Source organism: Vicia villosa, unplaced genomic scaffold (genome assembly GCF_029867415.1).
Source record: "Vicia villosa cultivar HV-30 ecotype Madison, WI unplaced genomic scaffold, Vvil1.0 ctg.000121F_1_1, whole genome shotgun sequence".
Classification (NCBI taxonomy): Eukaryota; Viridiplantae; Streptophyta; class Magnoliopsida; order Fabales; family Fabaceae; genus Vicia; species Vicia villosa.
The window spans coordinates 233,129-305,217 of NW_026705023.1; the positions used below are offsets into that span (position 1 = coordinate 233,129).

Sequence of the window (72,089 nt, forward strand, 5' to 3'; positions counted from 1 at the left end):
GACAATGGAACTCTATTCCTATGGAGCCTTACCTCAAATGGGTGCGTGCTCATGCTCAGAAGTTCAACATGCCATATCCCGCTATTCTACCTGTGACTATTGAGCCAGAAGTCGAAGGGGACGAACCTCGAGTTATTCTACATCCGGACATGCCAACTGGCGTGGAAGAGCTGCAGAAATCTTGGGTTTAACTAAGAGAAGAAATAGACACCTTCAAAGCACACTGTCAAGATTATGAGAGGAAAGTGTTGGAGTTCACCAGACAACTCCAAGAAGAACAGCAGATCAACACATTCCTGGGTGCAAAGAGAAAGCGTCCATGGGAGTGTCGCACGCTCGCGAAAAATGAACAGAGTCGCCACCAATATATTTATCCCATAAGGGAAAGGAATATCAGATAACCTAACAAAGGAAGGAACAGGGTCTTGCGACCAGAGAATCAAGGTACGGGAGTCGGTTGCGCGAGGGGAAGGTACTAGCACCCCTCACGCCCATCGTACTCGATGGTATCCACCTATGTTTGTTTCTATCTAAAGGGTGTGTACTATGTCTATGTCTATATGTGAATGAATGCAAAATGTAGGGAAAAGAAGAATTGTACTCGCACGGGCCCAACCCCGCTGCCTACGTATCCTTTTCAGGAATCAGAGTTACCGTAGCTCGGCTCACGTTTTTCTATTTGTTTTTGTGTTTTTTAGTTGGGCGGCGTTAACGCTCGCGCTCTTGCATAAGGGATCGCCTAGGATGCAATAGAGCGGAGATAACATGCCCTTAGAAAGGAAAAAAAGAGATTGGTTTGTATCTTTTAGGGTAATTCCATGATGACGAGAACCCACTACAAGGTCTCGCATCACTTCCTTACTTTTGCTTTAAATCTGACCATTTATTAGTGCTTTGAGTGTTTTTGGTTGGTGTTTTTTTATGGGGATTTTAATTTGTGACTTAGATCATACCAAAAAGAGTTTTGTTTTGCATATTTAGAGAAAGCACATCGAGGCCTACGCCACAATCGTTTCTCTAAATAGCGGTGAAGGAATACGTCGAGGCTTCACACCTCAATCACTTCTTCTCCGCTAAGTAAAAGAAATACAAAAAAAGAAGTTCTTTTGTGAATATTTAGAGAATGCACATCGAGGCCTACGCCACAATCGTTTCTCTAAATAACGGTTAAGAAATACATCGAGGCTTCACACCTCAATCATTTCTTCTCCGCTAAGTAGGAAAGAACATACACCGAGGCCTACACCTCAATCATTTCTTTCCTACCATGAACTAAAGCAACGGTATGATCTTCATCGATTTTTTTATTAAGTATTTTAAAAGTTGAAAAGAAAAAGAATGAAATAGGGAACTAATCCTAAATTCTAATCTATGTTGTTATACAAGTCTAAATCCTAATGTTAACATGGTAATGGAATAAAATCTAAAAGGAGCATACCAAAAGATATTAACAAAATAGGCCAAAAATATGGCCAAAAACAAGTAACAAAATCACACACCAATTATACAAAATATAGCATGGAAATGGTAAAAAAAATGAAGAAAACGGTTCAAGTATTAGTGCAAAATTAAACTAGAAAATACTACTATTCTTTTATAGAATTTTTATGAGGGAGAATTCAATCAATTAAATGTCAAAGCTAACCTAAAAAACCTACTATTTTTTATGTTGATTTTTACGAAAGAGAAATGAACTCTAAATCAAGCAAAAAGGAGACTAAAACAATAAGCCTAAAACTAATGTTTTTTTATGAACATTTTTTATGTCATTGAGATATTACCTAAAAATCGAACCAAAATTATGATTCTAAATGTTAGTATTATCTACAATATTAGAACAAAACTATGATTTTTTACATGCTTTTTATATCCAAAAATCTAGGAAAGAGAATCTAAAAGGAAATCAAAATCTAATGTGTTTTATGTAGTCAAGGGGGTGCAATACTGAAGTTGGAGTTGCAGCCTGGTACGTTAGGTACAGGCCCAACAGGGAGAGGCCCACCAGAAGTTTTTGTTGTTGTTCAGTTTTACTCTATACAAAAAATAGCGGTATGATGGGCCATGGTGGGGGCGTACATGGCAATTCGTGTGGCCCAATGACATTTGTTTTTTACTACCCAATTTTATATCAGATTTTAATGCTTCTCAGTTCAATTAATCTGATTAATCATCATTAACCACAGTTAATCACACTTAGTACTCAATTAAGACTAACGTTAATCAAAAATAGTAAAAGGGGAAATTAGGGTTCCATTACCTTGTGACTATTGGAATTCTCCACGTTCCTTTCTTTCTCACGAGCAGACGGCGGCGTCTTCTCCCCACTCTTGCCGATCCACTCTCCGACCACCGCGAATAGAGAAACAAAACTGCATCATCTCATCAAGAACTCAACGCCGCTCATACCCTAACAATTTCTGTTCTCGTACATCTCCCTCCCTCGAATCGTAAACAATCGGAACGAATTCACATAGCCTCTTGTCTCTTGCCTCCGATAAGCCTCTCTCGACTCTCTTCGCTCACGTTTCTGACTCAATCTCTTCGCTCACGTCTCTGACTCAAACAATTCGTCTCCGGTTCAATCCTTCATCTTGTCGCCGGAGTGCTGCCCGGTGCGTCTTCGGAGCTCAGGTACGATACTCTTTAACTTCTGAAACCTTCTTTTTCCTCCTCTATTCTCTGTGAGAAATAAGCTCGGTGAGAACGAGAGAGATACCGAGTATGCTTGATTGTTGTGTGTTGAGAGGAATTGAGAGATTATGGAGAGTTTGTGAAGGTTTCTTGGTGAGTTTCAGAATTGAAGTATGAAGGGAGTTGAAGGTTGCAGAGTTGATTATAGGGTGAATTGAGTTGATGCGTTGAAGCCGAGGCCACTGTGACGAGGGTGCAATGAATTTCTTGTAGCTGCGATGATTTCCTTTTGGAACTCTTACTGTATATGAATTTGATTCTATCTTGTGAACTTTTCTGCAGAACTTGGTCGAATTAAGGTATGGAGAAGGTTGAAGAGAGAGACGAAGTGGAGGAGGTTGAAGATGATTGATGTATGATTGAGAGGTGAAAGAGAGAGAAGGTGATGAAGATGAATGAAGGTGATGAGGTGAAGATGGTGATGAATGAAGCAGAAAAATCCAAAGAGAAGATGAAGATGATGATGAATTCAGTTATATAGGTGAGTTATTTTCTCCATCTTCTCTTTTCTTTTTTTGGTAGTTAAGAAAAGTTTGTTATGAGTCTGTTACTGGTTGGTTAGGAAACGGTTAGAGGGTGGTTTGGATGTTGGTTAGTTCTGTTATTGACAGTTAGTAGGGTTGGTTACTGTTAGTTTGTTTAGGAAAGTTAGTTTAGGTGGTTAGAGATTATACTAGGTTGTTAGAACAGTTGGTTTTCTGTTATAAGCATTTAGTTACAAGGTAGTTAGAAAATGGTTGAGAGGTGGTTAGAGAATGGTAGTTCCGTTAGTATGAGATTAGTTATATGTTGTTACAGGACTGTTACAAAGTAGTTAGTAGCAGGAGGTTGTTATGGGATTTAGTAGTTAGCTAAGGTATGGTTACATGACTGTTTTTCTGTTAATATGTTAGGGAATGTATATGCAGGGTTGATTCAAATGCTGTGAGTGTATGGGGTTTGGATAAAATGCAGCAGGGGTGTTTTGGATTAATGTGTGAATTCTCGAATTATGGCAGCATTGCTTGGTGTATGGCAGGTTGTTGCATTTACATGGGCTGAGTTTGAATGGTGCAGGGACTGTCTCCGCGAAGCTGTTAGCTTGATGATTTTATGCAATAGGATTGCGGTTTATCGCTTTGGCAGAGGACCAGTTTCTTATGGTTCAGTTGCAAGGTTAAATGCTAGAATCAGTTCCCAAAATTGCTAGAAACCAGGGTATTAGCTTGACATTCTGTGGGTGAGTTCTTCGTTTTTTCTTTTTTTGTTGTATGAAGGTTATGTGTTAGAAAGGGTATGGTTTAGTGTATGTATGAGCTGAATGGTTTCTGAATGTTGGTACCCTGAACTAATGTGGTGTTATGTGCAGGTTTCTTTTGTGTTGAATTGAAAACCAATGAAGGTCAAAGTCTTTAACGGGAGACTCTAATGAGGCAAGTTGGATGCATATGTGGATGTCAAAACAACATGAAGTTTGGAAGAATACAGGTTTAAGGATGGACCCCATGAAGTCAAGGTCAATGGTCAAAGTCTAGGTGTTGACTTTAGTCAGCTATAGGTTAAAAAGATGTGAATGATGTATTCTATTTGGATTTTGTAATGGGAATTGGACCTTGGAAACTTTGTAATTTGAATATGAATTTTGTAATGAATTTTGTGATGATATTGTATGATTTTTGTAATGAAATTTGAGCGGGCTTTTAGTAACGGATGAGAACCTTTGGACAATTTTTGTAATCTTGTAAATTTCCCTTTATGAATAACTTTGAATCCAATGAGTCCTTGAATTTATCTCTTGACTTTGTGGGCATCTCAACGGTGTTTCTTTCGATTTTACCTATAGATCTCAATGACATGAAGAATGAATGAAACTTGGATAATACTTGAATGAGCTTGAATCGAATGTTGAACTTTTCTTCAAGTAATAAAGCTTTTGCAAATATTCCAAATTCCTTCCACTTTATCTTCCAATGTTGTATGCCTGGGAACTTTGATTCATTTTACAAAGGTAACCACAAATTCAACTTCAAAGTGTTAATGAATCCAAATTCGACTTCACCCCTCAAGGAAACCTTGACTTCAATTCGATCTTCTAATCCATATCAAACTTGCATGACATGCGCCAAGTAACTGAAAGAGTAGAACTTAAAATTCCATCTTCAATTAATGGGCCTCAATGATCACATACCCAAATCTTCTCATTCCTTTATATTGAGAGGCAACTTCATGACTTGATTTGTTCGACAAAGAACCCAAGCAAACTTATTTGAACCCTTGATGGACCACTTAAATATTTGATCTCTTGAGAAGCCCTGAGTTTAATGAAGTTCATGATGACCAAATGCTTTGTGCCGAGACCCAAGTGAAACTCAACTTGCTTTATAACCTTTGGTCACATGCTTTTTAAATGTTAATGATGCATGAGTTATGTTAATGCCCTAATGGATGTATGCAGATGAAATGGGAAGTATAAGCCAGTTAAAATAAGGGGTAGGACAAATTTGGGGTATGACAGCTGCCCCTATTTAATCGTCTTAAACCTGAAGGTGAGATTGGCGCTAGCCTTTCGAACGTTCAAGGTAGAAGAAGATTAAATATCAAGACCTGAAATTTGTCCTGAAGAGATGATGGTGTAAGTGTTATCCTCTTTTTTTTCGTTTTTGATATCTGCTGGGGAAAGAGGTTTTTTTTTTGGTGGCAATATTTACAGTGAACAATGGATTTGGATGGAGATAGCTTATAACGTGGTAGCGGTGCCGACACGGGGTTTTCAAAGAGAATGGTTGTATGAAACAATGACCGAAAGGAAAAAAGATCTCGTACGATCTATGACTCAACATCGACTCGACATCAGGAGAGGATCTCGTACGATCTTCAGGACTGAAAGAATATACGATCTATGACTCAACATCGACTCAACATTGGGAGAAGACCTAAGCATGATCTTCAGGACTGAAAGAATAAGATCTTTTACGATCTATGACTCAACATCGACTCAACATCAGGAGAAGACCTAAGCATGATCTTCAGGACTGAAAGAATAAGATCTTTTACGATCTATGACTCAACATCGACTCAACATCAGGAGAAGACCTAAGCATGATCTTCAGGACTGAAAGAATAAGATCTCTTACGATCTATGACTCGACATCGACTCAACATCGGGAGAAGACCTAAGCATGATCTTCAGGACTGAAAGAATAAGATCTTTTACGATCTATGACAACATCGACTCAACATCAGGAGAAGACCTAAGCATGATCTTCAGGACTGAAAGAATAAGATCTTTTACGATCTATGACTCAACATCGACTCGACATCAGGAAAGGATCTCGTACGATCTTCAGGACTGAAAGAATAAGATCTCTTACGATCTATGACTCAACATCGACTCAACATCGGGAGAAGACCTAAGCATGATCTTCAGGACTGAAAGAATAAGATCTTTTACGATCTATGACTCAACATCGACTCAACATCAGGAGAAGACCTAAGCATGATCTTCAGGACTGAAATAATAAGATCTCTTACGATCTATGACTCAACATCGACTCAACATCAGGACAAAAGAAGACATTGTGTCAGACACTCATCAGAGATTGAAGATACCTCGCCTCGGCACCGTGGTTGGAAGAGATTTGAAATGTAGTAGCAGATATCAACCAGAATTTGTAAGGACAACTTTTTGTGTGGGGATGTATTATTGTCTTGACTGGGTGTGAATTTGTATTATCTGGCTTATGCTTTGTATGCATGTTTGAATTTTTCTTTAGCATAATGCTCCATTTTCATGGAAATTCTACGCCTTTTTATAGATGCAACATGAATGCAATGAATACTATAGGCAAGGTGCCAAATAAAGGCTTTGGTGAGGTAAACACCAGGGAGAATCCCCTTAGCGCTAAGGACCATGTGGAGGCGCCAATGGATATTGGACTTTGATTTGTAAGATGCACTTTTCTTTGACTTGAAGAATAATTTCTGACTCCTCACCATATGCCACTGCTTGGAGGATTTTCAGCTTAAGGAGATTCCCTTGATTCACCATGTTAGGGATGAGAAATCCAGATAAGGAGCCTTGATTAGGGAAGTAGGACAACTCCTAGGAGAAATAAACTCCTATGCTTGAAGAATGGAACAAACTCTCGGGAGAAATAAACTCCATGCTTGGGGAGAGACCAAGGTTCTAGGAGAAATAAACTCCTATGATTAGGGAGAGGACACTAAAATTCAGAAGATCGTGCCCCAAGTTTCATGACCCATGAAGGAAACTGCCCCAGTGGGTCCTTGGAGAGATTTGTCGAATCTCGACGTAACTGCCCCAGAACGGTTGAACTCATGAGAGATTCCTCGACTTGATTGCCCCAGATTGACCAAAGCTTGAAGAGATTTATCGACATGATTGCCCCAGATATACTGAATTTGAGAGGTCCAACCTCGATTCAATTGCCCCTGATCAGGTACATCTTACTAGAATCCTCGAGCTTTCTTTGTTTTGAAGTCAAACAAACGTGGAAACAACTTTACCACGCTCAACGGAGTCTTCAAACTCTTCCCCTCAGAGTAATCAAAGAACACATCAACTGTTCATGCCCAACGAAGTTCTTTGGATAACTTGCCCCTTGATGGTCAACATTTGAAAAGATTGGCTTTTACTCCTCGGAGTTCTCAAGTCTCTTGTATTTTGACATGATCAAGTTGCTCACTGATTCTCATCCTGAAATTTCTTTGATGTTTAAGCAGATGTTTGTATGCAAAAGAATGTTAATTCTAGGAATGATAATTCTAATACAAAGCCTATGTTAGTCTTGAAATTGTAAAACTTTTTATGAAATGAAGTTGCGACCTCTTGTGACTGAATCACTAGTTGACACAACTTTGATTTTTGCATATGGAAGATAAAGCAAGCATACGATACCAACATGGATATGTGTCTCGCTTCATTGGGAGTCAGTAAACGCTATCTCATCGGAGTGCGCTTTCAAAATAAACCCTACTTCAATTAGGACTTTTGAGGGTTATAATTTGGCCGGGTTCACGGTTTTTAGAAAACAAAGGATTTTTAGGCTCAAAATTATTTGTACCCACCCCCTTCGTGATGTTCTCCAGTCCTATGTTCAATTTAGCTTGATACGAGTGTTCATCCCTCACAAGGAATTTTGAAATGGTTGAGGAATCAATGAGGTTCTTTGGACATGGCGGTCGCTCCCCTTTTATTCTTCTGATTCATTACCACACGACTTTGTTCTTGCTTGGCAATTTCATCGTCCTTTTTTTTCTTTTGTCATTTTTCTTTTCATCTTTTATTATTTTCGTCATTTTTGCTTTTTTTTTTTTGAACAAGTCGTGTGACCTCGCATTATCTTTGATTCGTTGGAGGTGATTGCGACTGCCTCACTCCTTTGATTTGATGAAGGATTACCATCGTGGTATCGTCATCTCTTGATCTCATGATGAAATAAGGATAATCATTGCGGTTTTGACATTCCTCAACCTTTTGAAGGATAACCATTGTTGTATCCTTAGATGCATACCCTTTTGGTGAGTTTTGAACACTTGATCAAGTTAAATGAACACTACCCTTCCCCCAGGTTAAGATAAGGGTTTTTTATGATTAGAAAAGAAACTCCTACTTCAAGGCTCAAAAGGGGTTGACGAGGGTCTACCTCCCTTATATCTCCGGTGTTTGGGGATTTGAAACAATGCCTGTACATCCTCAGTAGGGTTTTATTCAAAAGCATACAATTGGAGATTTTGCATTTTTATTTTTCATCGTTCTCCCTCAGCTTTTTGCATAAGCAAGCAATTAGTAAAGTTGGTATCGTAATGCCGAAACATTTTATGAGTGATAACGAATGGATTACTTCAAGACAAACATAGGCAATGTATTATTATTTTCATTCAGAAATTAACAAGTTTTTACATGCTATTGATACTTAAACACACAAAGGAAGAATTACAATGAGAATGCAATAAGAAACTAAATGAATGCCATTGTTGAGGAGACTTGACTCCGTCTGGACTTATTGATCTTGGATACTTCTTGCAGTTTTGAGACCTCATAGGGACTTCAACTTATGCATGAACCTCTTGGAATGAACAACACACAATCCTCAGTTGAATGACTTTTGCGCTCCAGCAGGGTAGTCAATTAGTATTATCATGTGTTCCTTCCGAACACTTCAGATTACTTCAGAAGAGAACTCCAACAAAGTCACCCACGAGTTGTAAACTTTTGCCTTGCTTTAGGGATTCGAGCAATGCGAGTGATGCAATGCTCAAGATAAGAGTATGTCTTGCTTATCCCTCGTGCGGGAGCCCTAAGCATAGTTGCTAGAGTAGTAATCGCCATCATAAACGGGAAGAATCTTGTATGATCATCAACTCAAGAGAGCTACTTGTGGTGAAGAAGACCCAATACTAGAATCCTAACCAATTGTGATTCCAACAAACAAGGAAACGAATGAGCACAAGGCAATAGAACCACATCAATTTGTTTCTCATGTTCTTCTTGTCTCTGTTAACTAGCAAGGCCACTGAGAAGGAGATCATGAGAAAAGGCAACTGATATATGAAGTAGAACCTTGAGAATGAGAAGCATTGTGAAGAACACTATTGATTATCACACGGAAGAAGATTCTGACGAAGTCATCCAGGAATTTGTAATGCTTTTAGGGATTCGAGCAATACAAAAAATAGCGGTATGATGGGCCATGGTGGGGGCGTACATGGCAATTCGTGTGGCCCAATGACATTTGTTTTTTACTACCCAATTTTATATCAGATTTTAATGCTTCTCAGTTCAATTAATCTGATTAATCATCATTAACCACAGTTAATCACACTTAGTACTCAATTAAGACTAACGTTAATCAAAAATAGTAAAAGGGGAAATTAGGGTTCCATTACCTTGTGACTATTGGAATTCTCCACGTTCCTTTCTTTCTCACGAGCAGACGGCGGCGTCTTCTCCCCACTCTTGCCGATCCACTCTCCGACCACCGCGAATAGAGAAACAAAACTGCATCATCTCATCAAGAACTCAACGCCGCTCATACCCTAACAATTTCTGTTCTCGTACATCTCCCTCCCTCGAATCGTAAACAATCGGAACGAATTCACATAGCCTCTTGTCTCTTGCCTCCGATAAGCCTCTCTCGACTCTCTTCGCTCACGTTTCCGACTCAATCTCTTCGCTCACGTCTCTGACTCAAACAATTCGTCTCCGGTTCAATCCTTCATCTTGTCGCCGGAGTGCTGCCCGGTGCGTCTTCGGAGCTCAGGTACGATACTCTTTAACTTCTGAAACCTTCTTTTTCCTCCTCTATTCTCTGTGAGAAATAAGCTCGGTGAGAACGAGAGAGATACCGAGTATGCTTGATTGTTGTGTGTTGAGAGGAATTGAGAGATTATGGAGAGTTTGTGAAGGTTTCTTGGTGAGTTTCAGAATTGAAGTATGAAGGGAGTTGAAGGTTGCAGAGTTGATTATAGGGTGAATTGAGTTGATGCGTTGAAGCCGAGGCCACTGTGACGAGGGTGCAATGAATTTCTTGTAGCTGCGATGATTTCCTTTTGGAACTCTTACTGTATATGAATTTGATTCTATCTTGTGAACTTTTCTGCAGAACTTGGTCGAATTAAGGTATGGAGAAGGTTGAAGAGAGAGACGAAGTGGAGGAGGTTGAAGATGATTGATGTATGATTGAGAGGTGAAAGAGAGAGAAGGTGATGAAGATGAATGAAGGTGATGAGGTGAAGATGGTGATGAATGAAGCAGAAAAATCCAAAGAGAAGATGAAGATGATGATGAATTCAGTTATATAGGTGAGTTATTTTCTCCATCTTCTCTTTTCTTTTTTTGGTAGTTAAGAAAAGTTTGTTATGAGTCTGTTACTGGTTGGTTAGGAAACGGTTAGAGGGTGGTTTGGATGTTGGTTAGTTCTGTTATTGACAGTTAGTAGGGTTGGTTACTGTTAGTTTGTTTAGGAAAGTTAGTTTAGGTGGTTAGAGATTATACTAGGTTGTTAGAACAGTTGGTTTTCTGTTATAAGCATTTAGTTACAAGGTAGTTAGAAAATGGTTGAGAGGTGGTTAGAGAATGGTAGTTCCGTTAGTATGAGATTAGTTATATGTTGTTACAGGACTGTTACAAAGTAGTTAGTAGCAGGAGGTTGTTATGGGATTTAGTAGTTAGCTAAGGTATGGTTACATGACTGTTTTTCTGTTAATATGTTAGGGAATGTATATGCAGGGTTGATTCAAATGCTGTGAGTGTATGGGGTTTGGATAAAATGCAGCAGGGGTGTTTTGGATTAATGTGTGAATTCTCGAATTATGGCAGCATTGCTTGGTGTATGGCAGGTTGTTGCATTTACATGGGCTGAGTTTGAATGGTGCAGGGACTGTCTCCGCGAAGCTGTTAGCTTGATGATTTTATGCAATAGGATTGCGGTTTATCGCTTTGGCAGAGGACCAGTTTCTTATGGTTCAGTTGCAAGGTTAAATGCTAGAATCAGTTCCCAAAATTGCTAGAAACCAGGGTATTATCTTGACATTCTGTGGGTGAGTTCTTCGTTTTTTCTTTTTTTGTTGTATGAAGGTTATGTGTTAGAAAGGGTATGGTTTAGTGTATGTATGAGCTGAATGGTTTCTGAATGTTGGTACCCTGAACTAATGTGGTGTTATGTGCAGGTTTCTTTTGTGTTGAATTGAAAACCAATGAAGGTCAAAGTCTTTAACGGGAGACTCTAATGAGGCAAGTTGGATGCATATGTGGATGTCAAAACAACATGAAGTTTGGAAGAATACAGGTTTAAGGATGGACCCCATGAAGTCAAGGTCAATGGTCAAAGTCTAGGTGTTGACTTTAGTCAGCTATAGGTTAAAAAGATGTGAATGATGTATTCTATTTGGATTTTGTAATGGGAATTGGACCTTGGAAACTTTGTAATTTGAATATGAATTTTGTAATGAATTTTGTGATGATATTGTATGATTTTTGTAATGAAATTTGAGCGGGCTTTTAGTAACGGATGAGAACCTTTGGACAATTTTTGTAATCTTGTAAATTTCCCTTTATGAATAACTTTGAATCCAATGAGTCCTTGAATTTATCTCTTGACTTTGTGGGCATCTCAACGGTGTTTCTTTCGATTTTACCTATAGATCTCAATGACATGAAGAATGAATGAAACTTGGATAATACTTGAATGAGCTTGAATCGAATGTTGAACTTTTCTTCAAGTAATAAAGCTTTTGCAAATATTCCAAATTCCTTCCACTTTATCTTCCAATGTTGTATGCCTGGGAACTTTGATTCATTTTACAAAGGTAACCACAAATTCAACTTCAAAGTGTTAATGAATCCAAATTCGACTTCACCCCTCAAGGAAACCTTGACTTCAATTCGATCTTCTAATCCATATCAAACTTGCATGACATGCGCCAAGTAACTGAAAGAGTAGAACTTAAAATTCCATCTTCAATTAATGGGCCTCAATGATCACATACCCAAATCTTCGCATTCCTTTATATTGAGAGGCAACTTCATGACTTGATTTGTTCGACAAAGAACCCAAGCAAACTTATTTGAACCCTTGATGGACCACTTAAATATTTGATCTCTTGAGAAGCCCTGAGTTTAATGAAGTTCATGATGACCAAATGCTTTGTGCCGAGACCCAAGTGAAACTCAACTTGCTTTATAACCTTTGGTCACATGCTTTTTAAATGTTAATGATGCATGAGTTATGTTAATGCCCTAATGGATGTATGCAGATGAAATGGGAAGTATAAGCCAGTTAAAATAAGGGGTAGGACAAATTTGGGGTATGACAGGGAGGCTTGAGGAATCCTTTATTTTCTTTATTTTATTTTGTAAGCCCGAAAGAAATAAAAGAAAGAAAAAAAAAGAAAAAAGAAAAAGAAAAAGAAATAAATTGTTTGACTAATAAATGTTTGTTTCTCTTTTGTTTTAACAAATCTAAATTCTAAGATCCTTGAAAATATTGCATATGCATTTCATTCATAAACATTGCATAACAGGTTCACATAACAGGTTTCTCATCTCCTCGCTGTTTATTTCAGTTAGAAGAGATGGATTCCGAAACAAGCGTCAAGAATCTCGAAGCACAGAACGCCCAAGTTCAGATAGCAATTCTGGAGTTAGCAAAGGGGCAACAAGAACGGAAAGCCCTGATAATCAAGAAGAAAAAGAAGCCCAAAGGATCTGTAGGTTTAAGTCACCTTGCAAGGAAGGTCAAAATCCCAGTCAAGAGGTCCAAAAAGGCACCGATCCCTGAAATAGTCGGTGAAGGTGATCGAGAAGACAACCACAGCAACCATGGTTCTGCCAAACCCTCTCTTTCTTCTAACGAAGAATATTATCATTCCGAAGACAAACAGGGTGATAACAAATACCAGCTGTTGGAAGAACGCATGAAAGCTATGGAGATACAAAAAATACCTGGTTTAGACTTCAATGATCTTGGGCTAGTCTCAGATATTGTTATCCCTCCAAAATTCAAAGTTCATGTCTTTGCAAAGTATGATGGAGTCTCTTGCCCAAAACTGCATCTAAGGTCCTATGTGAGGAAGATACTACCTCATACGGCAGATAACAAATTGTGGATTCATTTCTTCCAGGAAAGTCTGTCGGGTACACAACTCGAGTGGTACTACCAACTGGAAAGTGCAAAAGTTCACACCTAGGAAGATTTGGCTGCTGCTTTCTACAAACAGTATCAATACAACGCTGACCTTGCACCAACCCGTACTCAACTACGGGGCATGTCTATGGCACCAAAAGAAAGTTTCAAAGGGTATGCACAAAAGTGGAGAGATCTAGCTGGAATGGTTCAACCACCCTTATCTGATCGCGAGCTGGTCGACATGTTCATGGGCACTTTAACTGGCCCTTTCTACAGTCATTTGCTCGGAAGCTCATCATCAGGTTTCACTGACCTGATATTAACTAGAGAGCGTGTCGAAAGCGGTATTCAAAGTGGAAAAATTCAAATAGGCTCCTCCTCTGGTACTACAAAGAGGCCCATTAGTGGGAGAAATGAAGTCAATACAATGCACAGTCAGAAAGGTCGCAAAAGTGAGCATCACCAATCTGTAGGGGCTGTTCTGATCTTTGCATCTGCACCTCAAAAAGATCAGCCGCCGAAGTATACGCGTCGACCAGATGCACCAAGAAGAAATTTCACCAGAATCAATATGCCAGTCTCTCAAGCATTGCAACACTTGTTAAAAGCAGATCTGATCACATTGAAAGATCCTCCAAAGAATGTCAACACTTCCTCTCCGAGTTATTGCCCCGATGCCACATGTGCATACCATTCCAACTGTCCAAGACATGACGCAGATCACTGTTGGGCCCTGAAAAATAAAATACAAGACATGATAGATGCTGGGGAAATTGAATTCGATCCTCCAGAGACTCCAAATGTCATCACTACACCTATGCCAAAGCACGACAAGACCGTTAATGCTATCATAGACACTGTTTATATCTATGATGTGAGAGAATTGTCAACTCCGCTCCTAGAAGTCAAAAGAAAGCTAATACGAGCTGGTTTCTTTCCAGGTTGTGACCCTGATTGCTTTTATTGTGCACACCTACCCAATGGTTTTGAGAATCTGAAAATAGGAATTCAAAAGTGGATGGATCGCCGTATCATTATGTTTGAAAGGCTCCCTTCTATGGACGATTTATGCGAAGTTTTTTCAAATGGGATGAGAATAGAGGACATCTCAGTGGTTTCTAACATAACATTGAAAATCCCTACCAAAACTCCTTTCAAAATTTCTGCTGCACCCAAAGTGGCATCTGTAATCATCACCAGCCCGGCTCCATTTCCATACTCCTCAGACAAAGCTGTCCCGTGGAGTTATGACACTAATGTTTATGTCCATGGAGTTAAACAAGACACCTTGACTGAAGAGGCCATGAATTTTACTACTCCAACTGTTGATAATATTGTGGGTACTAGTAAGATTACGAGAAGTGGAAGGATCTTTTCACCAGAAATTTCTCCAAATGTTGCTACTAATCCAGTCCAAGTACTAGTTCATAATCAAGATATCAATGCTCGAGGCAAGGAGCCACTAGTTGAACCAGTTCACGTACCGGTGGAAGTCGCTGCTGAAGATCCGTCGAGGCAAGAAATGGAGGAAATATTGAAAATCATCTGCAAAAGTGATTACAATATTGTCGAACAACTGGGGCACACTACTTCAAAAATCTCAATGCTGTCTCTGCTAAAGTATTCAGAGGCTCATGCCAAGGCCCTGATGAAGTTCCTGAAAGCTACACATGTTCCACAGGAGATTTCAGTCGATCAATTCGAAAATTATGTTGCCAGTCTAACAATGAATAACGGTCTCGGTTTCTCTGATGCTGATTTAACCCCTGCTTGGAAAAATCACAATAAAGCTCTGCACATCTCTATTGAATGTAACGGCACCACTCTGTCTCATGTGCTGGTAGACAACGGTTCCTCTTTGAACGTGTTACCAAAAGCAGTACTGGAAAAACTTGACTTCGAAGGGGTTGTGTTACAACCAAGCGATGTTGTGGTAAGAGCCTTCGACGGGTCAACAAGAACAGTGTACGGAAAAGTGAAGCTCCCAATCAGAGTGGGCTCTCAGATCTTTGACTCTACCTTTTACGTAATGGAAATCCATCCAGCATATTCCTGCTTACTAGGGCGCCCTTGGATACATGGGGAAAACGCTGTAACTTCTACCCTGCATCAGAAGTTAAAGTATCCGGTAAAAGGCAAGGTCGTCACAATTTATGGCAAAGAAGAATATGTGGTTAGCCACCTGAGTAACTCCAAGTATGTTGAGATGGATGGAGAATTCATCGAAACTCCCTGCCAATCTTTTGAGGTGGTCCCTCCAGATGTCTCTACTGCCAAACACATTTCTGCTACTCCTGCTACAAAAGTAACTCCCACTATGGCTTCTCTCAAAGATGCCAAAGCTGTGATTGAAGAAGGTGGTTGCACAGTATGGGGACAGCTCCTCGATGTACCTTACAAGTTCGATAAGCTAGGTCTGGGCTATGCTGATGGAACTCAAAAGAACGATCAAAGTCCTTGTTCTGGAGGATTAATCTCACATTTCATCAGCCAAGGAGTGAATGCTATTAAAGACGATGAAATGATCTTGAACCATATTATTCAGCAATATCCAAATGAAGTTCCACCTGTTTCCATGGAAGTTTGGGATACTTTGGGAGAACCAAGCGGCAGGTATGATTTTCTAGTAAGGTACACTGCACCTCAAAGTTCTTTTATTGCCATTGAAGACATTGCCCCAACTGGATGGGGTGATCAATTTGAAGATTGCAAAAGTTTCACAAGTTCCATCACTGAGCAATACCAAAGTCCACCTAGTCCAAAAGAAGTCTGGGATACACTAGGAGAACCAAGTGGTAAGTATGACTTTATGGTGAAGTATTCCGCTCCCCTGAGCTCGCAGATCGCTATTGAAGACATCACCCCAACTGGATGGGACAACCATTTCGCAGACAATATGACACTCACAAGCCCTGACGCTCCTGAAGAAGTATGGGAAACACCAAATAACGAGAATGATTTCCTGACACAGTACGCTGCTCCCCAGAATGCACAAGTCTCCCTCAAAGACATCATTCCAACTGGATGGGACGATCTTATCGGGTATCTCGCTCAGCCAACAGAGGTATCTCAGCCTGGGCTCTCATATCCAGCAGAGTATCTTGCTCATCCTGAAGGATCAACATGTCATTTCCCCACCAAAGAAGTCAATGTTGTGGAAGACGAAGAAGACAGCTGCAACTGGAGCAGCTGGGTATTCCCTACTCATAACAAAGAATTGAACAACTGGGAAGCTGAAGATGTGATCTCCTTTGATCAGGAGTAATTGCAATTTCCTATTTTCATTGTTTATATGTGCAAAGATAAAAATGGTTCCTGTACTATCGAACCATGAACTTAAAAGCCAGGTGCCTTGCCCGAAGCACACTGGTCCTTTTTATAAGGGTTTGTCATACCATGATCATGTTCATTCAATAAAATCATGGGACGTTTGCATATTCAAAATTTTGTGATCCTTTTTCTTTCTTTACTTTATTCATTTTCAAATAGCCATGTGTTCTTACACACACCCACATAATAAATGCAGATTCACATTCACTCTGGATCCTGTTGATAACGATTCTGCTATTGTCAGCCATGACTTTGAAAATCCGATCTACCAAACTGAGGACGAAAGTGAGGAAGATTGTGAAGTACCAAGGGAACTTGCAAGGCTATTAGAACAAGAGGAAAAGACTATACAGCCGCATGAAGAACCAATTAAAGTTATCAACTTAGGCAGTGACGAAGAAAAGAAAGAAGTCAAGATAGGGGCTGATCTAGAATACAGTGTCAAGCAAAGATTGATTCAAATGTTACAAGACTACATTGAGATATTTGCCTGGTCCTATGAAGATATGCCTGGCCTTGACACGGATATTGTGGTTCATCGTTTGCCAATCAAAGAAGGTAGCACTCCAGTTAAGCAGAAGCTGCGAAGAAGTAGGCCCGATATGTCCAAGAAGATCAAAGACGAGGTTGAAAAGCAATTCAATGATGGCTTTCTGAAAGTTGTGAGTTATCCTCCATGGATAGCTAACATAGTGCCTGTGCCTAAAAAAGACGGGAAAGTCAGAATGTGTGTAGACTACAGAGATCTGAATCGGGCAAGCCCCAAAGATGATTTCCCTTTACCTCACATCGATGTACTGGTTGACAATACTGCACAATGCAAGGTATTCTCCTTTATGGATGGATTCTCAGGGTACAATCAAATCAAGATGGTGCCCGAAGACATGGAAAAAACAACCGTCACAACACCCTGGGGAACCTTTTGTTACAAAGTGATGCCCTTTGGTTTAAAGAATGCAGGAGCAACATATCAGCGTTCAATGGTAGCTCTGTTCCATGATATGATTCATCAAGAAATAGAGGTTTATGTCGATGATATGATTGCAAAGTCCAACACCGAAGAAGAACATCTGGGTCATCTGCACAAGTTGTTTGACAGACTCAAGAAGTACAGGTTGCGACTGAATCCGAACAAGTGTACCTTTGGAGTAAGATCCGGTAAACTCTTAGGTTTCATCGTCAGCAGCAAAGGTATTGAAGTTGATCCTGCTAAGGTCAAAGCCATTCAAGAAATGCCCATACCCCGTACCGAGAAACAAGTCAGAGGATTCTTGGGACGTCTGAACTAAATAGTCAGATTTATTGCTCATATGACTACTACTTGTGTGCCGATCTTCAAACTGTTGAAGAAAGATCAAGTGGAAAGATGGAATGACAAATGCCAATTAGCTTTTGATAAGATCAAAGAATACCTCCAAAAACCGCCAATCTTGTTACCACCAGTGGAAGGGAGACCTCTGATAATGTACCTAACAATGTTAGAAGACTCAATGGGGTGTGTACTAGGGCAACATGACGAGTCTGGCCGAAAAGAGCATGAAATCTACTATCTTAGTAAAAAGTTTACCGATTGTGAAACAAGATACTCACTGCTCGAGAAAACTTGTTGTGCCTTAGCATGGGCGGCTCGCCGACTAAGGCAGTATATGCTAAACCATACCACTTTCTTGATCTCCAAAATGGATCCTATCAAGTATGTGTTCGAAAAACCTGCTCTCTCTGGAAGAATAGCAAGATGGCAAATGATCTTAACAGAGTATGACATCCAGTACACTTCACAAAAGGCGATCAAAGGAAGTGTCGTAGCTGATCATCTGGCTCATCAAGGAGTGGATGATTATCAAGCGTTGAATTTTGACTTCCTAGATGAAGACATTATGCTAGTTACTGACTACGAACAACCAGGACCGGAGGAAGGACCTGAGCCAGGATCCCGATGGACTATGGTTTTTGATGGAGCTTCTAATGCACTTGGCAATGGCATCGGAGCTGTGATCATTTCTCCTACAGGAGGACATACACCATTCACTGCCAGATTATGCTTCAACTGCACTAACAATATAGCCGAGTATGAAGCATGTATTCTGGGTCTCAAAGCTGCAATTGATCTAAGAATCAAGTTCCTGAAGGTCTACGGAGACTCGGCGCTTGTAATTTATCAAGTCAAAAAGGAATGGGACACGAAGCACCCGAATCTAATTCCATACAAAGAATATGTACTGAGTTTGATTCCTTATTTTGAAAAATCACTTTTGAACATATCCCGCGCGAAGAAAATCAATTGGCTGATGCCTTAGCTACCATGTCATCCATGTTCAAAGCTAGGTGGGACAATGAGGCGCCAATGATCACCATTTACAAACAGGATGAACCAGCCTATTGCAATGAGATTGATACCGAAGGAGTGGAAGAAAAACCATGGTTCCATGAAGTAAAAAGATATCTCGAAGTCCAAGAATACCCTGAAGGGGCATCCATTAACGATAGAAAGTTTCTAAGAAGATTTGCTGCCAAATTCTTTCTAAGTAATGGAATCCTGTACAAACGCAACCATGACTCGACTTTGCTTCGTTGTGTGAACAAGACGGAAGCGGAACAGATTATGGAAGATATACAAGATGGTGTCTTTGGTACTCATTCAAGTGGACATACAATGGCTAAAAAGATCTTAAGAGCAGGTTATTACTGGTCTACCATGGAGACAGACTGCCATCGTCACTTCAGAACCTGTCACAAATGCCAGATATATGCCGACAAAGTACATGTACCTCCAGTCCCGTTAAACGTCTTGACGGCTCCTTGGCCGTTTGCAATGTGGGGTATTGATATGATTGGAGAAATCAAGCCTACTGCCTCCAACGGACATCGCTTTATCCTAGTCGCTATTGACTACTTCACAAAGTGGGTAGAAGCAGCCTCATTTGCTTCAGTCACCAAGAATGTTGTGGCCGATTTATCAAGCACAATCTCATTTGTCGGTATGGCATCCCTGAAAGGATCATCACAGACAATGGCACAAATTTAAACAACAGAATGATTACTGAACTCTGCTCACAATTCCAGATCAAACATCATAATTCATCCCCATATCGACCAAAGATGAATGGCGCCGTGGAAGCTGCCAACAAGAACATTAAGAAGATCATCCAGAAAATGATAGTAACCTACAAAGACTGGCATGAGATGTTACCTTTTGCTCTTCATGGTTATCGCACATCAGTGCGTACTTCAACAGGGGCAACTCCATTTTCCTTAGTCTATGGTATGGAGGCAGTTCTTCCAATTGAAATTCAGATTCCTTCCCTAAGGATTATGAAAGAAGCTGATCTAGATGAAGACGATTGGATTCCGACTCGGTTGGACCAGATAAACTTGATTGATTAGAAGAGGCTCGCAGCTATTTGTCATGGTCAGTTGTACGAGAAGCGTATGATCAAAGCCTTCAACAAGAAAGTCAAAAGTCAGGCGTATCAAACCGGTGATTTGGTTGTCAAACGCATCATTTTACCACAAGGTGACCCCAGGGGCAAGTGGACTTCCACTTACGAGGGACCATTTGTAATCAAGAAGGTATTCTCCGGCGGAGCCATGTTGCTTACCACTATGGATGGCGAGGATTTCCCACACCCTGTAAATGCAGACATAGTCAAAAAGTATTTCGCTTAAAGAAAAGCTCGCTAAGTTGAAAACCTGCATGGGCGACTTAGGCAAAAATGAGCGTCTCGGTGGATTGAAAACCTGAAAGGGCAATCCAGGCAAAAGTTAGAGATTAAAAAATAAATATTATCCCGGTAGGCTGAAAACCTGAAAAGGCAGCCTAGGCAAAAGTTAGGGAATAAAGCGTACGACTATGTCCCGTTTGGCTACCTACTCACCTTCAAGGTTCAACACATCAAAGGCACCAATCAGTCCGATCACTTTCTTCCAGCAAGTGAGGGATGAGATACTCAAAGACAGATTGGCAATAGCAGAATTGAAACTTGACAGGATTGTTTTCACATAGCTATTTCTCTTTATAAGTACTTTTCAAAGTTTTATGACAATTTCCTACTACTAGGATTTTTGTCTCCTTGTACTAATCCACCTATTATGGCTGTCTTTCAAAATCAATACAGTTCATGCTCAAAATCAATGTTTCCATTTTTTCTGTTTTGAATACATAAACGTCCCAATGTTAATTTTGAATGAACATATGCATTTGAATATGATTGATGTTTATAAGAAAAACAGGAATAGCATCCAGGTAATGTCCCAATCATCTGGACATCATCCCGAAACTAGCTTCAGAAGAAAATTCCCCAATAGAGACGTATTTCTCGATACCTTGGACGGTTCCTTCATGATCTACCCACAGATCTAAGTCGATACCTTGGACGGTTCCTTCATGATCTACCTACAGATCTAAGCGGATACCTCAGACGGTTCCTTAAGACGATCAATCTTCAAGATCCAAAACGGATACCTCAGACGGTTCCACAACGATCAATCTTCAAGATCCAAAGCGGATACCTCAGACGGTTCCACAACGATCAACCTTCAAAGATCTAAAGCTGATACCTCAGATGGTTCCACAACGATCAACCTTTAAAGATCTAAAGCTGATACCTCAGACGGTTCCACATAGATCAACTTTCAAAATCTAAAGCGGAAAAACTTTGGACAATTCCGTAACGATCAGCCTCCTAGACTTAAAGCGGTAACCTCAGACGGTTCCGAAACAGTCAACGCAGAGGTTTTCAAATCCTTCATCAAGATATAATCAATGGGTTCATTCTGATGAACAAACCATCAACACATTTGCCAGATGGCATCTGAAAGCCCATCTCAGGTAGTGTTTCGATCTGCCAACAACATTTCTCAGACAACATTCAAATGCAAACTCCAGCATCACTTCCGGTGGAGGTAAGTGCAAATTTTCAGGGCATCTAAAATATTCAATCATCTTCTACCTTCAAATTCCAAACAGTCTCTTCAGGTTTAAGAAGATTGAATAGGGGCAACTGTTATACCCCAAAATTTGCCCGCATCTTTTTCAAAAAGAAGACAACAGACTTCTGTCTAAAAATTGGGAGTTTCATATAATCTTGGATTTTATTTCATAAATATCCTGATTTTATGAATACTCGGTTTTTAGAATTTTTCTTATACAATATTTTGGTTCGCTGTTGAATTTATTCTTACACGAACGCCAAGTACTGTTTATCACTTCACACACGCTGTTTATTTGAGATTTATTTGCAGATAAATAGTACTGACGCAATTGGTACAGAACTATTTTTTTTTTGCAGGCGCAGAGTTCGGGGATTCAGACTGTACTGGTAACGAGTAAATTATTATTAGTTTTTTGTTTCCCACTAATTTTTGTACTATATTTTATTATTTTCAAAATCTTTTCCTTTCTTTTCAAATCTCTTTCTTTCAAAATCAAATCTTAACTTTATTCTACACATCTCTATTTTTCAAATCCTACCATACACTTTCTTTCAAATCCTACTACCACTCAAATTTTCCTTTTTGTACGTAATCACTTCATTCCCCAACGTCTCTACCCTTCTTTTCACTCTATAAATACCTCTCATTTTTTCCATAAATTCTCACATCAAATTTCAACCCATCTCTCAAATCACTTCCCCGGCAAAAATGGCAAAATGGATGGATACGTGTTTTCTTATGGTCATCACTGTCTTGGTGGTGATCATGTCCTTTTTCTGTCTGCACAGTCCTGAAAAATGCGAACTCGGGTTGTTTACACTCCCAATCATCTATATATTATTATTTATAGCATGGGTTTTTAATCGTCATTTTTAAAGTTTGTCGTATCTTTTATTTTCAAATAATGTACCGTTTATTTGTCGTACTGTTCATTATATTATGTAATATTTGTACTGTCAGTATTGAATGTCGTACTGTAGTTTAATTATCCAGATAATATTTTGTGTGTTTTCTGCCAGTTAAATATTTATTTCACTGTGCATTAAATATTTTTCAAGGTTATTATCGGTAATTTTGTTCGCGTACGGTATATTTTATTTATTTATTATGTTTGTGTTTTTTTCTTACAACTCATGTAAATAAATTTTCACCATTAACACAACAAAAAAAAAACAAAAAGAAAAATTAACTTTAACTGTTGAATTTTCACTTTAACTGCTACGTTAATGCCCGGACAACTAGTTGACAGTCAAACCCGCTGACAGCACGATTCTCCGTGTTTTGTACCATCAATCAAATCAATCTTTTTGCATTTCAAAATTCCAATTTTTGTTTTAGAAGTCTTCTGATAATCACATGATCAGCAGAGACTCAACACTGCACAAAAATCAGGTATGCTTAATTGTCTCCTACACAAACAGTCCCTAACTAGGGTTTTTGTTTTTTTTCAGGAGAACAAGTTTTTTGAGACCTCAAATGGATTTCATGGACCTCCATATATCTCAAAGTACCACCATACAAATTTTCAAACTTCAATTCGCTCAGACGCACAGTCAGCAGCTCAAACAGTCAACAGACGACCAGTTTGACCGAAAAGTCAACACACAGTCAAAAATGAAATTTTCTGTCAACATCCATATTTTGTCAAAAGATTAATCATTTGATCATTGGTTGATCATAGTTCATCAAGGAAATATCAAAAATCAACAAAACCCTAAGTTTCAAAAGTAGGGTTTTCTCCTAAAAAGTCAACTGAACTTTGACTGACCATAACTCTCTCCTCATTCATTCAAAAAATTCCAACCAAAGCTTGTTTTGAAGGAAATTCAATTATCTCTCAAATGCAATTGATCCCACGGTCATTGGATTCACCATTTGAAAAATATGAGCTCAGACATTACAGGTCATTTTCAAAGTCAACAAAAAGTGGTTTTTTGTCAAAGGCCATAACATCAAGATAACTTCTCCAAATGAAAAAAAGTATCCAAAGTAGCTTGTAGAGGACATCTTGAGGTTTCTAAAAAGTACAAGAACTCCTTCAAATGATAAAAATTGAGGGATTTATGCCTTGTTGAAGTTGGCTATATTTTGGGAAAATGCATGAAACCAACATTGATCAAAAATGTTTTTTTTTCCAAAAGGGGCCAAGTTTCCATGATCCAAACATGATTCTAACAATGCTAAGGGCCTCCCACGACCAACCTAAGGCCCATAGCATTTTTATTTCTTTTTTGGTTTAATTTTATTACATTTAAAGTTAAATTGAAAAAGAAATGGTGAAGGATAATGATACATAGCTTTGATCTTAAGCTAAAGTCATCAAGAATTGATTCCACTCTGCAGCATGAAGGTACATAGCAGGCCTGGAGCAAGAGGTTGAAGGAAATTCAAAGCCATGGCCAAAGAATTCAAACTTTTTTATATTAAAGAATTCAAAAGTTCAAAGATCATCAATGCTTGGTAGCTTAGTTTTGAAGCACTTCAATGCTTATAAATGAAGTAGGACACTTCAGTAACATAGAGACACAAGTTCAGAACCAATACTATTTATATACCACTCTTGTAACAACTTGTAATTTTGAAGAAAATTTAGAATTCGAATTTTAAATTTCAGCTAGTTTCAATCCAAACCAAGTATTCAAACATCATCTCTGAACTTCATTGAACCTATCCAAATAAATTCTAAGCATCAAAACCTCACAAATCGAGCTACACAAGCCACGGTTTGTTCAAACAAAAATCAACTCGTATCTGATCATTCATGCATGTTTAATAAGATGTAGACATATATTTGTGTTTAGATTGGTGCTCTGGTCGTTTCTGGAGCTCTAATTGAGTTTTAATGGCCGTTTGTAGAATATACCATTTTAGGGTTCTTAAGCTAAAATTTGGGATTTTTCTCTAGAGGCAAAATTAGACAAAACTAATGGCATATTTGAACTCAGTGGATCAAAGCTAGTTGACTTCATAGGTCGCGAAATTTTTTTGCATGAGTTTACCCCTATTCGCTATTTTGCGGGTTTGAGAATCACTTATTACAACGTTGTTCTCACAAAAGCGCTGTTAAAAGTGGTGGCGAGAGATTGAAGACGATGAGGTGTCCTCACCTGAGTGGCCAGTGTACGCGCGCGTTTTAATTTAATTTTTCTCTGATTCAGTGCTTTGCAGGTGATACACGTGCCATGCTCCTTCGCTTCCAGGCCATCTGATCTCATTAATTCCCTCATCCAACGTGCCTGAACGCTCATCCTTACCATAGACCTTCCTATTAACCACACCAGATCATCAATTAATATATTTTTCTATTTTATTTTATTTACTTCTAAAATTAATTTAAAATAGTTTAAAAAATCAAAAAAATATAATAAAAATATTTTTAGGTTTATAAAATAATCTATTAATTTTTGACACAAAAATATTTTATTTTTCTTAATAATTGAAATATTTTGTTTAATTAATTAGTATATATATATATATATATATTTGCTTTTTAATTATTTCAACCAATCTCAAAATCAGAAAAAAATTGTTCTTTTTATTAAATTAGGTTTATATATTACAGACTAATTTTGTACATATTTAGAATATTTTTCTCTTTAAGTTTTAATTATTTGTATAATTATTTGCCTAATTATATGTTAATTAACTTAATAAATTTCCAAAATAACTTCAAAAAATCATAAAAATTAGTTTTATTTTAAAATTAATTTACAAGCAATATGAACATATTTTAGACTTAATTTTTAGGTTTAAATTTTATTTCCACCTTTTCTCATTTTAATTAAATTAATTATGCATTAATTTTAATTAAAATCAATCATACAAAAAATCCAAAAATACTTCCTTTTATCTTATTGCAATTTAAATTCATAGATAAGTGTATAGGTTGTCAAAATCATGTAAATAGCGTAGTTTACATTTCCCGCACAATCGAAGTAATGGCGTAGATTTACTTTCCGCATTTTACATTCCTGCACTTTAAATTATGTTCATATAAAACTGCGTGTATGTCAAAGATAATAACTGAAGCGTTAGGTCACTAACTTCAAAGACAAAAATATCTGAATCAGAACACAATCACACTTGCACCTCTTAGGGTAATCCCTCTATTACTCTTTCAAAATCAAAATTCTACTGTTTCAAATGCAAAATCAAACTTTTGTTTACATCCGGTCAAAGGAGAATTTTCTAAAAGAAATAGGAAAGGACCTTATAAACTTAGGGTAGATCTCCTAATTGCTTGCTCAAATCAAATCAAAACAACAAATGTCTCATATATCATTGTTTTTTCAAAACAAAACTTTCAAAAAAAGACAACATTTTGTATATATCCAAACAATGATCATTACGAAATTAAAGATCTTTTTTCAAAACATCTTTTCGAAAGATAAAACACTTTGTATACATCCGCACAAGGATCATTACAAAGTTAATTTACAAAGGTATTTTAAAACCACATACAAGTATTTCAAGGCAAGACAAAGACAAATGATTCAAACAAGTGAGCTAAGCAATTAAGAGCCCATGGATTACCATGGATACAAAGGGGTGCTAATACCTTCCCTTTGTATAACCAACCCCCGAACCCAAAATCTCTTAAAGGTGTTTTTCTGTTTCTTTTATAAACCTTTCCTTAATTGGATAAAATAAAATTTGGTGGCGACTCTCTGATTTTCAAAACTCAAAAACAAAAGAAGAGTCAGTTCGTATCTCTCACGAGATATAAAAAACCGAGGGCGACAGCTGGTTACTCAGATCGATAGATTCGATCGTCGCGGGCAACAAATTAAATGTATTTTAAATTATATATATTTTTTATCTCTCGTCTAATGCGACTAATATCTTTAGTCAGGTCGAGGAGTGAATTCAACAAGAGCCAATTAGAATTAATATTAATAAATTAATTAAATAAAAATTATTTCTCGTCTAATTGCGACTAATGGGTATAGTCGGTTCGAGGAGAAAATTAAATTAAATTGTAAAAAAAAAAAACAGAAAAAAAAAACCAACAATTAAATAATTAAAGTTTCTTTTTACAAAATTAATTAATTAAAATTTATTTTTAATGTTGCATGGGGGGTGTCTTTTGTGTTTGTTAAGTAATTTAAGGGGTGTGAAAAGCGTATGGGCCAGCCCAAATACACATGTGGTCCGCCCGGATCTAGTGTGCGTGGGTGTATGGTATTTGGTGCACCTTCAGAGGCAAACGGACGACTGGGATTTATTCAGGTCGAAATCAATGGCATGCATGTGGAGTTATGTGAGAGTCTATGGTAAGACATTGGTCTACTCCCCCCAAAACGAGCCAATCACGTGGCCTGGGATTGGCCACGTGGCGTACGGTTATTGGACCTAAAGGGATCTTATCTTTTCCTCTTTTGCACTTTCCAACAACCATCTTCTTGTCTTACCAATGCAATGATCCACTTCCCCACTAACCTTTACCTTTTTTCGGTTTCACAAAAGAAAGAGAAAAAAAACAAAACAAATGAACAAATTCCCTCACCTCTCTCTTAATTGCTCTTCGCTCTCACTTATCTCTAGCTTTTTCTCCCATCTCTTTTCTTTCTTTCCCGGAAACCCAACAAACCCAGTTTCTGGCAAATCCTCCCACAGTGAACCACCATCATACCTTCAAATGATCCGAACCCAGAAACCCTAAAGAACATGGAACTTAGCCCCAAATCTATGAATCTAATCCTACCGAACCCCAGATTCACCGTGAACAACATACAACATGCAATCAAACAAAACAAAAAAAAATTAAGCTAAGTGTTTGGCATTTACCTTTTGTTCTTGCGTTTCAGGAACGTGTTAGCTCCTCCCTTGTTAATCTCTTTTTCCTTTAATCGCAGGTTTGAAGGCGTGAAGAGGACGAAGATCAAGCTCCAAGGTTCGCGGCCAAGGATTCCCAGCTTTCTCCTCCTTCTTTTTTCTTTTTCTTCCGATTTCCTTTTAGGCTTATATAGTTAGGGTTTTAACTATGTATTAGGTTAGATTAGATTAGGAAATTAGAGATTTCAATTAGGTTAGTTTTGATTCAATGGGAACATTTGATTCAATTTGTTTTCAGATTTGATTTGCAATATTTGTGAGATTTAGATTGTAATGTTTCATTTTTGTTTAATAAGATTTGATTCGATTTTTATGTTAAGATTTGATTTGTTATTCTGGAGATTTGATTCTGTTATTGATGTTATTGTACTCGATCCTGATCTCATTCGATAAAATTGTGTATTTGTTCTGTTTAAGTTTCTGGATTTGGGCTTAGTAAGAATTAGGGTTTGTGATGCTTGGAGGTGGCCACCGCGGGTCTTCATGAGGAAGGAGATGAAGACTCGGTCAACTAATCCTTTTGGTTGACTCGGTCAACTTTCCAAAACAATTCTTTTTGCAATTTTTTTTAATTGGTTAATGGATTATTAATAATAGTTAACATATGACTCTTGATAAAAAATAATAACAATTAATAAAAAACGAAAATAAAAATAAATCATAATAAGAAAAACTTATCATTATCGAAATATACATATGAAATGTAAAAAACAAAGAAATGAATTAATTTGTTAATATAAATAAAAAAAATAAAGTAAACAAATTATATGAATTAACAAACTATATTTTTTATATATTCTAGGTGCAAGTAATTACAAGATGGGCCAAATGTTAATTGACATTAATATACATTATATTGTAAAAAAGAATTAAAAACTTAGTAAATTAGTAGGCTTTTTTTCTTAAAGAGCCCAAATTGGATTTGGACCACGTAATTTTCTAATCACACCCCTTAATAACTTAGGTACAAGGATGATAATAATAATAATACTAAACAATAAAAATAAATTTGTAGGGGAAATTTTGGGGTATGACAGATCCTTAGGCAAGACAATGTGTTTTTTGCATATTTGTTTCCACAGGATTACATACATGCGCACATCGCAAGCCCACGATGCTCCTTCATACTCCAGCCGTCAGATTTCCAATATCCTAGATCCAACGTCCACCAGGTTGATGGCTCACCATGGACTCTCCCATGTCAACCACACAGAATCGCAGCTAAGCTTTTCTACCTTTTTTTAATTATTTTATTCATTTTTTTATTTATTTTGTTATCTCCTTTTTTTCTTTCTTTCTTTCTTTTATTTAAAATTCTTTTAAAAATTAATTTCTTTATGTATTTTTATTAAAAAATGTGATAAAATACTTTGATAATTATTTTAATGATAATCTAAAATATGCTTATTTGAATTAATAATTTAAATCAATGCATTAATTTAATTATTATAATTTTTAGGGTTAATGGTTAGGGTAAATTTTATCAAAAATCTAGTTTTTGCCGATTTAATTAATTAGGTTGAAAACCAATAATTAATTAATTTGGTTTTGTAAGTGGCACTACAACAAATAACACTTTTAACCTCGGACGCGAAATGCGTTTTATCTCGACTAAGACATCGAGGTAACGGAGGGTGTCAAGAAAAGCTTTCACTTAACACCTCAGTGATACGAAAACCAAGGAATATAGTTACATGCACATGAGTTCGAACCCCAATAGCTGTACTTTTAATATTTACAAAACTAGCGTATTTTTTATATCGGTTAAATAAAAAACCTAGATATAGTTTTTTTTATAGTTATTTTAAATTTTTTGACTTTGTTTATCTATAATATTACAGTTTTTACCTAAAATATTATATTGTTTATTCAATATTACATTTCTTACCCAAAATATTAAAATTAAAATAAAAGTAAAATTCCATAGAATTCAAGATTACATATTTGTATTTAATGTGAATAGAAAACTGAAGTTCAACATATTAGAGAGAAATGCAGAGATAGGCCAAACATGCATGTTCAAAACAAAACAACAGTTGTTAAACTCAAATAATTTGTATATGTGGTATGTTCAAATTATAAAATAAAAAATGTTATCATATTTATAAATAAATATATTATCATATCTTCAACGCTGTATTTCTACAAATATATTTTGAATAACATTATTAATTAATTTTGAGAGTTTTTTTTTTTTTAAATCATAGTATGCTCATATAAAAAAAAAGACACTATAATGAAAATAACAAAAGCTGTTCCGTTATACTAGGATGATATTGTGTGTTGAAAATAACGTATCTCATACATACCCATTAATTAACAAAAGCTCTTGCATTATTTTAAACTAATTGGAGTAATAAATTAAATCTTGATGGAAGAGATATTGAGAAATAGGAGTCAACAGGAAATAATAAATGCTAGATAGAAAAAAATTGAGAATGGATTAAAGGGTCACACCAATCAATTTATGTAAAAAAATATCATTGAAATTTATACTATATGTGTTATATATGTAGCATGAGACATGACACGAATGTAAAGTACCAATTTCGTCAATCAATTATTAAAATAAAATTAAAAAAAGTAATTTAATAAATTCAATTAAAAATAATCTTTAATAAATTCACCGTCTACAATTAATTTTCATAATTAATTTTCATGGCATATTCTTAATCAATCCATTTCATCCTATATAAATATGAGTCATTTCAACCCTTTAAAAAAATTAAAACAAGAAAGAAAAACAACATTGACACAAAAATCACGTTTTTTCTTCATCATTCTTCACTCTTTATTCATTCATTGTGCAATCATGTAATATTTTCTTTCATTATCGCCATTTATTTTTAATCTTCTAAATTTTCATCAATCTTGAATACTATTTTCTTTCAACATTTATGTACTAATTTCTTTCATCATACTAACATATTTTTTTTAGTACATTTTGCCATAATTTTGATTTTAACAATTTGTCATTTTGTTTAATATTAATTCTCTATTTTCATGCAGGATATATTTTTATACAGTTATCGATCCATCAACGGTAAGAAAATATCACATCCTTGTATATTTTATCTCATTCGTTGTTTTATTACTACTTAATTTTATTTTAACTTGACTCTATAGGAAATAATTGAAGTTTGTGGGTATTACATCGAATTATTTGGAGAAACACTAAAAAGGAAGAAGACAGTATGGCTCTACAATCTTCATGACAACAAATACTGCGAAGTTCTTTATTATTTTCAATCTGGTACACCATACATTAGAAATGCTCATATAGTGGCGTCATACTTCGATTTTAATGTACCAACCCAAATAAAAGTCTATTATGCGCCTAAGACAAATCAATTTAATTTTGAAGTCATTGAACAAACAAATTCAGTCAGCAATGATGCTTTTGAATTGGACCAAAATGGTGAGGGAAGTGATATGAGCACTGCTGGTAGTTGCTGCTGGGATTAGATGTATCAATATTAGTTATTTCAATAAGTACTGCTACTTTCGTTGTATTGTCAAGTTATTTTATTGAATTTTTTTTTACTATTGATTAAATTTTATTTCAATTTTAATGTACCAACACAAATAAAAGTCTATTATATGGCTCAGACAAAATAATTTAATTTTGAAATCATTGAACAAACAAATTCCGTCAGCGATAATGCTTTCGAATTGGACCCAAATGGTGAGGAAAGTGATATGAGAACCACTAGTAATATGTACTACTATATTGTAAAGTTATTTTATTGAAAATTTTATTACCGTTGATTAACTATTTTTGTTATTTTTTAATTTTAAAAAATAATAAACTACAACATATATCTTAGTGCAAAATTAATTAACAATTAATATCTAATAAAAAATATACATCTTCAAAATGATGTTTTACGACATTCAGTATCCAACTTCTGTTAAATTTTTTTCATTCTACAATTTTAATTTTTTGCACAAGAAACTTGAATGTAGGAAAAGGGCATAGTAATATAGCATTCAAGGTAACGACCTAATCAAAACGGTACTTGAAGATGCCAATACCTTCGTTATTTTTATGATAAAAACATTGTTGGTTAATTCACACCGCTACGACCACAATTAGTAATTCAATATCAATATCAACCGAAACTGCAAAAGCCTTTACGCAACTGCAACGTCATGTGTGCATTATTTTAAACCTTGCTCGCAATGTGAGAACATTACTAGTAAATTACTTCAATTCTCCTATGTAAGATTTATTAAATATCTTGTTTACATTGGCTATTGATTACGCATTCGTTAGGCCCTTAGCATTTGAATATTCCAATCCAAGTAGTTTGGTCAAATTTAATAGTTTTTTTTTTTTAATAAGCAATGATATAATAAGAAAGGGAGTATAATGGATACTCCAATCAAAACAAGCGGAAAGCTCTAACTACTCGAAGCAAACGAGCGGCAAGATATTCCAAGTATGAAAATTACAAAGCTCTCCTAGATTATAGAAAGCTAAAAGGTAATTCCAAGATGAATAAATGATATTCGACAAACATTCCGAAAAACTAGAAGACTCCTACAAATATTAATAGTAAAGAAGAGCTTTGAAAAAGCACTATATCTAAAGTTATAAGTGCTGCCTACAAAAGGTTTGCACTGATTCTTTGGGGAAAAAATAAATATTACTCTGCACATTATAAAACGTTCTTTATCATTTCATATAACCTTTATAATATTTAATACTGAATCGTTCCTTAAGTCAATGGAAAATATAAAATATATACTCCCTCCGTTTTTTATTATAAGTCGTTTTAGACTTTTCACACAATTTAAGAAAAATAATAATTGTTGTATGAAAATAAGAAATTATGAAAGTTTTTACAAAATTATCTTTCATTAATGATATATGGAAGATAAATTTATATAATTGAAAGGAGAGAGAATAATAAATATTTAAGGATATAATAGGAAAAGTAGCATTAATTATTCATTAGAATTGTAAAACGACTTATATTTAAATACAAACTTTTTTTTCAAAACGACTTATAATAAAAAACGAATGGAGTAGATATTATCATTCATTTCATAATATGATGTTTAAAAAAAGGCGGTGTTTTGTAATATCTATTATAGTACATAGTAACAAGAATTCTTTGTCAGAAAATACATAGAAAAAAAATGAAAACTTTGTTTATCATTTCATATAACCTAGTACATAAGTGCAACACAGCAAACTCGTGTAAATACATAAAAGTGAAAACTGAGAATCATTTGACCAAAGAGTCGTTAATAGAAGACATAATCATTCATCCATCTAGGTCTTTTGATTTGTCTTTTCTCTGATGTTGGACTCATCATCTCTTCATTCTTTCTCTTCTTATTCACCTTCTCCATCTCTTGAATTGTAGTACTTTCATATAAGCCACTTTGTTGATAAATATGACTTTTCATTTCAGGTTGTTTCTGATTTATTTCCAACCTTATTTCTTCTTGACTTTGTTGTATGTAACATGTTCCTGTCATTCTTAACAGATGTCTACGAGAATTATCATTGGTTGAAATGGGACTTAGATCAAAAGCGTCCATTATATCAAGAATATCTAGAACAACTTCCTTGATTCCACCATAGTCACTATAATTCCAAGGAACAAGTGTGATTTCCTGATGTTGTTTTTCCATTCTGTGTAGCTGTAGATGAATTCTTAAGAATAAAGAAGAAAGAGAATTACAAAAGAAATAATGATAAACCTAGATATATATATAACTACATATGCCAATACAATTTTATAGTATCATTTAACGTTGTCGTAAATTTAGTATAAATACGATTTAGTTAATCATTTATATAGAAGCGAGAATTGTTTTTTTTTTTAATAAGCAATTGATTGAAAAGCTCGCACTAGGGGTGCAACCCTTACAAAAAAAACACCAAGCACTAAAGACTGCTTGTGTCGGATAAAGGAAGTTTAAACCACTCATAATAGGTTGGTCTAAACTTAGTATATCCGCTATACATCCATCTCCAAGAAAGAAAAACAATGTTAGAACAAATAACGTCGAAACAAAACTCCTCCCCCTGGAAGATAATAGCATTCCTCATAAGCCAAATGCTCCAAATAGTAGCCACCCAAACAAAATTGATTAAAATTCTTCGCTTGCAATATTTCACCTTTTCTTGAATAACATCGAAGCAAATTATCTCCTCCACATTAATCGCCTCCGAAATTCCGAGCCAAATAAAAACGTGTTTCCAAATTATTTTTGCCTCTTGACAAGTGAAAAAAAGATGGGAAGATGATTCAAAGGAAGAACCACACATCACACAATCCGGGCTCGATACATTAGCAACACCTCTTTTCAATAATTGATCTCTAGTAGGAAGCCGATCAATAAAGAATCTCCAAGCAAAGACCTTAATCTTGGGCGGTAGTTTTAGCTCCCACATCACTTTCAAGGGATTAATCAAATGATAATCCCATGCAAAAGATTTGGCGCTATCAATCACGTGAGTGATGCTCGCAACGGTGAAATCCTTATCCTCGTCTAAAGACCACAAAAAAGTGTCGCAACCATTCTCACTAGGAGTGAATCCCCGTATGCGGTCACAAAACCGAGTCCAATTTGGACTGGCTGCTGCCGCGGCAGTGTTGGGGAAGCCGTGAGTAGATCCGGCTGAAAAAAGGCCTCCAAAATCCCACCTAACCGAACCTCCTATCCGCACTAACACCTCCGGCACCGTACAATGCTTCCAATTTGACAATTCAAACAAGTCCGGGAATTCCGTGCAAAGTGGTTGTTCTCCCAACCATTTATTGAGCCAAAAAAGAACATCCATTCCATTTTTGCAAAAGCAATTGAAACATCCGGAGAAATCGTTATCAATAATGTTATCCAACAAATTGTTCGTGCACATATCTCTCCACCAAATGGAATCATCGCTTCTATGAAAAGCACCCCCAATCTCTTGAATTCTTGTTTTATGACAAGCATACCTCACCTTAAAAAATCTTTGCCAAATAGCTTCATTATCATGGAGGATTCTCCACTTCCATTTCAAAAGGAGAGCTTTGTTCATTTCTCTTACATCTCTAACCCCCAAACCACCCTTCGCCTTAGGCCTACACACCACCTCCCACTTAACCCAATGAATGCTCCTATTTTCAAACTTTCCACTCCATAAAAACTCACTTTGAATTTTCCTTATTGTTTTGGCGATATTCCCAGGAATCTTGAAAAAGGAGAGAGTAAAAATAGGAATGGAATTCAAAACCGAATTGATTAATGTTACTCTACCACCCATTGAAATGTTTCTTCCCTTCCACGAGGAAAGCCGCCTCTTTATATTATTGACCATTTCCAACCACACCTTCTTCCTTCTAGGATTATCCCCCAACATGATTCCAAGAAACTTGAAAGGAGCCACTCCTTTCTTAGAAGAGAGAAAAGTCAATGCGACATTCATGTACCACTCACCAACATTCACCCCTATAATATTGCTTTGTGGAAAAATTAATCCTCAACCCGGAAACCAATTCAAACCCTCTCAATATCACCTTCATATTCTAAATATTATCACAAGACGCTTCACCGAGAATAATAGTGTCATCCGCAAATTGTAGAATGTCCACACTATCGGTCTCCCCGTACATAAAAGGTTTGAAGTTCCCCACCTCTACCGACTTCTTCACTAAAGCGGTCAATCCTTCCATGGCAAGGACAAAGAGAAATGGAGACAAAGGATCTCCTTGTCTTAATCCTCTTTGCACCTTAAACTCTTTAGTAGCGCTTCCATTAACCAACACGGAAATATGATTGTTAAAAATACAAGCATCCATCCACTTCATCCACCTAGAGCCAAAACCCATCCTCAACAAAGTTTCTCTAAGGTATTGCCAAGATACGGAATCATACGCCTTTTCAAAGTCCTCCTTGAGAAGGAGACAACTTCTTTTCTTCCTCCTCGCCCAATCTAAAATTTCATTGACCAAAAGAACACCATCCATCATGTTCCTTCCCGGAACAAAAGCGGTTTGATTGGTAGACACCAAATTCCCAATGACCTCCTTCAATCTAGCCGCTAAAATTTTCGCAATATTTTGTAGATGCTACCCACCAAACAAATGGGACGATACTCGCCTAAAGATTGAGGGTTGTTGGTTTTTGGAATCAAAGAAAGGAAAGATGAGGTGATAGATTTCACAAGAGAACCTTTAAGATAAAAGTCATTGCACATTTTCAAAACGTGTTATCTAAAAAATGCATCTCTTTCTCCGCCTCCTCTATATTAAGATCAATCCATCCAAACACCTCCTTATTCCATAAAGACAATTTGAGTTTTAGAGCCTTCATTTTTTCAACAAGACAATAGTCCCCCCTACCCTTCACCTCCAAAGAGTTCCACTCCCTCTCCACAAAAGAGAAAAAGTCCTTGTGACTAAACCAAAGATTATTGAATCTAAAAGGTTTGGGTCCCCAATTCCTTTTGTTGTCTCGAATCCAAATGGGAGCATGATCCGACACATCTCTTCCTCCTATAGTTTGTCCTTCAACCTTCCAATCATCAATGAAGGAAGGGGTCAACAAGAATCTATCCAATCTACTCATCGCGCTACCACACTTATTAGACCAAGTAAACTTCCCTCCAATCGTGGGTGGATCCACCAACTCCATCTCTTTAATGAAATCTTTAAAGTCGTCCATCTCCCTTTTATAATTCTTCTTCGAAATACCTACTCTCTCCTCCGGAGATGTAACCATATTGAAGTCCCCTCCTAAACACCAAGAGCCAACAACACTCCTCCTCTTCAAATCCACAAGCTTCCTCCATGAGTTCATTCTGACCTTATGATCACAAGAAGCATAGATGTTGATGAAATATATTCTTTTGTTATCCTTTTCCACACACACACATAAATAACCATCTCCACGAAAACTGTAAATGAGATTGAACAAATCTTTCTTCCACATAATAAGAATACCTCCCGCCGACCCTTCGGCCTCTAAGTGAGACCACTCCACCCACTCATCACCCCACAACTCCTTAACATATTGATGATGGACATTCCTCAACTTGGTTTCTTGAATAAAAGCTACATCCACCCTACCTCTCTGAATATTAAAACCAATTCTCTTCCTCTTCACCCTCTTAGCTCCTCCTCTAATGTTTACAGAGAAAATGATCATTTCAACCCGTTGATAGACTCCTTCAAAGACTCCTTCTCTTTGTGACCCCTTAACTCCATCTCCTCCAATTTTTTAATTGGTTTGCAAAATTCTGAGAAGTTAGTGATCCCCAACATGTTCATAGACTTCCACAACCCCTCAGATGAAGCTCCTATGCCTCTCTTTAGCACTCTAACATTGCAGTTCCTCACATCCGAATGCGTAAGAGAATTATTCGAAAAAGAATGCTCCTCAAAAATATCTCCTTTGTCAATCCGCTGTTCAACCTCTGCTTGCAAAGGAAACAGTAATTCTGGAGGATAACTGAAATTATCCACCCTCTCACCCAAGTTGAAAATCTCCCTCATTTGCTTTCTCACCTTCTTGGAATTTTTCAGTTTAAAACATTGATCATCAAAAGACAAAACCTCTCCCACGCCTTTTTCCATTCCTACGTGCATGGATAAGCCCTCCTCCAATAAAGTATTCTCCTTTTGTAAAAACCCGGGTCCCACCGAATTAATAGAATTAAGTTTTGCACTAGGCGACAAAACTAATTCAATAACGTTTATTTTAGAAAAGCCACATTTGTCTCTTTCCAAAATAACCTTCTGGGCCGCCCCCACATTTACGTTTGGCCCAACAAGTGCATGGCCCACAGCGCCCATTACACAACTAGGGTTAATGCCACCCGCTACCTCTCTCTTCTGCTTAGCCGTTTCTGTACCTCCTTTACTCTCCATCCCAGAAATGTCAACAAACCCTGTACACTCCACCCTACTTTCACTTGAAATACTATCTGAGCCATCCTGAACTTTCCTCTCTGACATTGAAACACCCTCTTTGTAGCTAGCTTCCTTAACACCCTCACCGAGATTCCTACTGCCCTGCACCTGAATCATAGACTTTCCTGCTCCTCTGACACCTCTCTGGGAAACTGTACCATTTTTCGTCCACCCACGCGCTATCTACTGCTTCCTCCTCCGCCTCCTCCGATTCTCTCTCCGCCATGGATTCTGAGTCAACGGAGGCCTCCGATGACGACGCTGTTTCGGACCATGCATCCTCCATGTCCCCCACTCTCACCATCGCATCCTCCTTCACAAGAATGTTGTACATCTCCCCATCCACACATGCTACAATCTTCCTGTTAATGGTTTCTATAAGGTTAGTGAACACCATCACTTTTGTCACATCCATCCAGATCTGGTTGCCTTCAAAGTCGTCCCCGTTCACCACCGCCCCAATGTCGGAGAGCAGAATCTCACAAAAACTTTTGTTCCTCACAAAACAAGGGATTCCGTAGATAGACACCCACACGGTTCTAACACATTCAACGTCCTTCTTCGTCCACTTCCTCACTTCCTTAAACCATCGTTCTTTCCAATCCCCAGCATCCCTTAGCAACAGCTCTAAGTCCCCCGCCGATTCTCTTCCAATAAACACAGATTTGGGCCCAGAGGTGTTGCCACTACAGTGAAAATACCCTCCTCCAACAAGCTCTTGCTCACGCCATATGCCATCCCCGTTGCCTTCGCTACTCCCACCATAGCGTTACGAAAGCGGTCAGTCTCTTCTGTTTTAGAACTATAGAAAAATGTTTTATGTGTTGTCTCTGGATTGCTCACTTCCCCTGCTAAGTTGTTGTTCAAAGAGCTCTGTTTAGAAACTTCCCCTTTTACAGGGGCTCCCCTATCCGGTTTGCTCTGTTTCAGTGAGTCCGCATAGGTAAACGGTTGCTTCCTATGTGCAAAGTTGATTCCACCTCCATTTCCCTGATGAAACGTCTTTACACCCTTCGGCATCAGTCCACTAGACACGTTCTTTCCATGCCTAACATGATCCTGGGGCTCTACCAGCTTGATACCTTTATGATCTTTCCTTTTAAATCTAGCGACATTGGCCTTCAGCTTTCTCCCTTCTAACCAAAGGTTGTCAAGTTTTACCTCCAACAATCTAACATCCTCAACCTTAACAAACCTCGCAAAGCCGTATTTCTCTCCTCTCCATTCTTTCTTTGGTGGTATAACAATCTCATCCACCACACCAAAATTTTTCAGCTCAAAAAAAAGATCTTTTGCACCCCATTTTTGTTCAAAGTCAGTAATGAAAAAAGATGTAATGTCGCCTCTGTCTCCTTCCATGGGATTCTTAAAAATATCCCATTTGCTACTAGTAAACCCATTTCTCCCCTTCCTGGTAACCTTGACCCAGTCCTTTCCAGATTCTTTCATGGATTTAAAAAGATGGTTTATACGTAACAACTTTCCTGTTGGTGTTGATGTTCATGATGTTCATATGATGATCTGCATCGTTCTTCTGATAGTTTATCATCAGTTTATACAATTTCATACTTTTTCTATAAAAAGACAAGTTTTGTTACTATAACTAATAGAAGCGAGAATTGGTAGTACTAATTAATGCATTAATAATCGGTTATGTGGTTTATTTATTAAATACGTAATAGATTTGATTTTTATCTCTTTAATGTTGTGGAATATCTCACCGACCATTTCAATTAAAGAATACTTTTGATTTCAAATTTTAATTTTTTGGTTTTCTTAGAAGATTCTATAGCTATACTTTTCCCCCTTTTATTTATAACTATAAACGTTAATATCGATGAACAGTTACATATTAAAAATATTTATAATTATAACTATGATGCTCAACACTCATATATCACCATAACATTATTTATAAATTTTAAGGAAAACATGTTGCCTATTAACGATTCTAAGAATATATTTTTTTGAAAGAGAGCAACTTACCTATTAATTATTAATCATTTAATCAATTATAATATGTTATTACCTTGACAAATTAGCGTATGTTAGTAATATGATTTTATGTCTCTACTATAAAATATATTTAATCAATTATAATATGTTTTTTTTTTCATAAGTAACTCTTGAATTAAAAGAGAACTAGGGGTACTCAACCCTTACAAGAGAAAACTGGAAACCTGAAAACAAACAGAAAACCAACAGAAAACAAACAACCCACGAAACTAAAGACTCACAAACACAAGGACGGGTTTTTGAACCATTCATAAAAATTACTTCTAATTCTATCTTTAGCTTCTATAGCAAGCCACCACCAAGAGTGCCAAAGGATCGAGTAGAATAGTTCATCACCATCAAAAACCGCATTATTGAAAATGATATTATATCTAACCTTCCAAATACACCACCATATAGTTACCCAAATAACTGCAGCCCTTTTACATTGAATCTTCCCCGACAATGTGGTAACCCCCACAAGAATTTGGCTACAACAGTCCACTGCCCAGTGTGAGTCTATATCCAGCCATTGCTTAATTCTATCCCACAGGTTTTGGATCATAGGACTGAAAATAAAGATATGAGATGGGTCTTCACAGTGCAGCTCATAGAAAGCGCACAAAGCCTCTTTATTATACGCAATAATTCCGCGCCGAAGCAGCTGATTCCTCGTCGGAATCCTGTCCAGAATAACTCGCCTGCAGAAGATTTTTAACTTCGAAGGTACCTGTGACGCCCAAATAAGCTGCAGCCCCTGATTAATGCCCATGTCCAGCCTTCCACCTTCTTGATCACGTTGTGATAAATTATAACTTGAGCGAACCGTATAACTTTTTGATACGTCAAAAGGCCAAACAAAAACGTCTTCACTGTTTGAACACACTGCAACATCCGCAAGCAGAGTATGCAATTCTGCCAGCTCTCCGGTCGCCTGCTGCCCGAGGACCTCTTGCGCTTTAATAACTTTCAAGAACCAATTCTCACCCAACCAATACCCCAAATCTTGCACAGTATCATTTTTATAACCAGCTTCCAGTAACAGCCTTGGAAAAAGATTAGATAAATAGTCTCTCCCAAGCCAATGCGAATTCCAAAAACGAGCAAAGTTACCCGAACCAATTTTGACGGCAACACTATGCATTGACCCCCTCGAATTACCACACATATCCAATAGATCCCTCCACCATAACGAGTCTTTAGGATCAAAAGCTTCACCATCATAATTCCAAACCCTAGAATTCAAGTCTCCATATTGAGCCTTCATCACTCCACTCCACAAAGCTCCCTTACCTAAAAGAAATCTCCATATCCACTTAGCTAATTAGGCGTTGTTGAATCTACCAATATCCTTTACACCAAGCCCACCCTTATTTCTTGCCTTACAAACAATTTCCCATTTAATCCACGCCACACTACTCTTTTCCACGACACCTTGCCACAAAAACTTCCGTTGGATTCCTCTAATGACCTTAATCAATTTGGACGGCATCTTGAAGAACGACCATTGGTAAGTCAGTAAATTGGATATCACACTATTTAATAAAGACACCCTACCACCTATGGAGAGAAGCTTCCCTTTCTACCCTACAAGTCTTGCTTTCAAGGAATTAATTATCGGGTTCTAGAAACTTATTCTCCTTTGATTCCCACCAACGAATACTCCCAAAAATTTAAAAGGGAATTTATCAACCTTGCAACTTAAAAAAGAGGATGCACCATCCTGAAAAATTTTATCACAGCCTACTGCATACAATTTAGTCTTAGCGAGGTTAATTCTAAGACCCGACACCAATTCAAATCCCCTAAATAAAACCTTCAAGGAACACAAATTCTCCCAAGTTCCTTCTCCAAACAGAATTGTATCATCCGCAAATTGTAAAAGGTTGTATTCAACATCACTAGTCAATTGGAAACCTTTATAAAAATCTTCAAGTGAAGCCTGCCTCACCATCCCTGCTAGCCCCTCAGCAATGATTGTGAATAAGAAGGGAGAGAGTGGGTCTCCTTGTCTTAGTCCTTTAGAAACTTTTACAATTAATCAATCAAAATAAAAGCTCTTATTTAAACGCATACATTTTTTTTTATTTTATTAAAAGACATATCACTACATTCATTATAACAATAATGGTGATACGTTAAAGCTTACAGATTTCTAGCACCAATATTTTTCCTTTTTTTTATATAACAAAGGGTGCATCTCTTAATTTCTACATTTATATACAAAATTTTAAAAAATTCACCACGGCTGTATTTGTAAACCGTGGTTATATGTTAATATGTTTCACCATGGTTGAACATGTACTTGAACTCTAGGGTACAAGGTTCGATTCCCACGAAAGGAAAAAACTATACTAGTACGGGTTATAGAAGATCGCCAGGTGACAATGCAGTGAGTGCCATGCGAGGGGCCCAGGCTATTACAATACCTTCGAACCTTCTCTCAAAACAAAAACCAAATCCATTTTCTCTTTTACTCGTGCCAGCTTAGCATTTATATTGAGGATCAGCAAGAAGACCATGAAGAAGTATGTGATCATGAACATATTGCCCTCCTCACTCTTTGGTTATCCCATTTTATTTTTATTCTAGTTCCCTACAAGTAGGGTATAAGTATATACCTTTGGAAAATCAAATCCATGAGGGTCGAAACATCTACCTTACCAAACTGACTTTAAGTTCTCTATGAATCTCTAGGGTTTATTGCTTTTTACCTAAAATCCATAACCACGTGTGAACAAAAACTTTTAATGTATTGTCCAATGTGGCCTCTACAAATTTGGTTCAATGGTATTTTCGAATCTTACCTGAAAGTCACCATTTCATCTACCGTAACAAAAGAAGTCGAAGATAGACGGGTTGAAGGCACAACGGTTGTTTTACTCACTCTAGAATATATTATACTTTCGACTAAAGAAGATTTTAAATGTACTTCTTTATGTATGCAAATTGTGCTACATTCATCTCCTCTATGGCCTCACTTGTCAGTTGCAGTTTTAGGCCAAACTGATTCAAAAGAGAATTCTGAACTCTTTTCAATTAATACCATTTTGAAGCACTCGACACTTGGATAGCTTTCCTTAAACCCACCAATATGTCGAATAGAATTTCAAATGGGAAAATTGGCTTAGGATTGGCTGGTTACCAACCAAATATGGTATCTGTTAGCTGGGAATTTCGACCAAGGTTTAAGAACATCATATTCTAAAATAGCTTGAAATATGGATTTATAGAAGCTATTTCTTTTTTGGATTTTTATCTTATGAAGACTTGATACGACGAAGTAAATACGGCTTCAAGTGTCTAAAGTGGGAAAAATCTTGAATATGGAGAAGTATGCTTTGACGGCTACGTTGGCTGATTTCTAAAAGGGCTTCGAGCGGGAAGAGATTGCAATTTGAACTTACGTATGCTCGCTAGAAGAATACGTGGTATCATCAGAAGATCCTTTCGTTTGCAATATTAAATGTGGCACTCATCTAAGTAGAGACCGTTGGGGTCAAATCATTATAAATAAGAATCTTTGGTTTTAAGATTAGTGTGTTTTTCACATTGTACACAAAAATCACTCAAATACTCGAAGTACAAGCGTGAGAGAAAAGAGTCTGTTGATCATATATGTATGAAAACACCATTGTTTTCTTTACTTTAAAGTCAATTAGTTTCATATTTCGCCATTTACTTTCCTTTACTTTCAACTAGACTTTTTACATTTTTGTCAAAACTTTTACTTTCCTATAATCTACAATATTTACGCTCCTTTTTAGATTCCACTTTACATTTTACCAAGTACTTTACAGTCGAAGATTTCTTCTTAATTCTTAGACAATACTTAGCTTCTTTTATAGAAGACTCTTATTCTTATTCATAAATCAGAAACAAGACCACTTATGAAATAAACTTAAAGAATACTAAAACTTTTAGACACATGACCTAGGATCAATCTAGTCGATCTTGTAAGTTACCAAATTAAACAGTTTGGAAGACTAACTATTGTTTATCAGAAATCACTGGTAAATATAGTATCCAGACAATTTTTAGCCAATTTTTACCAAAATCTCTTTTTATCATATAGATGAAATTTGTTGGGCCTAGAGTGAACTCTCAGAAGAAAAATATCGAGCACTTTTAAACCATCAAGCTGGAATAGTCATTACTCTATCCCCTTTTGAGTGTGAAGCCTTTTATTTATGCATAAAACAATTTGAAGAGTGGTTGTCGGTTTATCTTCTTACACTCTCTATGAATCCTTCGACTATTCTACCATATTTAACTAACATTTTTCCTCTGTAGACTAAATTCAATAAAAGGCAAGATATGCACATCAAGGAAATTCAAATTTTTCAAAATTAGTTCAAAATTGTGTATAAACTGTGTCAACTCTTTAAAACACAAAGTTCTTGAATATTCTAAAAAATAAAATTCCGTTCTTATGTAAAAGATAAGTATGATTTTGTTTTAAAGTTTTATTTTTCCAAACTTACACCATTACCAACTTGTGAGTTGGCTTGACTTTTTGTCCCCCATATCCGAAATGGTTCCTTTGTGGGTCCTTGGGAGTCCTATAAAATAAGTCTAAAAAACCAGCCAAAAGAGTAGCTTCGTCTAACTATGACACATACAATTATCAGGGGCATATATCTCCATGTCGATATTGAACATGTTCAAATCCTATCCACCAGTTCAGCATGTGAAATACATGAATTTTAGGAACTTCTTAACTTACTTTATTTACTTGTGTTGAACTGTTGCAGCTATATTCGTTGTTCCAAAAGAGGTGAAGAAAAAGAAGGAAGCTGAAGCAGTCAACAACAATTATTTTTTGATAAATACAAATATTTTATTTTCAAAAAATTTTAAAACTATTTTATAATTTTCCTATTTCTAAAATATTTTATAATATCTATAATTCTTTTTATTTTTTTAGACAAAAAATAAATAGAGTTAACCTTTGCGATAACCGTTTCATTATTAATTATTAGGAACATCCTAAAAATTCACATTGATTGGAGACAGAGCATTGAAAGAGTTTAAATAATGGCACTCCTCACCTTACCAATCAATTTTGTAAGGTTGAGTTAGGTCAAACTCTAATATGGTATTAGAGCCTATCGATCGGACCATGGGACGCCCACTGTTAATATCCACGCACCAAACCCAAATAAATGATGGACGTGAGCAGGTCTATTAGGAAGATCCTAAAGTCACACATTGGTTGAAGATAGATCATTAAAAGAGTTTATATATAATGACACTCCTCGTCTTACCAACCAGTTTTGTAAGGTTGAGTTAGGTCAAACTCTAATATTAATAGATCGAGTAGAACTTTAGAAATGAAATAGCAAGATTAAAGGAGTTCCATTTTTCTCTTGATAGTTGTATCATCTTGATCTCCAAGATCAAGATGTTTCATAACTTGCAGTTTCCCTTTTAACTTTTCAATTTCTATTTCAAACTTTTGTTTGGCATCTAGTTGCTTTTACAATCGAAGGATTTAAGGCCTCTTTTTTTGTCTCTCTTTTGTTCTTCCACAAGTTTGAAGACATTCTCATCAACTATCTTCTACTCCTTTGATGCTAATAGGAGTGAATCATTTCTCGTGTCTTTCTTATTCTTGTCCTCTTCAAGTTTCTGCCATATTTTTTTTTCAAACAATGGTCCTTATAAATTTTTCCATCCATACACTATGCCAAATTTGTCTTTTAGCAGCACCCCTACTAAAGCGCTTTTAGGAAAAAGCGCTGGTATAGGTTTTGCTAAAAACAAAATAAAAAAACACGCAAAAAAGCGCTCTTAAAGGGGGGGGTTACGAAAGCGCTTTCAAAAAGCGCTCTTATAGAGGGGGGTACAAAAGCGCTTTCAAAAAGCGCTCTTATAGGGGGGGGGGGTACGAAAGCGCTTTCAAAAAGCGCTCTTATAGGGGGCTTATGAAAGCGCTTTCAGAAGCGCTCTTAAAGGGGGGGTACGAAAGCGCTTTTACCCTAAAAAGAGCTGGTAAAGGCAGGGCTACCAGAGCGCTTTTTAAAAGCACTTTCATCGTTGTTTCGTTAATTAAAATTTTTAAAATCAAAATAATTCTGATATGTGTTTCATAATCCCTAAATCTTCTTTCACTGCCATCGCTGCCCAGCTGAACGAAGAAACGAAGAACCATCGCTGCCCAGAACGAAGAACTCCATAAAAACTCCATAAAAACTCCTCAAAACCGTATCTCATCTTCAAAACTGCGACACTTAATCTCCATAAAAACTCCATTGCTGCCCAGAATACGAAGCTAGACGAAGAAGAATCACTGCCCAGAATACGAAGACGAAGAGAAGACGAAGGAGGTACACGATTTATAGTTCTGTTTTTGACATTTGAAAGATTAGTGTTTATAGGTATTTTATTCAGACCTTTACTAGACCTTTCAAAAAAGACAGTGTATGTTTCTTCAGAAATAATGCATTTTTGTGTTCTCTGAGTGATGTTGGGGATGGAATAGACCAATGAATATATATTGTATTCAGGGACAATGTAACATAACTGTATAGTTCAGCTTGTGTACCCATTCAGCGTGCTCTTGTGCATAATTACTATTTTCTGTTTCTTTTGTTTTGTTTCCATCGTTTTCAATTGTTGGAATTAGATATAAGCTATTTGACTTGGTCTTATAGTTAAGGGTCACAAGTATATACTTACTTATTATATGTTTTTATAATGATGTTGAGAGATTACTATGTCGTTATGCTGCCGAATCGATATGTTGCTGTGAAAATTCTGTTTTTATCTTTGATACATAGCTATAAAAGATTTTTCTTTCCTTAGATTCTTGAGGTGATAAACTATCTATGGAATTTGTTGAATTAGTAATTGCCTGGTATTAGTTTCTTGAGGTGAATCTTGCCTTTGAAAGGTTCCAGTTGTTATAAGTAATCTAGTAATTTTGATAAATGAAATGTTTTGATTAGGAATTGTAAAATTCATATGTGGCAGCAACACTTTTCTAATCTTTGAGAACTTATTAAACTTCTTGACATAGCTTAGTAGTTGTTATAAATTGTTAGAAATTGTGTCTAATATGTCATGTCTAATTAGTTTCAATTCAAATTGAATTGTTATTATAATATTCTTATATAATTTCAATATGTGTTAAGATTAGATTCAATAGCCTCTTCTTGTTCAATTAGTTACGTGAATAATTAGTGTTTTTGTTTAGCTTACTTAACAATAAAACCATGATTTACTATTGTTGTTGTGGCTGCCCGGATACTAATAGCATGATAAAACCATGAGTTAATTATTGTTTTGCCCACTTTTGAACTTAATTGGAATATACCATGAGCCGTGGTACACATGTATGCATCTGTTCTTTCTCTTGTTTGTAGTTACTAGCTAATTGATAATTGATTTCATATCATTTTAAATAATTGAGTTCTAGATTGGGTTTAGTCGATAAATTCATGTCATCCGGCAATACAGAAAGTCTGATTCTTTGGGCGTATAATACCCGACAAGTAGGGTTAGTTTCTCATTCTTGGTTCATTTAATCTTTGTTTCTTTTGCGTAGCAAAATTTTCATATAACCTATTGTTTTAATTTATAGAGCACACTGGTTGTTGCTTGCTATCAACCCGATAAGAGAAATGGTATATTTTCTGAATTCGGTAGATGGTGAGTGGAGCAATTATCCGGCTATGAAGGAAATTATTGATTTATAAGTGGGATCTTTCTAAATATTCTTGTATATTTATATATTTAATTATTTGTGAGATTGATCTAAATATATGCTTTTATATTTTTGTTAGATCAATACAAGTGTTCCGAAGTCAACGAGACGCACAGGTATCCCGGACTAAATCAAACAATATTACTTGGATCAAAGTGCAGGTACATTATTTTTCACAATTTTTCTTATAATATTTATGCTACTTGATAAAACAAGACAACTATAAAATCTTATTTGTTTTTCTATGTAGTGTCCGATACAGCGAAACAGTTCAGACTGCGGATACTTTGTTTTGAGGTTTATAAAAGAAATCCTTCAAATGAATCAATTAGAGATTCCAATCACGGTATGGATTTATAACTTAATTAGATAACTTCTTATAATTTATTACATTTAACTAAATCATTCATATTATGTTTTTATTCTGTAGTACTTTGACGAATTTCGTGCTGCTTCTTACACGAGACTTAAGTTGGAAGAAATCAAAGAGGATTTGTGTCAATTTTATATTCATCAGCTATTCATGCAGTAGGATTTGTGTCGATTTGAAGAGAATATTATAGTACTCTAGGATATATGGTTACTAACTTTGTTCATATTGTTGCCAATATTTGAAGTATAATATTGTTGATGTTAGAGATTTAGTTTGTTTGACATAATGATGTATATATATATATATATATATATATATATATATATATATATATATATATATATATATATATATATATATATATATAATTTTGGATATTATAATGGTATTATATTAGTATATATATAGTCCTACCTATGGTTGAAAATATATCGTCGAAAATATATTACAGGTCGAAAATATTACAGGTTGAAAATATATTACAGGTTGAAAATATATTACAGGTCGAAAATATTACAGGTCGAACTGGGAGGCTGAAACTACAGGCTACACTTTAAAATACCTCATTTAGCATCGACAACGCTTTTAAAAAGTGCTCTTAAAGGTCCACATACGAAAGCGCTTTATTACAAAAAGCGCTGCCAAAGATTAAAAAAAAAGAAAAAAAAAACGCAACCTACCAAAGCGCTTTTGGAAAAGCGCTCTAATAGGGGAGGCTACCAGAGCGCTTTTTTCCAGCAAAAGCGCTCTTATAGGGGGGTCTACCAGAGCGCTTTTTCCAGAAAAAGCGCTCTTATAGGGGGGTATACCAGAGCGCTTTTTCTGGAAAAAGCGCTCTTATAGGGGGGTTTACCAGAGCGCTTTTAAATGCGCTTTCGTTACCTACGCCAGCGCTGGCTTTGGCAGCGCTTTAAAGCGCTGTTAAAGCCCAAAAAAAGCGCTCTTGTAGCTGTTCCGTGTTGTAGTGATAATTTTGGTCCCTGCCGTCAACTTTCATGAACACAAACTGACGTGGCACGCCACGTGGAAGACAACTTTGCATAATTCTGAAAAACACTAGAAATTGAGGGGGTTTTAAACCTCCTCTTAACAAACCAAATTTTTTTTTTAGAATAAAGTTCTAAGAGTCATTTCATCAAACACCTTAGATGCACCATTTAAAATTACAACATTATTCCTGTTAGGTGCCAAATTGTGTTTATATTTAGTTTAATTAATGGCACCTTTCGACCGTTTTTATCGGATATTCGTACAATTCCCTGAAGTTTTAGATAATTATTTATAGTTTATAATATTAAGCTTTCATTTTATGTTAATATGTGTTTTAGTTATGATTTTGTAGGTTTTAGCCAATTTTGGGGAAGTTTGGAGCTTGTTTTGAGCTTTGCAAGAGAGTGCCTGGCAGAAGTAAGCGCGCGTCGCGCGGAGATGTGGGCGCGTTGCGCCCTGGGCAAGATATTTTGGAGCTTCAAAGCAGAGAGTTGCGCGCGTCACGCGCATGGGCGGTTTAAATTTCTTAAGTGTATTGGCGCGAAGCGCGCTGGAGGGCGCGACGCGCCCTGGACAGAAAATGTTTTTTCTATATAAAGAGTAATTCTGATTTTTTGGGTGTGGACCTTTTTCTTAAGAGCTAAAAAAACCCTAATCACTGTAGCAAACTAAGAATTGAAGATTGGAAGCCTTGATCGTCGATTATTCGCCTTTGATGCTTGTTGATCTTCATCCTTTACTTCTTGAGCAAGCTACCATTTTCATGGATAGCTAAACCCCTTTTGTATCAAGATAAGATGTAATCTTCCTAGCTTTTTGTATGTTTTTCTTGTGAATATATTATGTATGAACAAGTGATGATCAATATAGATGGTTTAGTTTGTTTATTAAAGCTTTTTCTTTGGTATAAGTGTTTGAGACATCAATATTTGTATCTAGATCTAACTTAATCATCTATCAAACTATAAATTGCAGACATGGATTTAGCGTTTGATGTTTACTTAGTATCGGTTTTAAAACGTTATTTGTATTGTTTAAACGGTGGAGAAATCGTCGGTTAAACAATACGGTAAATCTAACTATATCGTTGCGGACACGGACGATATAGGCGTCGATACGTAATTATGTTGATCATTACCATGTTCATATACGTATATTTATAAGGAGACATACAAATTTAGGTCGATGAAATCGAATCTTGATACATTTTCTTTAACTTAGAACTCTCATTAATTTACTCTTTGCTACTAAAAGAATTGAATGATCTTTTGCAAACCTAAAACTAAAGTAACATTAACTCAAGACAAAATAGGCTATAGAACGGCGGTGATATCGCAATAATCCCTGTGGATACGATAATAACGAAAAGTACACCACAATACTCTTTCAACAAAATGGCGCCGTTGCCGGGGATTGTTGTTTAGATATTGCAAGCATTGCAATAGTTTGTTTTGAATTGAGTCTTATAATTAATATCTTGTTTCTAAATTTATTTTCCTTGTGTTTGTTAATTTGCTTGGTTAGTTTTTCAGATAACAGTTTATGCGAGGACGTGTACCTGCAGATCAACTCCTTTTTGATCCTGAGATTGAGAGGACTGCTCGTAGAGAGAATAGCAAAACTCGTAGGAGGAGACAACTAGCTAGGGAAAGAAGACAACAACAAGAGGCATCTTCTTCTTCAACTCCGGTTGAAAACTTAGTTGAGGGAGAAATGGCAGGAGAGATCCCTAATGTTCCAGTTCGAGGGCCTTGTGTTAATAGCCCTCGACTCAATGCACAGTTTGCTCGTGATCAGGCCAATGGAAGAAACTCCGAGATGAAGACGGGGTTACTTCAATTATTATACCAAAATCTGTTCACAGGGGCAGATCACGAGGATCCATTTACTCATCTAACAAAGTTCTACGAGATCGCCGGAACAATTGGTGCTCCGGAAGACCAAGAAGAACAGGTGTTCAGGAGACTTTTTCCTCATTCCTTAATTGGAAAAGCTAAGGAATGGTACCTTGATCAACCAAATAATGTCATGACAAATTGGAACGAGTTAGAAGAGAAGTTCTTGGATCGGTTCTTTCCTCACAATAGGTTCATGGAAGCGAAAACTTCTATTGCGGTGTTCTCTCAAGGTTCGAATGAATCTCTCAATGAAGCATGGGAGAGGTTCAAGTCCATGGTTAGAAAGTGCAAAGGTCATGGGTTTGATGAATTGTCTCAAATCCATATCTTTAGGAATGGACTCCAACCTCAACCAAAAACTATTTTAGATGCTACCGCGGGTGGTTCGTTGATGTCAAAAACAGCTGCTGAAGCAATTGCTATCATTGATAGGATGGCTTTGAATGATCATCAAGGGCAACACAACCGTAGTGCATTGCAAAGAAAACCGGGAGTTCTTGAATTGAATACTAGTGATGCAATACTTGCTCAAAACAAGTTATTGACACAACAAGTAGAATTGCTCACTCAACAAATGTCAAAACTCCCTCAACAAATCAAAGAGATAAATGGGAGCCCTTCTAAAAATCAACATGTGATGTGTTGTGAGTTGTGTAGGGGTGACCATCAAACAGGTTTTTGTCCTCCACCGGGTGAAGAGGTGAATTATGTGTCTAATCCTAATCAAGTTTATGGTGGGAGACAACAACAACAACCTTACAACAATAACCAAGGTTACCAACAAAGAGGTAATCAAGGTTATCAACAAGGATGGAGGCCGGAAGCGGGCCCATCGAATTGTCAAAATCCTTATCAAGGCGGTTACAATCAACAACCTCAACAAACAAAGCTTTCAATCGAGGACACTCTTAGCCAATTCATGCAATTGCAAATTGCAAGCCAAAAGAGTACGGATGCCGCAATAAAGAACCTTGAAACTCAAGTCGGGCAATTGTCAAAGCAACTTGCCGATCAAAACAAAGGTCCTTTTCCGGCTACTACACAAGAAAATCCTCGTGAGCATTGTAAGTCAATTCTAACTCGTAGCGGTAGAAATATTGATATGGGTGTAGGAGAAATAGTTGAGGAGGAAATTGTTGAGAGTGAAAAAGATAGGGTGATTGAAGTAGAAAAAAATGTTGAGGGTGATTTAGTTGAAAATGAGAAAGAGAAAGAATTAGTGGAAAAAGAAACTCTTGAGAAAGTTGTAGAAAAAGAGAGAAAAAAATTGAGTGTGAGTGAAAAGGGAAAGAAGAAGGTGGATGATTCTATACAAGTGAAGAAATTACCTTACCCTCCAGGTCCGTCAAAGAAAGAAGATGCAAAGCACTATGCTCGGTTCTTGGATATTTTTAGCAAGTTGCAAATTAATGTTCCTTTTTCCGAGGCATTAGAGCAAATGCCGATGTATGCAAAATTCATCAAAGACATCATCACTAAGAAGAGAAGATTCTTGGATCCGGAGGTAGTAACGGTGAGCTCTTGTTGTAATGCGTTAATTCAACGCACTACTCCGATAAAATCAAATGATCCTGGGCGGGTAACCTTACCGGTGTCTATTGGAAATGTTCACATAGGCAAAGGTTTGGTAGATACCGGTTCTAGCATTAATTTGATCCCATTGTCTATGGTGAGAAGATTAGGAATCAACGATTTGAAGCCGACAAGGATGACGTTATCATTAGCGGATAAATCCACAGCTCATCCTCATGGAGTTGCGGAAGACTTGCTTGTAAAGGTTGACAAATTTTGGTATCCTGTTGATTTTATTGTCATAGACATGGAAGAAGATCCTGAGATTCCATTGATCTTAGGAAGGCCTTTTATGAAGACGGCCCGAATGATGATAGATATTGATGATGGCTTAATGAAATTAAGGTACCAAGATGAAGAATTATGTCTTGATCTCTTTGAAGCCATCAAGCATCCTAGTGGTGAGGATGATTGTTTTAGAATCGATGCTACCGAAAGGGCTATTATGAAAGTGGAGAATCAAATGCACTTGTCGAATCCTCTTGAGAAGACTTTAATGGAAGCTCTCGAAGTTCTCACCAAAGATCAAGAGAAGGAAATTGAAGATTGCTTGAGAAATTTAGAGGCTTGTGAGGAGATGAATCCATTTGAAACTCAAATTGAAGAGTTGAAGGATGAACCTAAAGTTGAAGAGCAAAAGGTGGAGTTGAATGTGTTACCGTCTCACTTGAAATACGTGTTTCTCGGTGACAATTCTACTAAGCCGGTTATCATTAATAGTGGTTTGTCTAACAAGGAAGAGCATCGATTGAAGGAAGTGTTGACAAAGAATCAAGAAGCAATAGGATGGGTTTCATCCGACTTGAAGGGTATTAGTCCGGCCTATTGTATGCATAAGATTATGTTAGAAGATGATTTTCGGCCCGTGGCACAACCTCAAAGGCGATTGAATCCAACCATGAAAGTTGTTAGAAAAGAGGTTGTGAAGTTATTAGAGGCGGGGATGATTTATCCCATCTCCGATAGCGAATGGGTGAGCCCGGTGCATGTGGTTCCTAAGAAGGGTGGATTGACGGTAGTGAGAAATGAGAAGATCGAGTTGATTCCTTCGAGAGCGGTGACCGGGTGGCGTATGTGTATTGATTATAGGAGGTTGAACCAAGCAACAAGAAAAGATCACTTTCCATTACCTTTTATGGATCAAATGTTAGAGAGGTTAGCCGGAAGAAATTTCTATTGTTTCTTGGATGGTTATTCGGGATACAATCAAATATCAGTGAATCCGGCGGACCACGAGAAAACTGCTTTTACTTGTCCTTTTGGCGTTTTCGCATACCGAAGAATGCCATTTGGACTATGTAATGCTCCTGCAACATTTCAAAGGTGCATGCAAGCTATCTTCTCAGATTTGATCGAGAAAAGCATTGAGGTTTTCATGGATGATTTTTCTGTGTACGGGTCGTCATTTGACTTGTGCTTAAAGAACCTTGATGTGGTAATGGAGAGATGCATTGAAACAAATTTGGTTCTCAACTGGGAGAAATGCACTTTCATGGTGACGGATGGGATTGTTCTTGGCCACAAGGTTTCTTCAAAGGGGCTTGAGGTCGATCCGGCAAAAATTGAAGTTATTGAAAAGCTTCCCCCTCCGGTGAATGTGAAAGGCATAAGGAGCTTCTTGGGACATGCTGGGTTCTATAGAAGATTCATCCAGGATTTCTCCAAGGTCGCAAAGCCTTTGAGTAATTTGCTCAACAAAGGTATGGAATTTAATTTTGATGAATCATGTCTAAAAGCTTTCCTAGAACTTAAAGCAAATTTGACCACCACACCCATAATTGTCGCTCCTAATTGGTCGCTTGAGTTTGAACTCATGTGCGATGCGAGTGACTATGCGGTTGGTGCGGTCTTAGGCCAAAGGAAGAACAAACAATTCCATGCTATACATTATGCGAGCAAAGTTTTAAATGAGGCACAGGTTAACTATGCCACTACCGAAAAAGAATTGCTCGCAATTGTATTTGCATTGGAAAAGTTTCGCTCTTACCTCATTGGTTCTAAAGTTGTGTGTTATACTGATCATGCCGCAATCAAATATCTTCTTACCAAGCCTGATTCAAAACAAAGGCTTATTCGGTGGATTCTTTTGCTTCAAGAATTTGATCTTGAAGTGAAAGATAAGAAAGGTACAGAAAATTTGATTGCGGATCATTTGTCTCGGTTAGTGAATACCGAGGTGACAAACAATGAAAAAGAGGTGAGGGAAGGATTCCCAGATGAAAAACTGTACATGGTACAAGAAGTTAGACCCTGGTTCGCAGATATGGCTAATCATATAGCATCTGGCTGGATACCGGAGGATCTAACTTGGAATCAAAGAAAAAAGTTTTTAAACGATGCTAATTTTTATGTTTGGGATGATCCTCACTTGTTTAAGTTGAGTAGTGACAATCTTTTGAGAAGATGTGTCGCGGATGAGGAGGCAAAAAGCATTTTGTGGCATTGCCACAATTCGCCTTATGGTGGTCATTTTAATGGTTTGCGTACGGCCACAAAAGTCCTTCAATCGGGATTTTGGTGGCCTACTTTGTTCAAAGATGCTTACCACCATGTTGCCTCATGCGACAGTTGTCAAAGAACTGGTGGAATAGGGAAAAGAGAGGAAATGCCCATCCAAAGTATTGTAGAAGTTGAGGTATTCGATTGTTGGGGCATTGATTTTGTTGGACCATTCCCTTCCTCAATGTCAAATGAATACATCTTGGTAGCTGTTGATTACGTGTCTAAGTGGGTGGAAGCGATTGCTTCACCCAAAGCGGATGGTAAGACCGTGATAAAGTTTTTGAAGAAAAATATATTTTCGCGGTTTGGCTCGCCAAGAGTGATAATTAGTGATGGTGGATCTCATTTTTGTAATGCTCCGCTTGAAAAAGTGTTGGAGCAATATGGAGTAAAGCACAAGGTAGCTACTCCATATCATCCACAAACTAATGGGCAAGTTGAGAGGACCAATAGAGAGATTAAGAGAATTCTTGAGAAAACTGTGTCTAGCTCTAGGAAGGATTGGTCAATGAAGTTAGATGAAACCTTGTGGGCGTATCGGACCGCTTTCAAAGCACCGATCGGTCTTACACCATTCCAAATGGTGTATGGTAAAAGTTGCCACCTTCCCGTAGAACTAGAGCATAAGGCATATTGGGCCTTGAAGCTTTTGAATTTTGACCACAAGTTGTGTGGAGAGAGAAGAAAAATCCAACTTAATGAGTTGGAAGAGATGAGATTGCATGCCTATAAGTCCTATTCGATTTACAAGGAAAAGACCAAATTCTATCATGATAGTAAGGTTAGAATGAAGGACTTTAAGGTAGGGCAATTAGTTTTACTCTTCAATTCCCGGTTAAGACTTTTCCCGGGAAAGTTGAAGTCTAAATGGTCCGGACCGTTTTTGGTCAAAGAAGTGAGAAGCCAAGGGGCTATTGTGATAGAGGACCAAAAATCAAACCAAGAGTGGGTAGTAAATGGTCAGAGGTTGAAGGTGTATCGAGGAAGCGATTTTAATCGTGAAACTTGCGTTTTATCGTTTGGCGATCCTCGATTGCCTTTGACCATCGAGCTGACCGACGTTAAACAAAGCGCTCTTGGGAGGCACCCCAAGTTGTATATATTCACTTGTATTTGTGTTCTTTTTGCAGGTGGGATTTTTGAGTTGTCGTCGAGCCAGAAACGATCTACCGGTATTTTTGGGCATGCTGAAACAATGCAGTTTTTCTGCTGTTTCTGGTGTAGCGCGCGTCGCACCCATATGCGCGCGTCGCGCGCTATGTGAACTCAAGGACCCCTTCCAGGCAGAGATGAGGGCGCGTCGCGCCGAGTCTGCGCGCGTCGCGCGCTGTACATATTTTTGAAAAAAAAATAATTTTGATTTGGGCCCACCCATGCTGGGCCTGACCCGGTTTCGTGGGCAGAGTGTGTTAGCTAGGGTTTTGGAGGTCTTTGCCTCCATTCCACCCTTTCTCCTCTTTGTTCCAAGAAAAGAAAGAAACACAACACACACTTGTTGCATTTCCTCACTAATTTCGTCACTCCACTGTCATCAATCATCAAAGGTTTGTCTATCTTCTTCTCTATTTCCATTAATTTAAGTTTTAGTTGTTAGGTTTTTAGATTTAGGAATATTTTGAATAATTTTGAAAAACTAGGGTAGAAAACAATCGTTTGCTGTATCTTATGCTTTCTGGAACCTTTGGAAGGGAGGAGAAGCTTGTCTCCTCTTCTGTTTTGCAGATTTCTGAAGAATTTTTCTGGGTTTCGCAGAGCGCGCGTCGCGCCCTGTTCAGCGCGCGTCGCGCCCTGTTCAGCGCGCGTCGCGCCCTGGGTTCATCTTTGAAATTTTTTTTTTATGTTGTTTAGGGTGTAGATAGGGTCTGTTTTGTGATTGATGATGACTGTGGATTGATATAGGCTATTAAAATAGAGGTTATGCTAACTTTGTTTCAATTTGTGTGTTTTGTTTGATTTAATTTGTGCAGGAATGGCACCCTTTTTAAAGAGAAAGAAGACTGGTTCTGGTGAGGGATCTTCCTCACAAGCTGGCAGGTTTGATCGGACGAAGTTTCTAGGTCCGGAGCAAGAGGCGAGGTACCATGAGCTTGAAAGCCGCGTTGTGTGGAGTGAACGAACTGTGGTTCCTATTGACCACGGCCTCTTCCAAAGGGCGTGGACTGCTTTGTCTGAAACATGTTGGGACAAGTTGTTCACTCCACCAAAATTCTATCAGGTGGAAATTGTCAGAGAATTCTACGCAAACGCCTTGCCTCCGAGCGGTTGGTCAGGTACTGAAGCTTACCCGTTTAAAACATGGGTGAGAGGTAAGGCCATTGATTTTAGCAAAGAGGCTATTTTTGATTTTCTGGATAACCCTCTTGCTTTGGTAGAAGAATGCCAGTACCATCCCAGGTTGAACAGAGGAAACTGGGACGTGGAGAGTATTAGGGAGAGGATTTGCAGGACTGGTTTCACCTATACTCTGACTAAAGCTGGGCTGCCAAAGACTTTTACTCGTAGTCAGTTGACGGAGGAGGCTCAGTTGGTGACTTCGGTGGTCCTTTACAACATTAGGCCACGGAGTCACACTTCCTCCCTCACCATTGATACGGCAGGTTTGGTTCAGGGTATTTTGAATGGTGATAACATTGATGTGTCCAGGATTGTGGCGAACGAGCTGAAAAGAGTCGCCCTGAATGGGACTCTTCATGGAGATGGGGTGAAATGTAGGTTGATTTTTCCTGGTTTAATAATGGGTTTGTGCAGGAAGGCTGATGTCCGGTTTCCACCTGGTGGTAGGATTCCCATGGATGGTGTTATAGATGATATTTTTGCTAACAGGTACTGTTTGCCTGGAGGTCGTCCTTTTGGTGTTGCTGCTGGTGCATCTGACCTTCCCGATGCTTCTCAAGCTGTTCCGGTTGCTGCTGCACCGCCTGCTGGTCCACAGTATGGTGATGCAAGTGATTGGAACTATCAGATGCATATGGCGCATCAGAGAGCGTTTATGTTTTTGCAGGATTCTATCCGGCAGCTTTCTCTGCAGCAGCCTGTTGGTACTCGGGATGATCTATCTCCTTATGCTTCATGGCCTGAGGGCAGGCCAGATCCTGAGGAGGGGATGGCTGATGCTGATGAGGATACTTCTGATGAGGAGTAGTTTTGTTTTACTGTTTTATTTCTATTGTTTTTAGTTTTATGTTAGAACAATTTTTAGTTACTTTGTTTTTAATGTTTATAGTTTTGTTCCATCCTTTTGGATGAGGTACTTTGAAAGGCTAAGTTTACGCCTTTGGATAGTTAACACCTGTTTGGTGTGGTTTTTATTTTATATAAGTTCAGTTTATTTTATTTTTGCATTTATTTATTTTTAAGTAGTTTATTTTAGTTTAGTGTTTATATTTTAGAAATAATGGTTTGATAAGTTGTCCTGATGATTAATTAGCTGGAACACGAATTTTTGTTGCCACGATGAATTTGGATGATGCAACACAATTTGAGTGGTGATGATATAAGTTGAAAACTGTACGCGCAAGGTACATCCTTTATCGTTTTATTTATCAAGTACCTTTGATTCTGATGCTTTTAATTGTACAAATTAGTTGTCATTAATTTCTGTGGATAAAATTAGTTCAATTGTGAATCACTTTAGCCTAGCTGTAGTTGTGAGGAGACTTTCCATTGTGTATATATATAAATTGTGCTGGATACCAGCAATGTGCGTTTTAACTCGTTTTTATTATGATTAATCTTGCATTATTATTAAATTGTGTTAAGCATGAAAGTGATCAAGGCGTTTTGTTCTGCACTATGAGAAAAACTTCCAATCCAAATGTAACCTACCCGGTGAGTGTGTGAGTTTTTGCTAACCACTTTGAACCGTTTGCCAAGATTCTTATCGGTTAAGCTTATGTTGTATATAGATCTCTATACCGATTTTTGATAGAATCTTGATGACTTTCTTTTCTTTCTACCTAGAACTGTTTCCATTTGATATGATAAGGATTGATTCCTTTTTGCCTTAGAATAGGGAGCATTCTTAGTAATGTCTTGGTAATATACAAGTTGGGGAGAATAAAATAAAGGTGTACATTGGTGAGGATAAATCAAAAGATAGTGCTCAAGGGGTATATATATTTATGTATATAATAAAGAAAAAAAATAATAATATAAAAAAAAAAAAAAGAAAGAAAAGAATTATGTGACCCTTGAGCAAGTAATGAATAATGTGGTGAACTTGGTTGTTTAGGCTGTGATAATTGAATTTGAATGCTCTCTTAGGTTTTGACACTTTCGTTTCAATGGCCGTGAGATATGACACTTCCTTGTTAACCAAGCCAAGCTACAACCCGAAAGTCCTTAGTGATTCATGCTTATACACTTTTTATATGTCTTATGCTTAGATGAGTTTATAATTAATTCGGTATGTTTGCGTCATTGTCTGGTGAGTGTTAGGATCCTCCATTTTTGTTCTCTCAGTAGAGAAATACGTAGGTGTGATTCATTCTTGAACTTCTTTTGCTTTGTGGAATTTCTGACATAGAATTTGTATATAGGATTAGCATTGTTATCATGGTACTTTGATGAAAACTGGTAAGGATTGATCTTTGTGTACTTTTGGAATTTGAACCATTCAATTGTTCTTGTTTCTACCTTGTTGTTTCATTTGTGATATTTTGTGTTCCCGGTAATTTATCATTGTTTTGTTTGAGGACAAACAAGAGTTTAAGTTGGGGAGAGTTGTTAGGTGCCAAATTGTGTTTATATTTAGTTTAATTAATGGCACCTTTCGACCGTTTTTATCGGATATTCGTACAATTCCCTGAAGTTTTAGATAATTATTTATATTTTATAATATTAAGCTTTCATTTTATGTTAATATGTGTTTTAGTTATGATTTTGTAGGTTTTAGCCAATTTTGGGGAAGTTTGGAGCTTGTTTTGAGCTTTGCAAGAGAGTGCCTGGCAGAAGTAAGCGCGCGTCGCGCGGAGATGTGGGCGCGTCGCGCCGTGGGCAAGATATTTTGGAGCTTCAAAGCAGAGAGTTGCGCGCGTCACGCGCATGGGCGGTTTAAATTTCTTAAGTGTATTGGCGCGAAGCGCGCTGGAGGGCGCGACGCGCCCTGGACAGAAAATGTTTTTTCTATATAAAGAGTAATTCTGATTTTTTGGGTGTGGACCTTTTTCTTAAGAGCTAAAAAAACCCTAATCACTGTAGCAAACTAAGAATTGAAGATTGGAAGCCTTGATCGTCGATTATTCGCCTTTGATGCTTGTTGATCTTCATCCTTTACTTCTTGAGCAAGCTACCATTTTCATGGATAGCTAAACCCCTTTTGTATCAAGATAAGATGTAATCTTCCTAGCTTTTTGTATGTTTTTCTTGTGAATATATTATGTATGAACAAGTGATGATCAATATAGATGGTTTAGTTTGTTTATTAAAGCTTTTTCTTTGGTATAAGTGTTTGAGACATCAATATTTGTATCTAGATCTAACTTTATCATCTATCAAACTATAAATTGCAGACATGGATTTAGCGTTTGATGTTTACTTAGTATCGGTTTTAAAACGTTATTTGTATTGTTTAAACGGTGGAGAAATCGTCGGTTAAACAATACGGTAAATCTAACTATATCGTTGCGGACACGGACGATATAGGCGTCGATACGTAATTATGTTGATCGTTACCATGTTCATATACGTATATTTATAAGGAGACATACAAATTTAGGTCGATGAAATCGAATCTTGATACATTTTCTTTAACTTAGAACTCTCATTAATTTACTCTTTGCTACTAAAAGAATTGAATGATCTTTTGCAAACCTAAAACTAAAGTAACATTAACTCAAGACAAAATAGGCTATAGAACGGCGGTGATATCGCAATAATCCCTGTGGATACGATAATAACGAAAATTACACCATAATACTCTTTCAACAATTCCCAATCACACTGAAACTGTTTCAGCAACGACATCATCAGTAGCATGTTTCTAATTACTACAAAGTTTCATCTTAAGGTTGGTGAAGATTAATATGAAACTGTGAATATAGTGCCACGTCAGCTTCCGTTAATGAATGTTGACGGCAAAGACCAAAATTGTGGATAAAAAATTTTACGAGAACCATTGTTTGAAGAAAAATTTTAAAGGGACTAAAAGCGAAAATTAGAATATTTATAAGAATCATAAACATATTTAACCCAATAAAAAATTGAGGTTAAAAAATTGAGGTTTATTAGTCCCAATACAATTGCAATTATTATTTCAACAACTGTAGACAACTATTGGATGGGGTTCAAGTGGCGAACGAATTGGTTGATTACGCTACTAAGGAAAAAAGGAAGTATTACTTTTTAAAGTAGATTTTGAGAAAGCATACGATAAGGTCATTTGGGAGTTTCTCCAATTCATGATGATTAGAATGGGTTTTGGAGAAATTTGGATAAGGTGGATGAATGCTCTTGTTTTTACGAGCCATATGTCGGTGTTGGTGAATGGGAGTCCCACAAAGGAATTCAAGGTGGAGAGGGGATTGAGGCAAGGCGATCCAATCTCTCCTTTTCTCTTTGTCATTGTTGCGGAAGGTTTGAAGGGTTTAGTGAACAAAGCGGTGGAGAATGGTGATTTTGCGGGGTTTACGTTCAAGAGAAGGTGTTTCATAGATGTCCTTCAATTTGCGGATGATACACTTTTGGTTGGAGATGGTAGTTGGACTCACTTGTGGGCCATCAAATCGGTTTTGAGAGCTTTTGAAATGATTTCCGGGTTAGGCATAAACTTCCATAAAAGCAAATTAATTGGGATCAACATTAGTGCTAATCTCTTGGAGATAGCCATAAATTTTCTTGGTTGTAGGAGGGAAGGGAAGGAGTTTACCTTTTTGGGAATACCGATCGGTAGCAATCCTAGAAGGATTATTACTTGGGAGCCTTTGTTGGTGAAAGTAAAAAAGAGACTAGCTAGTTGGAAAGGAAGATTTCTTAGCTTCGGAGGTAGAGTTACTCTCATTAAGGCGGTTCTTGGTAGCTTAGGTATATTCTACCTATCGTTCTATAAGGCCCCAAAGAAAGTTATTAAGGATATTAATCGTATTCAAAGTAACTTCTTGTGGGGCGGATCGGAAGACAAAAGGAGCATTCATTGGGTTAGTTGGGAATCGGTTTGCCTTCCTATAGAAAAGGGTGGATTGGGGATTAGAAGGATCGGAGATTTTAATTCCGCTCTCTTATATAAGTGGAAATGGAGGATTGTAGACAAACCCGATTCTTTGTGGTATGGGGTGTTGAAAGCGCGGTACGGAGATGTTAATCTTAGTGTGGCTCACGTGGGAGCTAAAGGAAATGGGGAGGAAGCGAAGTCATACTGGTGGAGGGACATATTGTCATTGGAACCGGCCAATTCTTTTAATACTAACTGTTTTTATTCTGTAGGTAACGGCGGAATTACTTCATTTTGGAATTCCAATTGGACGAGTCGGGGACCTCTTAAAGATCTTTATACTCAACTGTACCTTAATTCGTCTCTGCAGGATGTCTCGGTGGCCCTCATGGGAAGCTGGAAAGATGGAGCTTGGGTGTGGGGCGATTTCGGTAGCTCGTGGTCTTTCACGAACAGCCACCAGTCCACAGCCGTTCAGCCTTCTGCTGCTGCGCCAATGCAGCAATTCCTGTCCGCGAACAACAGCTTTTCCGTCACGATGGAGCAGCTGAAGCATGATCTAGAAGGTGTCGTAGTCGATCAATACTATGCAGACAGTGTGGTTTGACTCCTTGAGAAGGAAGGGAAATTTTCTGTTAGAAGCTACTATGGTTTTCTTAACAGAATGCATATTCCTTTTGGTTCGGAGGGAGAGTTCGATAAAGCTTTAAAGCTAGTTTGGAAGATGGAGGTCCCGATGAAATCAAAAGCTTTTGGCTGACGTAGCTTCATTAATAAACTTCCGACGAGAGGTGCTCATTTTCGAAAAGGTATTATCCCCTATTCTAGTTCTTCCTGTGCCTTCTACTGTTACTATGAAGAGGTTTCGTTTCACTTTCTGCTGTTGTGTCATTGTGTTGATTTGGTGTGGAGGGAAATTGCTGACTGGATAGGATTCGATAATTACAAAGCTGTGGATATCAAGGAAAGTTTTATGAGGTGGTACAATTTCGGAAGGAAGGCTAGTGTTAGAAAGGTAAAAGAGGGCGTGGTGTGGTAGGCGGTGATTTGGCATCTTTGGTTGGTTAGGAACGGTATTGTTTTTAGAGGGGATACTTGGAACATCTCCGACATCGTTTGGGGGGCGAAAGCCTTGGTGTGGCGTTGGTCTTTCGTTGGGAAAATTATACAGCCCAATTGTAATTTTTACGAGTTTAGTAGGAATCCTATTTTCTATTTGTCGTAAGGCTCAATTGGAGTATAATTTTCTTCTGCCGGTACTCCTTCCGTGCTTTTTATAACAAGCTTTGAGAACTTGGGTTCTCTTGTTTAATATATTTCTTGCTTAAAAAAAAAAAACAACTGTAGACGGAATTCGCAAAAATCTTTACGCAATAGCAAAGTGACTCATCCTTTATTTAAAACCATGGTGACAATATGAGAAAACAAGTAATAAATTACTTTAATTATTTTATACATGATTTATTAGATATCTTGTTGGCACTGACTATTGATTGAGCATTAAGTTTCAATAAATTTAGATAACAGGGATTTGAAAAAACACTATGACTATAAGTTATCAGTACTGCCTAAAAAAAAAATTAGATGAAAGAAAAAAGAACATGCAAGGAAAACAAGAAATATCACTGAGAACAAGATTGAACTTTTTCTTTATCATTTCATATAACTTTTTACAATAACAAAATCTCGTACATACATAATTAAAGGGAAAACTGAAAATCATTTTAGCAAAGATTCTTTAATAAAACACATAATCATCCATCCATTTAGACCTTTTAACTTGTCTTTTCTTTAATGTTGGAATCATTTCTTCATTCTTTCTCTTCTTATTCACCTTCTCCATCTCATGAATTGTAGTAGTTTCATATAAGCCATTTTGATGATAAATCTGACTTTTCATTTCAGGTTGTTTCTGATTTGCGTCCAACCTTGTTTCTTCTTGGCTATGTTGTATGTAACATGTTCCTGACATTCTTAACAGCTGTCTGTGAGAATTATCATATGTAGAAATGGGAATTAGGTCAAAAGCATCCATTATATCAAGAATATCTATAACAACTTCTTCGATTCCACCATAGTCATTGTGATTCCAAGGAACAAACGTGATTTCCTGATGTTGTTTTTCCATTCTGAACGAATTTGTGATTTCAGTGCAGCTTGATTTCTTAAGAACAAACAAGAAGAAGAAAGAGAATTACAAAAGGAATAATGATGAAACCTAGTTATATAAAAACATATGCCAATACGATTTTATAGTATCATTTAATGTTGCCGTAAATTCAGTATAAGATATAATAATAAGATTTGATTTTTTTCGTTTCTTTAATGTTGTTGCACCGTTTAAAATGCTTTTGATTTTAATTTTTAATTTTTTTTATTTTCTAGAAGATTCTACTACTAGATTTTATTTTTTTCCACATGTTTTTAATTATATAAATATAAACCTTAAAATCAATGAACATTTAAATTTTTAAAATATTTATAATTATAACAAGGGTCATGCTAACGAGTACTCCAGGGGCACTGGTTAAGCATTCCAAATTAAGAAAATATTCTAGATTCAATGCATTGAATACATCTCATCTTCTTTAAAAAACGTTAATTATTTATATTTTCAATGCATTTAATACATATATTTTGGGTAAAAACATATCTTTTTACATTATTAAACAATGCTCAACTTCTCTTTTTAATCTCTTAACCATTGGCCTTAGGGCACTCGTTAGCATTACCCTTATAACAATGATGCTCAATACTCATATATCACCATAATGTTTTTTTATTTATTTTAGAAAAACCATGTCGCTTAATAAAGTTATTTTTTTTTTGGTACTGGCCTAATAGAGATTCTAAGAAATATTTTTCTTTAAAGAGCATTTATCTTAATAATTAAGAACTATTTAAAATAGAGGTAATTGGTTTTTTAGTCAAGTCGGTTACTAACTTAAGCCTTCATTCTTTTATCTGAAGTAAATTATATCAATCTCGCGTATATAGTATTTGAGGTTTATTTATACATAAAATAAATATATTATTCACATTAATAATATTTATAATAAGAGTAAAACATACAATTAGTGCTTTTTTTTAGAAAAAAAATTGTTATACGCATAGACGTTGTTCCGATTAACCACAAATTTAGGCCAACGCAGCTGCAAGATATTGTGTTTTGAATGTGAAAATCCTCATGACATTGTCCTTACAAAAACACCTTTTAGGTTGATGCGTATGTATATTTGTATATAAATCATAGTTTTAAATTGCATTCTGCAACCACAATATTGCAGGAGATTAAATCTATTCAAAGCAAATTTTTTTGGGGAGGTGTCGATCTCAAAAAGTCTATTAATTGGGTGGGTTGGGACACGGTATGTAAATCTCGGAAAGAAGGGGGTATGGGTGTTAAAAATGTGGAGATTTTGAACGTGGCTTTGATAAGTAAATGGAAGTGGCGTATTTTGACTGAAAAGGAGGCGGTTTGGCAAGAGTTGTTAGAAGCTAGATACGGTAATACGAAGCTTAAGGTGTTGATAGGAGATGTTTCCGTTTTGAACAATAAGGATTCCTTTTGGTGGAGAGATTTAATTATTTCGGATAATTATGAGAAGCTTCTTCTTGATCATTTTACAAGTGCTATCAAATGTAAAGTAGGTTGTGGTTCTTTTACTCCTTTGTGGTATGCGACTTAGACGGACAAATATTCCTTGATGGAAGGATTCAGCGACCTCTTTATCTTGTCTGTTAACCACTTGAGTGCTATCATTGATGCAGGATCGATCGTGGGTGGAAGATGGAGATGGGATTTTGAGAAGTGGTTTGGTGTGGGGAGTGAGTTAGCGGATGTTGCAACAAGGGAATATGTTACTGTTCAGCCGGAGTCTTTGGGGGTGGTTCAGGCAGTCAGCAGGCAGTCGGAGGGAGCTGTTAGCGCTGATGGTGCGGCTGTTCTGGCTGGGTTGCACAGGCCCCTGTCGGAGCAAGTGGAGGCTGGTATGGCTGCCGGTTCCGATCATTCTGTCGCGGTTAACACTGCTGTTTCGGGTTCTGCTGAAGGGCAGCCTTGGTTTGGTTCTCTGAAGCGTTTGTTGGTGATTTTGAAGCATACGGAGGTGAACGGTTTTAATGAGGACAATTTTTCGTGGACGTTAACATCGAATGGTAGATTCACGGTGAAGTCTTGCTATGACCGTTTTATGGCAATCCTTTCCGGAACCCCTATGGAGGAGAATAAGGTAAAGGCTTTGTCCTATCTTTGGAAGTGCATTGCTCCTTCTAGAATCTTATTTTTTGGTTAGAGATTTATTCTTGATAGAATAGCTACTAGGGACCAATTGGTGAGAAGAGGAATTTTGAGAGAAGGTAACGACTCCTTATGTGCCCTATGCTTGTTGGAGGAGGAATCTATAGAGCACTTGTCTTATTATTGTAGGGTAACTTCTAGCATTTGGAGAAGGGTATACATGTGGTTAGATTTATCCGAACTAATGTCTTTTGAGGATTTTGTGGCTTTTTTCCATAATTGTGGTAAACTTCTTTGCTTGAATAAGAGATCGATTGTGGCAATTGTGTGGCTCGCTACGGTTTGGTCTATTTGGTTAAAGCGTAACGCGGTGATTTTCAAAGAGGAGCTTTTTAGTTTTACCGATTGTATGTCGGAGATAGTTTATAACTCATGGGTTTGGCTTTGTTCCTCTTATAAGAAGGTGAACCTTTGTAATTATTATTATTGGAATATTCTACCTCTTGATTGCTTTGAGAGGTAGGAGCTTTCCGCCTTGTTTCGGAGTGGAGCATCCCTTTTACTCCTTATAATTCCATACCTTATTGGAAAAAAAATATTGCAGATGTGGTAGTTTTGGCAACCGCATCGGAACACAATTGTGGTTTGATTTAAGATCATGTATTTAATTGTCTTAGAAACTATATTCCACAATTTCTTCAATGATTTTGAAGTATTTTCATGAAATCTCAACATTTCATAACCTGAAGACTCAATTTACACTGAAAAACCTTAGTATTAGCCATTGGGTGTTTTTTAACATTGTCTTTCAAACATTTCTCAATAAAAATTCACGCCGCAACGGCCGTATTACAAATTGCGTAACTGCAATATTCGCAACCACAACATCTACAACCGCAAACGCATCCGCGCGTAGCAGTTTAAAACCATACTATAAAAATACAATCAGTTTGCGGACTATATGCATTGCTCGTAGTAAGTTTGATCCCACTAAACTCAAACAACTTGGGCCAAAATTTGTTGATGCATACCAGGTTACCATCAGATACAATGGTGTAAGTTTGATCCCACCACTAGGCGTGTCATGAAATTTAATCATGACAGTATGATATAATGGTGAGTTTGGACTGAGCACATAACGCCGTGTAGCCAATAGACAAGACAATAAGAAAAATCTAGGGATTGCCGATAATGTTGTAGTTCAGAGTGAGAATAAATTTTCCTCTAAGACTTCCATCGTTTCTTAGTATGATATGATCAAAGGTGAGAAATATGTTAGAATGTGAATTTAGTATCATATGAATTGAATCAAAAACCTACATCCATCGCTGCATTTCAGAAAACTATGTTGGACGCAAAACATAGTAATTTTCCTCTATCCATTTCAATAACAGAAAGAAACTGGAAGAGAAAGGTTTTAGGCAGCAGTGTTTCTTCTCAGGTTAGAAACTTGTCATATTTCTCATATTAGTTATGCTACAAAAGTTATTAGTATTTAAAATTCATTTTCCACAAGATACTTGAATATAGGAAAAGGGGATAGGAATGTGGCAATCAAATTAGTCTATGACCCTCCCTCACAAAACATGCCGACACCGATACTATTATTTATTTTCATAATATAAAGAAAAGGGAAAACAAGAAATATTATTATGCACAAGATAAAAAATTCTTTACTAATTGTAACACGACACAGTCTTGTGTCACGAAAATACCTAAAAGGGAAAATTGATATTCATTTTACAAGAAGTATTACTCTGCACAAGATAACAGGTTCTTTATCATTTCATATAACCTTTTACATAAAGTGCAACACAGCAAACTCGAGTAAATACATAAAACAGAAAATTGAGAATCATTTTAGGAAAGACTCCTTAATGAAAGACATAATCATTCATCCATCTAGGCCTCTTTACTTGTCTTTTCTCTAATGTTGGACTCATCATCTCTTCATTCTTTATCTTCTTATTCACCTTCTCCATCTCAGGTTGTTTCTGATTTGTTTCGAACCTTGCTGTTTCTTGTTGAATTTGTTGTATGTAACATGTTCCTGACATTCTTAACAACTGTCTATGAGAATTTCCATTATATCAAGAATATCTAGAACCATTTCCTTGATTTCACCATAGTCACTATGAATCCAAGGAACAAGTGTGATTTCCGGAAGTTGATTTTCCATTCTGAGCAGAATTCGTGATTAATTCTTAGGAATAAAGAAGAAAGAGAATTACAAAAGGAATAATGACGAGTCTAGTTATATAAATAAGATTGGATAGTGTCATTTAATGTTTGCCCTAAATTCAGTATAAATAAGATTTAGTTAATAAGACTTGATATTGTTGTTTAATATTGCCGAAAACTCAACGACCGTTTCAACTAGTGAATACTTTTGGTTTCAAATTTTACTTTTTTACTTTCTTAGAACATTCTATATTACTATTACTAGATTTTTTTATACATATTTAAAGTTATCAACCCTAAAATCGATGAACAATTAAATTTACATTGATGCTCAATACATATATCGCCATAACATTATTTTTTAAATTTAAGGGAAACACGTTGATTAATAAAGATTCTAAGAATAGTATTTTTGAAAGAGAACAACTATCTTAGCTATTAACTAATAACTATTTAAAAGTGGTAATCGGTTTTTTTAGTCAAAATTAACTAGGAGTATGTTAGTAACATGACTTTATGTAGATATAAATTATCAACTTTACATATATAGTATTTTAGGTTTATTTATGCATTAAATGAATATATTATTACATTATTAAATATTTTAAATAAGAGTGAAATATATCATTAGTGCTTATATTTTTTTTAAAAAAAAGGTCATATACATTGAACATCAGAAACCGTCTGGATTGATGGAACCGTTGTTTGTTCTGGATTGGAAATGGGATGGAATTTCTATGGACTTTGTATCTGGTTTACCTAGGACGGCCAAGAATTGTGATTCTGTCTGGGTTATTGTGGACCGGTTGACGAAATCTACTCACTTTATACCAATAAGAATGGATTATCCGATGGAGAAGTTGGCTCAGTTGTATGTTAAGAAAATAGTAAGTTTGCACGGTGTTTCGGCTAGTATTGTGTTGGATAGAGACCCGAGGTTTACTTCTAAGTTCTGGACAGGATTGCAAGAAGCCTTAGGTACTAAGTTGAGGTTGAGTTCTGCTTATGATCCGCAGACAGATGGTCAGACGGAGAAAACGATTCAATCGTTAGAGGATTTGTTGCGAGCTTGTGTATTGGAGAAAGGTGGTGCTTGGGATAGTTAAGAAAATAATGGAGTAAATGAATAAGAAAAGAATATTGGACTTTTGGGGGTGTGAGGTGTAATTAGTGGGTGTATGGAGTAAAGAGCTCTACACTTAGTCCTAATTAATTTATTATTTTATTATTGAGAAAAATAGAAAAGAAACGAACAAGAGAAGAGTTAGAGAAAAGATTTTATTGTAGAAGTGAGAAGAGCAAAGGAAGGAGGAAAAACTCTAAAGCTCAAGGATCAATTCAAGAACATCCATCAAGATAAGGGGAGACTTTTCCTTTTAGTATCTCTTATGTGATCTTAAGTGATAGGTATATTGATGTATGGTTTGGTTCAATTGGATATTGGGATTGTTAGGTTAGGGTGTTATAATTTAGATTGAATTGATGAAATTTGCATGAACTATTGGTTAATAATGAGTTTAATCGATGTTTGATGGTGTATGATTGAATGTATGATAATTGTATGCCTGTATCTGATTCCTGGAACCGATTTGGGATGATGGATGTATGAAATCGCAGGTCTATCGCAGACCTGAGATTCTGAGAAATCGCACGTCCGCTAAGCGGAGGCTGTGTGTGTCGTTCAGGCTCTCTAAGCGGAGCTAGTCCGCTAAGCGGAGGTCCAAGGTAGTTCGCTATTGGAAAGCGCGCTAGAGGGTTGCTCAGCGGAACCGTGTATCCAAACTTTGAAAAAATCATAACTTTTGAACCGTGTATCCTTTCTTAGTGCCGTTTTGGGTGTTGTAAAGGTAATTAAATGTTTTATATGATGAATGATGAATATGGGCAGTGGCCGACTTTAGTTTTTTTTAAAAAACTTGATTTAATTACTTGGTGAGAATTAAACATTGTGTGCATATGAAATAGGTGTGACAATGTATTTGATGTGGTGATGAATTGGCTGTAATTATTATTATGACTGTGATTAATGCATGGCTATTTGAATGATGTTGAAAACATGTACATACTTATTCGATGATGTGATGTTGAGATGAGTTGTTCATCGTAATCGGTGATGTTTTTAAGTATGTTATGTGTGTTTGAAATTTTGGTATGACAAACTCGGATGTCAATCCCAATGTCAAGAAATCTGATCTGTTATTAATGTAGCATAGGCATAATAGAAAGATCCCCCATTTATTAATTACTCCTAAACTGGAGTCAATGAGACCTGGGATCACACATGTTCACTAGATATAACCATATTATAATCTTTATATGGTTCTGTTTAGGAACAGATAACACTTATGATCTTGAAGTTATAAACGATGTCATAACATTCATAACTGAACAAACAATGCAGAAGATAAATAACACAATTAATTGTTAACCCAGTTCGGTCTAACTACCTACTTTGGGAGCTACCAAGCCAGGAAGAAGATTTCACTATCAGTAGTACTATTTTATGTAAACAACCTCAGGTTTACATACAAACAACCTCTAGTTTACCTAGTCACTACCCAATGCAACCTTTATCTCAAAAATCCATCCAAGACAAGAGAACCTCTGCTCACTCCCCACTGATACTGTAATACGGTGGGCGCCTATCTCCAAATCACAGGTACCATCTCGCATCACCAACTTCAATCAAACCGACCTTACACCAAAAAAAACGAACCGACTCGGTTCGTGCTCTGCAACATTCAGATAAAACTAGTAGAACATATAAATTGAATAAGGGACCTTCACCAAAAGGAGAGATTCAACAAAAAAGAAAGAATAACAGAAAGATAGAGAAGAAAATCATAACAGAAACTCACAACAAAAAACTTGTAACAAACTTTCACGCTGAATCTTCAATCCCACCGCCTCATCATCTTCATCACCTCGAACCAACCTTCACTCTCTCATTCATCTATAATCAACACAATTCTTGAATCCTCTCAACATTCAGAAAATCTCGATGAATCTACAGAAGAAAACCAGAAAATGATCTCCATTCAAGTCTCTGCAATATTCAAAGAAGAAAAAATATCAGTAACAAAAAACGCAACAAACTTCTGACAGAAACGTAACAAACTTCGAGCAACTCTTGAATCCTCTCTCCATCTTCATCGTTCTTCAACACCATCACAAACTCTTCACAGCAACAATAATCATCTCCACATTCTGCAAACTCACGCAAACACCATTGCTTTCATTCAATCATCGTCGCTGCAAACTTTGACGTCGTTCATCGTCAATCATCACCTTCGAAACAAATCTTCATCATCCTCGTAGCAGTTCTGCAACGACTTCAACTTGCAACAACAACGAATTCGATCGAAACATCTTCTCCATTCTTGATGAACAAAAGCGATTGAGATAAGGGAGATCGGGAGTAACGGAGAGATGCGAGGTAGTCGGAGAATAAGCAAGTTGAGACAGACGAGATACGAAACAAGTTGAGAAGGTGCGTTGAGATTGAGGAAAGGAGCATGATCGGAGAAGAGCTCAAACCATCGTCGCCACCGTTTGTGAGTTCGTGAGAAGGAGGAAGGAGAGAGTTGAAGTTGAAATGTCACACGTAACCCTAAATCCCTCTTCTGTTTATTTCAATTTTGTATTAACATTAGAATTAACTGATGCTAGTTATGATTAACGAGAAATTAACATTAATTGATAAATTGAATCAAAAATCTGAATAAAAATTGTGATGGATTACACAACCTTTGGGCCATACACGAAAATCCCTGTTCACACTCCCTCATAGCCCATGAACTCCCCATGTTTTTTGTTGCTAATAAAAACAATGCTCCTTGGGCCTCACACCCTGGGCCTACGCCTGAGTCCTTAGCTGCAACACCATTTTCAACTCCAAACCCCCCTGTGTACATAAGTTTTCTATTTTGGATTAGTTTTTTTTACTAGTTTATTTTCTATCTCTTTTAGTATGATAAGTCATTCATATTTTTGTTATATTTTGACATGATAATAGAATATAAAAACAATTACATTTGTTAGACTTTTGCATGATAAAAAAGTTAATAATCAAAAACATGTAATATTTTGCTTGTTAGAGTTTAAATGTTTTGTTATGTAGTTTAGTTTTTATCGTTTTTACCCGATTTTACCG

The 72,089-nt window shown here is 36.8% G+C and overlaps 3 protein-coding genes across 3 annotated transcripts; all 3 read right to left on the reverse strand.

Annotated features, from left to right (window-relative positions):
* Positions 1-34,945: 34,945 nt before the first annotated feature.
* On the reverse strand, positions 34,946-35,386 carry LOC131624423 (secreted RxLR effector protein 78-like). Its single transcript, XM_058895363.1, has one exon. It carries the CDS (start codon positions 35,384-35,386, stop codon positions 34,946-34,948), a length of 441 nt encoding a protein of 146 aa, XP_058751346.1.
* A 232-nt stretch (positions 35,387-35,618) lies between these two features.
* LOC131624424 (uncharacterized) lies at positions 35,619-36,566 on the reverse strand. The gene has a single exon (XM_058895364.1). The coding sequence runs from the start codon at positions 36,564-36,566 to the stop codon at positions 35,619-35,621; it is 948 nt and encodes a 315-aa protein (XP_058751347.1).
* A 2,906-nt stretch (positions 36,567-39,472) lies between these two features.
* Positions 39,473-41,279, reverse strand: LOC131624425 (uncharacterized). Its single transcript, XM_058895366.1, has 3 exons — positions 41,045-41,279; positions 39,608-40,618; positions 39,473-39,510 (listed from the first exon to the last, which is right to left on the reverse strand). Exons 1-3 carry the CDS (start codon positions 41,277-41,279, stop codon positions 39,473-39,475), a joined length of 1,284 nt encoding a protein of 427 aa, XP_058751349.1.
* Between the last annotated feature and the right edge of the window lie 30,810 nt (positions 41,280-72,089).

Excerpts from the sequence above, each read along its gene's own strand:
- LOC131624425 (XM_058895366.1), bottom strand. The coding sequence starts at position 41,279 with ATGGTGAGGCAGGCTTCACTTGAAGATTTTTATAAAGGTTTCCAATTG. Across the intron at positions 40,619-41,044 it reads TGATAAAATTTTTCAGGATG|GTAAGGGAGCTTTGTGGAGT; the intron begins GTGCATCCTCTT and ends GATTTCTTTTAG. Across the intron at positions 39,511-39,607 it reads AGCTAAAGATAGAATTAGAA|GTTTCCAGTTTTCTCTTGTA; the intron begins GTAATTTTTATG and ends GTTTGTTTTCAG.
- LOC131624423 (XM_058895363.1), bottom strand. The coding sequence starts at position 35,386 with ATGGATGGTGTTCTTTTGGTCAATGAAATTTTAGATTGGGCGAGGAGG.
- LOC131624424 (XM_058895364.1), bottom strand. The coding sequence starts at position 36,566 with ATGATCATTTTCTCTGTAAACATTAGAGGAGGAGCTAAGAGGGTGAAG.